The sequence below is a fragment of the Phascolarctos cinereus genome, unplaced genomic scaffold (assembly GCF_003287225.1).
Source record: "Phascolarctos cinereus isolate Bilbo 61053 unplaced genomic scaffold, phaCin_HiC Scaffold_2;HRSCAF=192, whole genome shotgun sequence".
Taxonomy (NCBI): domain Eukaryota; kingdom Metazoa; phylum Chordata; class Mammalia; order Diprotodontia; family Phascolarctidae; genus Phascolarctos; species Phascolarctos cinereus.
The window spans coordinates 241,760,164-241,832,252 of record NW_027555625.1 but is presented as its reverse complement, the minus strand read 5'-3'; the positions used below and the strand labels follow the sequence as shown (position 1 = coordinate 241,832,252).

Below are 72,089 nucleotides of genomic sequence, written 5' to 3'. Positions count from 1 at the left end.
GGATAAAATACAAACTTACCTAAATGTACTCTGCATTCTTCCACCTCCAGGCTGTTCTGTATGCCTAGAATTTACTGTTAATTTCTTTTTAGTACTTTAAAATCCAACTCAGATACCACATCTTCCATGTAACCTTCATTGATCTTTCTAATAGTAATAACTTTCCCCCTCAGACCTAACAAAGCACTTTGTTTTACAATGCTCTAAATTCACTTAACACTTGATATTGTGTATTATAATGATCTATGTTTGTATCTTATCTCTCTACAAGATAATAAGCTCATTGAGGTCAAGGATCTTGTCTTATCTGCAAATGAGATTTTAGACGTATGTATATACATACATATATATATATATATATATATATATCACTTTACACATTTGAATACTGTATGAGTATGAACTATTATCATCAATTCTCATCTTTCTCCTATAAATTTTATATCTCCCCCAGGCCCAGCAGTACTCTGTACGTATTAGGTAATTGATAATTTAATTGTTGAATTATTTGTTGATTGCTCCCATCCAATTCTTTCATTTTACAAATGAGGTCTAGAGAAGTAATAAAGGAAAGCAGATATTGTAGAAGAGGCACTAGGGTACCATAAAAGCATAGGATTTAGGCCTAGAGAAACCTTGGAAATCATCTATTCAAAACCCTTCCTCCCCCCCTTTTTAAAATGGAAGATGAAACTGAGGCCAAGAGAGGTTTGGTTTTTTCAACAGGGTCATAGGATTAGAACCCAGTTCTACCAACTACCAATCCAGGGGTCCTTCCATTAAACCTCAGCTGCCTTTTATTTAAGGCTCTTGCCTTTGCCAATGATTCTTTTTTTTCTTTATTTTATTATCAGTTTTTAACATGTCTCCCTGAGCAGTGTGTTACTGACAAAGAATTACATAGGAGAAGCAGCCTGAAGGCTATCATCAGAGAGATGTATGAGAGGAAAAGCAGACAGGGTTGTCATATATTGGCAGGGAAAATGGGGAGGGAGCTAGGGATGGTGGAGGAGCAGAGCAAACCAGACAGCCTTCCTACTCAGCTTGTACCCATACAATATTAAGAAGGACCTTGAAGCAGGCAATCCTTCTGTTGGGTGGCTCTCCTGCAACAGGAGGATGCAGACGAGGGTCAGACATGATGAAAAAGCATCACTAGGATGTGATCTGCACCTTTGAAAGGAGTGCCACATGGAGGACATCACAGATCTTTGGAAGCACACTGCTAACCAGAGCTTAGCACAGTGTCTGGCACACAGGAGGCACTTGATAAATGTTTATAGAATGAATGAACGAATGGATATGCTGACAATTTCTTTAAAAAGTTGAAATGCTGATTCTTTTCTCCTTGCAGAATAAAGAAAACAACATTCCCCTTGGACCTAGGAACTTGGAGGTTTTTAGAAGGGATTGTTAAACACACATTTTGAGTTTGTGTGTGGGGGAGAGAGGGAGGAGAGAGTCTTCCTCAACACATTGAAAAAACATCTTAGTGCTGATCCTATTGGGCCAGGCTGGGACTAAGCTGTTCCTTTGGAATATTTTCACTTACATGATTTAGATAGACCATGGGCTTGACCCACAGGAACATCTCCTCGGCTCTTATTTTTCTTATTTTCTTATTAATATCTAATTATTTTTAGATATTTGTATATTTTTCTAGACAGCCTCCTGGCTGTCCTATAAACAAGACACTTGATCACTCAGGTCAAGGCATTTTCTGTGGCTGTCTCCAATGCCTGGCACACTGTCCCTCCTCAGCTCTGCCTCCTAGCTCCCCTGGCTTCCTTTAAGTCTCAAACAGAATCCCATTTTTTTACAAGAGGCTTTTCCCAACTCCTCTCAATTCTAGTGCCTTCCCTCTGTTAATCATTTTCTATTTATCCTTCATATCCTTCACATATATTGTTTGTGCTTTGTCTCCCCCATTAGATGGTGAGATCCTTGAGAGCAGGGACTGTCTTTTGCCTCCTTTTGTATCCCTATCACTTAGCACAGTTCCTGGAACATAGTAGGCACTTAATAAAATTCTTATTGATCAATTGCTTGCTGGGTGCAATGTTACCTAGTAACTAAATGGTGGGGAGATGGCTGATCAGAGCACATTTGACCTCCCCACTAAGTGCTCCAAGTACACAGTGGGATTATTTCTACAGCCATGTGCACACCTAGGTCAGTACTTTATTAGATAACTTTGAACTCCAGTGACCTCACTTGGTCTGTCTCGGTGCCCGTGTTCCCACCACGATCTCTTTCAATAACGTATCAAACTGTGCAGAGGAAATTGTTTGCTTTTAGAAAGTGGATGTTTCTATGACTGCTGGGATTCACTTTTCACAAATTGAAGCCTTGAGACTCTACTGTAACCATTTGAAAATCTACTTACTCTTATTAACAACAATTCACATTTATTCTCAGGCACCACATGCCTTCCAGCCCCCAAGCAACTTAAAGAAATTGCCTTTCAACTTCTAATTTCGTCACTTGGTTTATTTGGAGTGCCAAGGTGAAAACTACTTGCCGGTCACAATACCTTCAGTTACACAGGCAGAACTCACAGCCAACAGGAAAAGGTCTTTCCATATGGCAATGATCTGTTGAATCAGTAAGGTGAGGGACAGAGTGCTCTGTCTTTCCCTGAGTACTTTTCAGCCCAAATGCACTACAGGTTGGGCGGTGAATTCTCAAGAAATCCAACCACATTCTGTTTTGAGTTTCTAAGCACGAAGGAGAGAATTTTCCCATGGCATCCAAAGTAACACTTCTCTGGGGCCTTTCATCTGAGAACCTCAAAGCCTAATTTCCAGGGTCAAAATCAGCTTTTCTCCACCCTTTGGTAGTAAGGAAAGAGTGAAAACTCTTTCAGACTTCTCCAGAACATACTTTTCTAGTAGGGGGAGAAAGGACAGATTTATACAATCAGAGAACTTCAGAGCTAGAAAGGTTCTTAGAAGTCACCTAGTATAATCCCATTTTACAGATGGGAAAACTGAGGCCCAGAGGAGGAAAAAACAACTTGCACAAGAACATTCTTAGGAAGTAACAGAGCTAGCATTTGAATTCGGGCCTTTAGGATTCCAAGTCTAGCCTGAAACCCTGGACTCTTGTCCTCCTTAGAGGCACTTGTCAGACTGTGGGCTCTGTCATCTCTAAAATGCAACCCATATTTACAGTAATTATGTGAGGAAAAGTTAAAGAAACTGGTATTGTTTTGCTTGGGAAAAGAAGGCTAAGGGGTGACATTTTCTGTCTGTAAGTATAGGAGAAAGGTCATTGTGAGAATCCAGCTATCCATTGTTCTCCATGCCTTAAGAGGACATGCTTTCATACTTTGATGCAGTTCTGCATCAGTGTGGGTATTACCTCCTATGGCACCAAGTGCAACACATCTGTGCCTTCTCATTTTGGATGATACTTGTTCACGTTGTATTGTAGACTCTTCACATATAATACATCCAATGTGCTTCAGGCTAGAATAAGTAGTTCCGTTAGATAAGTAGTTCTTAATCTTTTCATGTATCATGGCTCCCTCTGGTAGTCCAGTCAAGCCTTTGGACCCCTTCTCAGAATAGTAATTTTTAAATGCATAAAATAAAATACAGAGGATCACCAAGAAAACCAATTATACTGAAATAGTGATTTTTTTAAAAAACACAATCTGAGTTCACGGACCCTTTGAAATCCATCCATAGTCACTTTGGGGATCTAGAGACCCTTGGTTAAGGATCCCTGCTCTAGATTGCTTTCCGTTTCAATGCATTCACACAGGAACACCCAAGCTGTCTTTCTGTAGTCCCTCATTTGTATCACATGACTGTACCCACCTTTTCTACTCACAGGTTTCCTCAGTGAAATATGTAATAGTCGTTTTTTGAGTATAAGTCATCAATGAAAATATGCTATAGCCTACTTATATCCACTACCAATCTCTCCATTGCCCTAGTGCTCTCTATTCATAATTTTAATTCCTCAGGGATTGCAATATTCTGAGATGTAGAGTGCCATGAGGAGGCTGGCGTTGAAAGGTAAGTGCTTTGGAACAAGGTACCCATCTCTCTTCACCTGTAGGAGTATTCATCAGTGGGACCTCTTTCCACCACCAAAGCAAGGCTTCCTTTCTTTCCCTCCTTTTTTCATGCCCATTATTTTTGCTGTGCAGGCCATAAATGCTGCTCTCATAATGCTTATTTCTCTTTTGAACCACTCAGGACCAGAGTGTGGTTCCATGTTCTTCTTATATTTCATAGAGTCCTCTCTCTCATTAAGTGTTGGTTCATTCATCTTTATGTTGCAGTATTTATATTCATAGATGCCTGAACTCATTTGTTGGATCTGGAGGCCACATTTCCTTCTCTAGTTAGTGTTTTCCTTGTTGATTTATCTATATATGTTCAAGGTCTTTGAGTTTTCTTCTTCCTAAGAACGTTGGTAATTTCAGTGATTTTTTCCCCCCTCTGATTTTCCCCTATTCACTTTCTGACTCCCTCCCTCTGAGGATGGTTTCTTTGGGGGCTGTATCTCAAAACATCTCAGCTTCCTCCCAGGCTGGGCAATTTATAATTCACCAGCCTAGGTCTCTGTTCCAAGTGACTTTTGGGTGGTCAGAACTGGCTCTAGTGGGTTGCTGTGCTCTTTCCCTCAGCCTTAATGGTGTGCTGAACAGCAATACTACCCCACTCACACATTTCCACATAGTGTCTTTTCCTAGTGTCCTGTCCCCTTCCCTCTGTTTCTTAGTTCCCTGACCTGGCACTCACAGTTTAGAGAGCAATCATGCCAATGCTACAGGGTTGTCCATCTGTCTGCCCCTGCATGGACAGTTCAGAGCTTTGCAGTGCTGGTGCTATAGGGTTGCAGCCCCCAGGCAGCTTTTGCACTTAACGGGCTGATGCCTACTACATACACTGGCTATCATTTGGAACAAACTTCTAAATCCAAGAGCCAGGACATCCATGGCGCTGAAAAGAGGGAGAGGGGATAGGATGTGGGGTTGGGTTTTGTTGCAAGCCTGTGTGTTGGGTCTTCGGATCTGTTAGTGTAGCCTCATGCCAGTAGCATGGGAGGTTTGAAAAGGGAGATGAGTGAGCTCAGGGTAAGTGAAAGTCAGTTCATGGGTCTTTTCGTTTTCTTTTGTATATCTTCTTTTGAATTCTGAGTGTCCTAGACTGTGGAGAAAGATGACATTGCTTTCTCTTTAGTGCATAATTTCTATTTTAGAGTGGTTTGAGAGGTCATGGGGATCAGAGAAAATGTCTAGTCTTCTATCTTGTTGCTCACATGACTCAGAACCCCAGATAGCTTCAAGAAGGAAAAAGACAACAGTCTGCCCTGAAGGTGGTGGGGGAGGGGGAAGGGAGCATGATCCTACCTGATCCAGGATTTTATGGTTCCAATTCTTTGTTTCAGCAAAGGTAGGAGTAGTCCTGGGTCTCAGGCTAAGCGAGGCCATTATCCAATTAAATTCTACAAGCCCTTAGTAGGGCTTATTATGTGTCAGGTTCTGTAATAGTCTCTGGGGACACAAACACAAAAATGAGACAGCCTCTGTCCTTAAGAAGCTTATATTCCACCATGTAAATAACTTGGGTCTTGCATCCTAGAAGGCACTCAATACATTTTATCTCACTGATTCCCATGCCTGGAAAGCCCTTCCTCTTCTGCTCCCACTGCTGACCTCCCTGGCTTCCTTTAAGTCCCAACTAAAAGACCACCTTCTACAGGAAACCTTTTACAATCCCTCTTAATCCCAGAACCTTACCTTTTTAAATTCTTTCCTATTTATTCTGTATTAAACTTGCTCTGCGTATCTTTATTTACATGTTGTCTCCCCCATTAGATTGCAAGCTCCTTGAGGGCAAGGACTGCCCTTTGTCTTTTTTTATTGTATTCCTATTACTGGGCAAAGTGCCTGGCACATAGTAGGTACTTAATACATACTTATTGTTATGATTGATAGTTGAAGACTCTAAACAATCCTGCCTGCTTTCCATCAATAGTTTCTCCAGAGCAAGGCCAGCATGAATTTCTTTTGCTTTGCTTAGCACTATGTCCAAGTGGGCAAGGCTTCTTGCTTCTGGATAGATGATGATGATGAGGGCAAGGGCAAGAAGGATTCTTCCTTCCCCAATACCTGATAACCACATTTCCATTTCTGCTCATATCAAGTTATCCCTCAGGAGAGACTACAGGTATAAGGAAAAGGCAGTGTTGCCTAGTGGAAAAAGCACTGGATATTGGAATAAGAAGATCTGGGGTTCAAGTCTGAGCTCTGTCACTTATTCAGGTGACCTTGGTCAAATCATTCCCCCCCCCCATCTGTAAAAAGAAGGAGTTCCATGGAGCTATATGATCTGTTAGGTCTCTTCCATCTCTAACGATCTTAGTAGATATCTGCTCAGTTGTCTCGGTTTTGTGGGCTCTTGCCCCCTGCCTGCTGAATGGAGCCAGCCTTTAATGAAGTGGAGACTGAGAAAAGCTCATTCACAATTCTCCTTTTTCCATCATTTGCTCTGCCTACATTTCTCTTGCTTGGGTGCAGCAGACAGAAGTCCCTGGTGTGTCTCTCCAAAAGAAGCCAAACCACCAGCAGCGAGGTGGATTCTGGGCTGTCTGTGATGTCGCAGAATCTGTCTGCTGTAATCTTGCCCACGCTGAGAATTGTTCTTCTTCTTATCCCAGGAGAGGAATCTGAGCCCGATTTTCCAGTGCACCAAGCTGGCTGATTGAAATCTGTAGCCCAGCCCCAAACATCTGGTGGGGGCAGAGAAAGCCTTCAAACAATTCATTTCTTCCCCGCACATTTGCACAAAATGTCAGTGGGGGCTGATGCAGAGCAGACTGTACTTGTTTAAAAAAGAAAAAAAATCACGAGGGGTTATTTGTGAGAGAGACGCTATAAATATTTCTTTTTCGCCCCAATGGAGCAAAGCGGGCCATTGATTTGCGTAAGCACGTGGTGGAGAGCTAGGCTCCTGCCTGTTCCAGTTTAACAAAGGATTTAAACTGTGCCTTGGTTGAAAGGGGGGCAGTGATTCTTCAGTTTCTCCAGACGGAGATAGTCGCTCCCTCCCAGTCTCCTCCGTGTCCGCCTCCAATCTCCCCCTCCGCATCCGCTCATCCCGCTCCCAGCCTCCCTAATCCCCCCTGGAGAATGTTGTGTCTGTCGCTTGTCAGCAAAAGAAGAGCATTCTCGGGGCCCAGGGGAGATTATCCTGCTCCCCACCAAGGAATGAAAGCATTAACGGACTTTCGCTTGGCTTGGGAACAGTGGGGAGGGGCAGAAGAATCCGGGAGAGGTGTAAGACATTGTCAAGTGTGGGTCAGACTGTAGCCCAGTTCTCTCTAGACAGTGGACAGATAAAGTTGATGTCGAATGTCAGCTTAGGGGGTGGAAGGACGATCTAAATGCATGGTGGTGGTGAGGGGGAGGTGGTGAAGATGGGGAGATGGTGAAAGTGGGGATATAGGGGGGAGGATGGTGAAGGCAGTTTCCCACCCTTTTTCTAGGCTCCCCCACTTCTTTCTCCCGCCACCACCCCCCCTCCCTGTGTTTTGTTATGGTGTACTGAGACGTGACCTTTCAGAGAAGTAGATTCAGAAAATATTGCTATTTGTAGAGACCCGTCTCAGAGAAATTGGCACTGGTCAGAGCCTTGTTTTAAATGTCATCCCCGCCTATTCCACCCCCCTCTCCCAACTTCCGTGCTTTTATGGATCTTTGAGTGCTTTTATCTAAGAGGTCACAGACCTTCATATACCTGCCTTTTCCCTCTCCCCACTCCTTGTTCTTCCCACCCTATCACCCCCAGTGCCAGGACGCATTCAAGCCATTCCTGCTACTTATCCATTTGCAGAGGTTGTTAATCTAGGGTACTGTAAACTCCCCCCCTCCAATGTTTTGATAACTGTATTTTAATATAATTAATTTCCTCTAAACATTAAAATCATTATTCTGAGAAAGGGGTCAATGACACAAAAAAGGTTAATAGCCTGTGCTCTAGAAGGAGCCTATCCTCTCTCTGTGTGGCTATAGACTTCTCTGAATGGAGAGGCCTTCACCCTTCTCTTACTGTTTGTTTCCCCTGGAGCGTCTTTCTCTTATTTCTTCTCCTTTCTGCCTATCCAAATTCTGCTATCCTGCAGAGCCTTAAGATTTTGACTTGGACCCACCCAGTCAGATGTGATCTCCTCTGACTTCCTGCATCCTATTTACTGTCTATACCATCTGCATTTGTCTCACAGTCAGTAGACCTTTTTTGGTGGCTATTTGTGTCTATGTTTGGTCTCCTCATTGACACATGAGCCTTTGTAGGACAAATACTTATTGAATCTCTCCACACTTTCTAACAGAAGATCCTGGACCTAGTACGTGTTCAGTAAATATTTATTTAATGAGTGAATAGAACATTAAAAAGGGAAGCCCTATTCCTGTAGGTTCTCTACTTTTTTTTTTTAGTAGCAACACCTATTCTTTTTTATTTAGCTTTTTGACACATAGATTTGAATACCTACCAGTAAAGCTTGTGGCATGATGTATATTAATTTTTAAGTATGTGAGAAAGCTGAAGAAGTCTCCTTCAGTGTAGAATTTTTATAGTTCATTGTAATGACTATAAACCATTTTATAATAAATGTGACAGGAGATTTTCTCTCCCTCCTTACGAATCCTGATTTTGAGATTCTCAAGATCATCATCAATTACTAGAGCACTGAATCTGGAGTCAGAGAGTACCTGGTTTCAAACATTGATTGTACAACTTGCTAACCATGTAACATTGAGCAAATCATTTACCTTCTCAAAGCTTCAGTTTCATCCTCTGTGAAATGAGTGAGTTGGACTACTAGACCATCTGTAAGGTTCCTTTCAGCTCTAGTACTCTATTTCATTTATCTCAAAACCAAATTTATTTACTTTTAAAAATTGCAGATACCTTTTTTACTTGTGGAGCTTAGATGGTGAGTGCTACAAAGGAAATTAGAGTACCCCCATTAGCCTCTCCTGCTCTACCATCCTCCAAAATTCAATAAAATCCATCCTCAGTAAATAATGATGATGATGATGATGATGATGATGATGGTGAGGCAGCAGGCCATAATGGGTAGAGTTGTTATTCATTTTTCAGTCATGTTCAAGTCTCCATGACCCCCATTTTGGGTTTCCTTGGCAAAGATACTGGAGTAGTTTGCCATTTCTTTCTCTGACTCATTTTACAGATGAGGAAACTGAGGCAAACGGGGTTAAGTGACTTGCTCAGAGTCACATAGTCAGTGTCTGAGGCCAGACTTTGAACTCAGGAAGATGAGTCTTCTTGACTCCAGGCCTGGAACTCTACTCACTGCATCACCTAGCTGCCCTTAATGGGTAGAGAACTAACATTAAAATTAGGAAAACTTATGTTCAATACCCTCTGCTGACATATATTGGTTGTCACTTTAACTTTAATTGCTTGGAGAGATGCAGGTAATTCTTTAAGATTATGAGCTACAGAGAACCTGCATTGTTAGAGGCATCCTCAGGCATTAGGACCCAAGCATTCCCTATAACAACAAAAATCACCTATCTCTATCTGCCCCCCCCCCCCGCCCCGACCCCACCAGAAGCCTTCCTACACTAGAGATGTCCTTCCTCTGTGGCCCTTTTTTCTGATTTGTGAGTCCCTGGCCCAGTCCCTGGCCTAAGCACAGTTTAATGAGGTGTCCAGTCTGTCCTCACTTCACTCATGACTCCATGCCTCACGTTTTGGATTTCTTCTATTTATTAGCAGCTTTGTCTCCCTTGAAGGAACATCCTTTACTCTCACCTCCTTTCAAACTTCTTTTCATTTGTTGTCTTCCCCCATTATAACATAAACTCTTTGAAGCTAAGGGCTGTATTTTGTTGCTGTTTATATTTGATCTCTGGCACTCATTGCAGTGCCTGGCACATATGTTTAATAAATGCTCTATCTATCTATCTATCTATCTATCTATCTATCTATCTATCTATCTATCTATCCTTATCTCCCTAGGTAATAAATATATTGAAAGAAAGATATCTCTTCTTTTCCAACTATCTTCTTTGTCATTTCATGACACTGCACAGGTAAGTATTTCATGGCACTGAATAGTAAAACCCACCAACTTATAGAAGTGATTAATTGTCTAAGGGCAGCCATTGGTATGGATGCAGCCCAAGCAGCCCCAAGCAGTACTTGCATTTCAGGGGTGGGTCATGGAGACACTTTCCCATTTATTTTGCAATTAACAGAGTAAATGAGTTATAGTGGTGGAGGTTACGTTTTAAACCATTTGACCTTTAGGGGCTGAGCTTCATTGCGGACAATAGTTTATACAAAAGGAGTTTCTGGCTTCTGAGAAACTTCTTTTCCAAGCCCCCTTTTTTCTGCAACTGTAAATAAAAAAGGATATGTTATTGGGGAATGGGGTAGGCAGAAATTTATGCTTTGTACTCTAATAGCTTGACCTTTTCCTCCTTATTGGAAAAGATCAAGGGTAATTAATTTGCATCCTCCATGGCAGGCTGTTTTTCTCTGAAGTATTCCATGGAAACAGGCCTCTCAGATCTAATGCTGCAGAAGAAACTTCAAAGAGCAGTTCACAGTGGGTATGGCAGGGATGATGGTTACATTAGAAAACCAGTATCCATGATATGCCTCTCTAGTCCATCACTCACTGGGCTAACTCCTGAGGGGATGTAAGCTACTTGCACGGAGTCTGTTGCTTAATTGTAAAATATGGCTTCTTTATAAGCACTCATAGAATCCTAAATTTACAACTGGAAAGGACCTTAGAAGCTGTCTACTTCAACCCCCTCCCCCCATTTTACAGGTGAGGAATCTGAAGCCTAGAGAGTTTAAGTGACTTGCCCAAGGTCATACAAGGAGTAAGAAACAGAGGTAGTATTTGAATATTGGTTCTTTGATTTCAAAGTCAGTGCTCTTTCCACTATGTTATGTTGCCTTCCATTAAAAATAGTTACTCTCTAGGCTTGATATTTTTTTTAAATTCTAAGCTGAAAAGTTATTTCTATCAGAGTAGATAAAATTTATAGGAGCAGTTAGAGCTGGAAGATGAACTGAATCTTTAAGAAAGGATAGGATTCAGCAAGGCAGGTGTTTGGAAATAACCCAGGATGTGGGATCAGAGAACCTGGTTTCAAATCCTGAGTCTATTAACTACTTAGATGTTTGGACTTTGGTTTCCTCCTCTGTAAAATAATACTGAAGTTGGAATATGTGACTTTGAAGGACACTGAAAAACAGCATTTGCCCACTTAAAAAATCCAATAGAAACACTTTTTGGATGCAAGCTTAGTAGAAAGAATATTAAATTTGGAATCAAAGGGCTTAGTTTAAATTCTGACTATCACTTTTGTGACCTTTGACAAATCACTTCATCTTTCTGGTCTTCATTTTCCTCTTCTGTAAAATAACGTGTGCGTGTGTGTGTGTGCGTGCGCTTGTGTGTGTGTGCATGCACACGCGTGTGTGCTAGGACAAGATGGCCCTTCTATGTCTATGTTTCTTATTGTGTCCCTCTTTCTTAAACTTTATATCTTGCCCAGCACTGCACACTGTTTTCTGTACATAAAACTACATAAATTTCAAGGAATGGATGGATGAATGAATGAATGCTTTCATAATACCTTTTGTACTAGCAGAGTTCTTGGCTAGATGAGGATGATTTTCAAGTGTTGTTGTTGTTATAACAAAATAGTTTTTCATGACCTTCATGCCCAGGAGTGATCTTTGACTTGTAAAAGAACTTTCATGTTCAGAAACATGAAATTATAATAAGCAGGGGAGGGTGCCATATTTTGTGTTCAATTTAACAATGTCCTAAACTATGGAGCTCCACATAAACTAGCTTTCTGTGTCCAGAGCTGTCCCCACTGGATCAACACAGCTGCCTTCATTTCTGTGATTAGGCATTTAAGTAAATACATATGATGAGTAAATTCGGTCTCTGGCTCTCAATGGAGTCCTGATTTTTGAAACAAATAGGGGTTCTAATTCTTCTATAAGGAGGATCCAGTTCATGGAACACTAGAGTGGGCAGGGAATTTAAGAGATCATCTAGTCCATTCACCCCCCCCCCATTTTACAGATGAAAAAATGGAGGATCAGAGAGGGGTAACATTTTGTCCAAGGTCATATGGATACAACTTGGACTAATACCTGGGGTTTTATGGCATAGCACAAATAGCACTTGACATAAAACCAGAAGACTTGAGGTTGAACTTTGTTTCTGCTGCTTACTCCCTGTGTGACCTAACCTTTCTAGGCCTTAGTATTTTCAAGATGTAAAATGAGGGATTGTACCAGATGATCTTTTAAGGCCTCTTTCTCTGGCCCCAGAAGCTCCATTTTAAGGGCCAGCCATGTCTTCATTCCTTTCCACCTTGCCCTTCTGACTTTTTAGACTTTCTCTACTGTGCCATGTATACCTTGTCACACTGGAAAGCCACTCTACCCCTGGACTTCTCATATTGGAAGTACCCTACATCCCTGTGGCCTCTTCGTCTAATTGACTGGGTCTTGCTAGAACCTCCACTTTAAAGATGTCTTCCCTTTTCCAGCTGCACTGTTGACTCTTCTCACTTCCCCACTTCTTTTTTCATCCCTCTCCCTAGCTTTTCAGTTTTCTTTAGGTATTGTTTTCTCTCCTTAGAATATAAACTCCTTGAGGGCCAGGAATGACTTTCATTCTGTCGGTGTTTATATTCCTAGCTTAATGCTTATTGACTAAACTCTAAAGCTGTTGAATTATATAGGTATAGTTGATTTGATCTTCTGATAGAAGTTTCATGCTCTTCCTTCCCTCCTTCCTTCCTTCCTTCCTTCCTTCCTTCCTTCCTTCCTTCTTCCTTCCTTCCTTCCTTCCTTCCTTCCTTCCTTCCTTCCTTCTTTCCTTCCTTCCTTTTTTGGCAAACAGGGTTAAGTGACTTGGCCAGGGTCACACAGCTAGTAAGTGTCTGAAGCAGGATTTGAGCTCAGGTTCTCCTGACTGAAGGGTCAGTTGCTCTATCCACTCTGCCACCTAGCTGCCCCTCATGCTCTTTCTACTAAATATGTCCTGGTACATTTTCTCCTAGTTTGTATTTTCTGAGGTTTCCATTTAACTCTCTAAGACAATATGAATACTGCTGATTATTCTAATTCTAAGGCTTTGTGTTATTCCTTCCTGAAAAGGGTCATAGAACTAGAAATTTAGAGCTGGAAGGGACCTTAGAGATAATCTAATCCAACTCTCTAATTTTGTGTGTAACTCACGCTTGTCTGGGCATGCCTAGTTCTCCTAACATGGAGGCTCCTTGAGGAGCTTTTGGAGCACGTCCAGATTGCCTAACACAGAGACTTCTGCATCCCACATCATGTGGGTGAGTGTAGTCTCCTTTGATTGCTTGCCTGTGTCTTTAAAACTGGTGAGATTCAGACCTTTCCACTTATTTGTCACCCTTTTTCTTTGCTCTTTCTTGTGCTGTCCAGAGGGTGAAGAGCCTGGTTTGCCCATGGCACAAACACTATGAACTGAGCCCATAAAAGGGAAAGGATTGCCTTCTCCTGCTCTCTCTTTCACCCCAGCACCAAGAAATGGGCCTGGAAGAGTTTACTTCTGTTCTGTGTTGTTTGTTCTTTCCAATTTCAGGTGCCAAGGGTGATCCTCACTGGACCTGGGAATTGGAAACATGATGACCTTGGAGGTAGGATGGTAGGTGGAATGGTGCAGCTGACCAGTCCAGAATGGAAGCCCTGAAAAACCAGAGTGCCTGGACCTTGAGTCTGAAGTAGGTTATAGACTTGGAAGTGTAACTATGCTCCATGTGAATGGAGCTAAGCTATGTACCCAATCCTTTTCCCTTCCCCAGAGGCTAACGTGATGAAAGGGGTTGGGGTGGGAGAGGTTTATGCCTCACACATGTTGTCTATTTGTGATTATATCTTCTGAAGTAAATATTTCTGGGTAAAAGCTAATGTGACTATGAGTAGTTAAATGGAACTAGGGTGCAGGGAACCTACTCCTACAATTGGGGGAACACCATTGGGGGGGCTAGAGCTATTGGCAGGGAGCCTAGACACATTCCCAAATCCCTTTAGGGGTACCAGAGAACCCTGGGGAGGAGAGTTGAAATGTAGCATACCTGCCTTCAGGCAGTGGTGGGGGGGCAGGTCAGAGTGGTCAGCATCACATACAAATGATGAAATGAGGCTCATAGAGATTATTAGGTGACGTGCCCATGGTCCCTCAGGTAAGTAGCAGAGTCAGGATGTGAATCCTCATCCTCTGACTAACCCAGCTCTCTTCCTCCTACACTGTGCTGCCTTCTTTTTTGTGGCAGGTCACAGATGGTGATGAATTGAGATGGCATAATCTCTCCTGCTTAGGAACATTTCTGATCAGACATGTTGCTACACCTACAATTATCTATCATTTTAATTTACCACTCATCGTTTGGATGAAGATGATGCAACTGACCTATCATCCAAAGAGCATGTGAATTTAAGGTTCTTTTTTAGTACAGAGCATGGTGTGCCCTGAGCCACCCACACTCTCTTGCCTAATCCTCTTTGGGGCTGGTCAGCTCAGCTAGTTAGGACAGAGTGCTTCAAATTCATCCCCTACATAGATACCAAAACTGATTTTCCTAAAGCTTGGGTGTAACCATTTCACCCTCTTCCTTAGGAAGCTTCAGGACTCCAGGCCCAGTGGTCTATCCACCGTGCCACATAGCAACTCCTAAGCTACGACCATCTCTGTGTGTGGCTGAGGTAGGGTGGAGGTACGTAGGTCAAGGAAAATGAGTAAATTGAGGAATTAGGAGGTTAGCGGTTTTGAGGGCATTTCAATCTGTATATTGAAATCCTCTACTTTAAGGGCAGGAATTGGGGAGAAGAAGCTGCGCTTAACTCATTGAGAAAAGGAGGAAGAGTGTCCTGGAGGGCTATTGACAGCAACAGCTACTAGAAATTTGCTTGGGTGATAGACATGGATTGAATGAACCTCCATGGAGGAGAAATTACTGAGGTAGTAGAGTGTGATGTATTAAGGGGAGCAAGGAGTATTCCAACACTCCTACCTTAAGCAGTGAGTTGGGGAATGAGAAAGTATAGCCAGTGCTAGGAAAGGTGGCCTGGGAGGCTTTGTCATCAGGAGAGGACCTGTGCTAAGTGACAGCCAGATAATGTAAGGAGAGGGAAAGGAAAAGATTTGTGATAAAGCATTCCAGGTGGCACAGTGAAAAGGATGGGTAACTTTACTGTGACACATGGTGTGTGTGTGTGTGTAGAATTAAGGTGGATGGGAGAAAGGAGTGAGCAATAGAGGATGAAGAATAGCGTGTGAATGATGGCTGGGTGCTCTGAATCATTGGGATGGGGAGGGTAAGGAGGATGGCTATTTGTTAATCACTGAGGAAGGAGTTCAAGTAGGTTATCACCAACCCTAGGGGTTTGGCCTCAGAGAAGGGTCATTTAGGGTATAAAGAAGCTCAGGAGAAAAGAGTAATTGTGGGGTAGTAATGGGGGTGGGGAGCTGAATGGAATTTCTCTCCTTTCCTTGTAGACAGGCCAGACCAGGACAAGAGATAAGCAGACACATCATATCCCATAACAGAATGTAACCTCCATGAAGTCAAGGACACAACTTCCTTGAGCTTTGCATTGCACTTAGTTCTCTGCACAGAGTAGGTACTCAGATACCTGTTTGGCATATTTGGGAGGGAGACTATTGGCAGTAGCTGCTGTCTTCTCCTTCCAAGCCTCTCTGAGTGACATAGTACCCTTGAGACAAACTCTATAACTCTAACCCATGGTTGGGAACAACAACAGCACAATGCCAACCTCACATGAAGACGGAATAAATTCTTCAGTTAATTCCTGTAGGGAGCTCCTGGTGAGGAACTTTATCAATCGGATGGCCACATTCTCTGTGCAAATACAGAGTGTCCCGAATACAAAGTGTCCCCAAAGTCTTAGTGCAGTGTTAACTGAAGTCAGGGAGACCCCTCTTCTGGGTTCAAATCTGGCTCCAGACACTTACTAGCTGTGTGACCCTGGCCAAGTCGCTTACCCCTGTTTCCCTCGATTTCCTCATCTGTAAAATAAGCTGGAGAAGAAAATGGTAAACCACTCCAATATCTCTGCCAAAAAACCCCCAAATGGGGTCATGAAGAGTTGGACACGACTGAAACAATTGAACAGCAAACTTCACTAAAAGTTGCTTGGCAGCACTGAGACGTTAAGTGTATTGTCCAGGTTCACAGAAGCAGGACTTGAACCCAGGTCCTCCTGACCTCAACAGCCAGCTCTCTGTCAGTTACATTATCCTGTTCCTCTCTTGCTCATGTTATTCATTTTAATACAGGTATGAAAGTGGGGAAGGGGCATAAACGTTTGTATAGTGCTATGTGCCAAGTGCATTTTGCAAATATTATCTCAGTTGTCCTTACAACAACCCTCCAAGGTTATGCCCCATTTTAGAGTTGAGAAAACTAAGGCAAACAGAGGTTAAGTGACTTGCCTGCCCAGAGTCACACAGCTAGCAAGTGTCTGAGGCTGGATTTACATTCAGGTCTTCTTGATTCCAGGCTCAGAGGGCACTATCCACTGTGCCACCAGCTGCCTCCAGATGTTCATGATTCTTAAGAGACTGGAGCTTTAAAGGGACAATCTGAGAGGCCAACAGGTTTGAAAAAATTTAAAAATCTCTTTTCTCTTCCATATTACCTGATGGGCTCCATGTTTAGAAATCTTTGGGCCACAAGTTGGCCAATCATTTAACAGCTTGCGACTGTTGGGGAGCTTGATTGCCTGGGTTGGAAATGATTTTAGGAAAAAATGTGCTCATCACATTCCCTTTCATGAGCATTTGCAGTCTCAGGCCAGTTCTGTGCTTTCTCTAGCAAGATTTCCTGTCTGTGATTGGTCCAGCAACAGGGAGAATGATAGATGGAGGCGGGGGCATGTTACAGGGTAGGGTGGAATGAGAGCTGACAAGGAAACCTTCACGTGTAAACGCACGTGAATCCACCAAGTGAAGGATTCCGTCTCTTCAGAGAGAAGCTCCCATGGGATATGACCAGATTTATGCCACAACCATCCCATAGCCACTCATCTACCCTACTTTATCATTATTCCCCACTGTTCATTTATTTTCCTAATCTAAGTAGAGCCAAGTGCTTCCTTTTTCTGGGGGATTTTTAGGTGCCTCTGGCTCTGAAGTGAATTCTCATTCGGTCTTGTTTACTGCTGGTAGTCTTCTGTTTATTCAGTGCTTAGTGAGAGGCCAATTGAATAACAAGGTACCTGGGGGCTGATTGCATTTGCTCTGCTGTATCAGGAGCAGGAGTCAAGTTCATAGGACATTGGGGTATATTATACAGTAGAGCCTTATGGGAGAGCTACCCAGCTCAATTCAACAATCCATTTCAATGAACATTACAAGACACAGTGGTAAGGGATGCCGGGACAAAAAAATGAGGCAGTCCTGCCCTCAAGGAACTTACATTTTTGGAGATGGAGATAATTAAATACCAGAGAGCTCTTTGCTCTCTATTCACACAGACATCTCCTCGGTTCTTCTGCTTGTCACCTTGTTCCTGCACTACTGCAATAGCCTATTTGAGCTCCCTTCCTCAAGTATCCATCCTCCACGCAGCTACCAAAGTGATTTTTCTCAAGTGTGGGTCTGACTATGTCACCCTGCCCCTACTCAAGAAATTTCAGTGGCTCCTTATAACTTTGGTAATTCAAATACACACTCCTTTGTTGGAATTTAAAGCTCTTCATACCCTGACTTCTACTCCCACAAACTAGCCCTTTTCGTTTGGGAACTTGGACTTCATCTCCATGAAACTCTCTCTCTCCCTCTTCCTCTCTCTCCGTATATATATGCATATACATACATATGTATTTTCCCCCAATTACATGTTAAAACAATTTTTAACATTTGTTTTAAGTTCTGAGTTCCAAATTCTATCCCTCCCTCTCTCCTCCCTCTCTGAGATGATAAGCAATAAGATATAGGATTTAGGTTATACATGTACACTTATGTAAAACATTTCCATATTGTTCATTTTGTACAAGAAGACGAATAAAAGAAAGCTCTAAATTTCTATAATCTGGTTATGCTCATAGTTTATATGGGAGGATAGAGGGATTGGCTAAGAAATCTGGGGAGAACTTTCCTGACTTGGTAACCCAATTTGATTGAATTTAATTCAATTTAATATTTATTAAACTCCTTTTACATTCAATGCAATTCGCTAAGGGCTGGCATTCAAAGACAAAGCAAAAATAGCACCTGTCCTTGAGGAGCTTACGTTCTATTGGGAAAGGGGGGAGGAATACAACAGGAACACAAATAAATAAACAGAAACATGTACAAAGTAACCTCAAGGGGGAAAGTGCTTGTAATTGGAGGATTCAGGGAAGCCCTCAAGTAGGAGATGATATCTGACATGCTCTTTGAAGAAAGTTAGGGATCCAATGAAAATGAGGAGGGAGTGCATTCCAGACCAGTATAGTAAGTGGCAGATGGAATGACAAATACAGAGAACAGCTAGCAGGCTAGTTGACTAAAGCAGAGAGTGCACGCAGGGGAATAGTATAAAAGAAAATTGGTGGGAGCCAGATTGTAGTAGGCTTTAAGTGCCAGCCTGAAGATTTTATATATTATTCTATAGCAGGAATTTAAAACCTTTTTTCTTTCTTTTTTTGTGCGTTGCATCCAAGGGTGTGCTGGAACCAGTGTGTGCTGGCTTTCTAAAGGTGATTGTTTAATTTTCAGTGCGAAAATTCACACCTTAGAAACCTCCAAAGTACAAATTGGCTAGATTTATCATTTCATTGACTGTTTAGACTTAAGAAAATGAAAATAATTCAAGTTAAACTTAAAAGGTTGTAATTTCTACAATATCCTTCCCCAAAAGCTGTTTCTTAAAATTTACCAGCACACCTCTGCATGGGTCTCTTGGGCAGTCTAGAGGACCTATGGACACCTTTTCAGAATATATTAAATGCATATAATATATCAGATTACAAAGGAGTCCAATAATATCAAAATATAAGCATAAAAATATATTTTATAAAAGAAAGTTCCCAGACCCCAGGTTTAGAATCCCTGTCTTGAGGGAGTAGGGAAACGCTGAATATTTTTGAGTGTGTAGAGGTGACATGGTCAGAGCTACATTTTAAGAATATCAATTTTGCAACTGTGTGCAGGATGGATTATCAAGAGGAACAAGAGGCAGAAAGACCAATTAAGAGGCTTTTTTAAATAATCCAGGACCAAAGTGTGAAAGGCCTGAAATAAGATTGAAATCATGTGTGCGGAGAGGAGGGGGAGCTGCAGGGAACGTGGAGGTAGGATCAATAAGACTTGGCTATGGTTGACCATGAGAGTTGAGAGAAAGGGAAATGGGAGTTTAGGGAGAGGGAAAAGTCAAAGTTGACATTGAAAGTATTCACCTGGGTGACTGGAAGAATAGTTGTACCTTCAACAGAAAGGAGGAAATTTGGAGGAACAGTGAGTTTGGGGGAACATATGACAAGTTCCATGGTCGCCTGGGTTGGTGGTGGTATCTTGTATTAGCATGCATCTAGTCCTGTTGCACCCTAGGACCACACCTCAGTCTGGGGAATGGTAACATTTTCTCTTCTCCCTCAGGAAATTCTCCAGTGGGATAGCAGTCATATCCATTTAAGTAGGATGGAATCCGAACACCATGACCAGACAGTCGTCAGAATCTCAGGCCACTGTCTTTTCCATACCAATTCTTATACTATACTGTATCCCACTCCCACCTTATTGCCAAGAGTTTCACTATTATTATAGCTTGCCATCCCATCCATGCCTGTCATCCCTGCTGTCCTTGTAGCTTTATGATGGCCAAGGTTAGGGAGAGTAGGGAAGCCCAGGAACATAAATGATGCAAGCACATAGAAATTCAATGTACATATTTATAGGAATGGGATACTTACACATTGAGAAGCAAGATTTATTTCCTAATTAAATAAGAGCTCTCTGCACAGTAAATAAATCAACCTCACATACATGCAATCTGTAGCCACTTCGACTAGTAGTTAACTTTCTTCTCTGGAGGAAAAAATGTTCTCTGTTGGTGAATGCAACTCCCAAACCAAATCATTGTTTGAATTTCATCTAATCAGAATCCGTATGCATCGATGCAGAGCACATCCTATTGAACAAACACCGACCTTCCCAAACTAAGACTCAGTCAATGTTCCTTATGGTAACACGATCGTAAGCAGGAGCTGGAAAGCCTAGGATGCTTCTGGGTATTTTTAAGCAACATAATATCAAGAACAACATGAAGAAGAAAAATACCCAGATTCTTTTTTTGGGGGGAGGGTAGTGTTACATATTTGGATGGATTTTTCCCCCATTGGTTTTTATGTAGTCTTCATAGTATCTACTGCTGGACATGTGGTAGATGTTTAATAAAAGATGAAGAGGTTTAATTAAAATGTTTCAATTTGCTTGAACAAACATTTATTAAGCACTTATGATAGGAGGTCTCCATCTGAGGTATGAGGGGAGATATATCCTTTAGAAAAGGTACAGTCTCAGCCCTCATGGAGCTCATAGTCTAAAAGAGGGAAGAGGTAATTTCATTGGTAATTTCATTCATCCACTGATGAGAATTTCAGCTATTCTATGACATAGCTTTACAGCAAGGATTTTTGACCTTTTCTGTGTCATGGACCCCTTTTGTAGTCTGAAGAAGGAACCCTTTCTGTGAATAACGTTTTTAAATGAATTAAATAAAATACATAGGTTTACAGAGGAGACAACTTATTGAAATACAGTTATAAAAACACTTTTTAAAATAAATTCACAGCCCCAGCTTAAGAATTCTTAAGAACAGCAACATTGTAAAGAAAAATAATTCTGAAAGTCTTAAAGATTTAGAATCCATTAAATTGCAAGCTCCTTGAGGGCAAGGACTGTCATTTTGTATTTCTTTGTATTCCTAGAACTTAGCACAGTGCCTGGCACCTAATAGGCACTTACTAAATGCTGAGCAACTGACTGACTGACTGATTGACTTAGGACCTCTGATCAACACAATGACCAACAATTCCAAAGGACTCAAGAAGCATGATCCCCACGTCCCAAAAGAGAAGTGATGAACTCAGTGTACAGACTGAGACATGGCCATTGTGGGAATCTGTTTTGTTTGACTATACATGTTTGTAACAGGGTTTGGTTTTTCCCCTTGCTTTCTCAGTTGGAAGGAGAGGGGAGGAAAGGGAAAGGGAGAGAATGTACATCTGAAAGAAAAATAAAATTTAATTTTAAAAAGAAAATGAATTTAAGTGGTTTGTGCTAGGTCACAGAGCTAGTGTCTGAGGCAGGATTCAAATTCAGGACTTCTCGACTCCAGATCTACTGTACAATCTAGCTATATAGACACATACACACACGTATATACATATACACAGCCAGACTAGTACCTCTCTCTCTCTCTCTCTATATATATATATCTATATATAGATATAGATATAGATATAAATATACATGTAGATATAGATATAGGTGTGTGTATAGAAAGATATATGTAAATATACAGGCATTATTATTTGGTTGTTTCAGTCACATCCAACTCTTTATGACCACATTTGGGATTTTCTTGGTAAAGTTATTGGAATGGTTTGCCATTTCCTCTTCAAGCTCATTTTATAGATGAGAAAACTGGGGTAAAGGGGGTTACGTGACTTAACTAGGGTCACACAGCTAATAAGTTTCTGAGACTATTCGAATTCATGTCTTCCTGACTCAGTTCAACACAACTTGGATAGCTAGTGGCACAATGGATAGAATGCCAGGCCTGGAGTTAGGAAGACTCATCTTCTTGAGTTCAAATCTGTCCTCAGAAACTTACTAGCTGTGTGACCCTGGGCAAGTTACTTAACCCTATTTACCTCAGTTTCCTCATCTGTAAAATGAGCTGGAGAAGGAAATGGCAAATCACTCCAGTGTCTTTGCCAAGAAAACCCCAAATGGGGTCATAAAGAGTCAGATAGGACTGAAACAACTGAACAACAACTTCCTGACTCCAGGTCTAGCATTGTATCCACTATGATACCTATGTATATATACACACATACCTATACACGCAATGTATATGTAAGCACATGTATAGGTATCTATACACAGAAGCAGATGTACATGTACCTACATATGTACCTGTATACACATAAGTTTATATCTATACAGTTACCTTATATACCTATACATATACTTATGCATATAGATTTGAACACATATAGGCATGCATGCATGTGTATGTCTATACACACACCCGTATATGTGTGTGTGTGTGTATAGGCATATACATAGAAATATATGAATATGTACATATATACACATGTATATATCTATATAGTTAAATTATATACCTATATATACATTTATGAATTTATATATGTATATATATACAAACATATACAGGCATGTGTATATGTGTGTATATATACATACACACATACCTACACATATGTATATACATATATACACAAACACCTTTGTGTATATATAGGCAAATACATGTATGTGTCCATATGTGTGCATGTGTGTATATATATATACACATACACATACATCTCTGTGTGTATATATCTATGTGTATATATCTATGTCTATCTATATCTATATCTATATAGTTTTCTTGGTTTTATTTATTTCACTTTGTATTATTTTATCTGTGTTTTTTTCCCATGCTTCTTTGTGTAAAGATAAGCTAATTTCATGAGGATGGGACTTTTTCCTTCATCTGTTCACTATTTTAGGAAAAATTGTTTTCTTAAAAATGTTTATTTTATTGGTTCCATGAATTGCATTACTGACTTTCCTGCTAACCTTTAAATTACAAATGTTATCTGATTGGAAAAGATAATGGACAAGTGCCATTGTGCCTGGGATCATTGAGGGTCTGGGCATACCACACATTTCCAGTGGCTGACATGACCTTTGCTAAAGAGAGGAATTAAAATGATACATGCTTCCTTCTACAAGAATGTGCTTCATCCAAGGCTCAGAATGCAAAGATGTTCTCTAAAGCTAAACTAGTTACTAAGACTGATCACTTCAATAGTCCATTCAGAGCCTAGAGAGGGAACACTGTAGCGTAAGAAGAGCTTCCAGACTTGGAGTCAGGACACCTCGGTTTCAATCCTAAATTGTACACTTAAGCATTGTGAGAGAGTAAGCACACCAATTCTTTGAGTCTCAGTGTATCTATAAAAAAAGGTAACAATGATACCTGTGCTACCTATCTCAAAGAGATGTTGTAAGGGAAGTAATTTATAAACTTTCTGGCTCTATCAGAACATTAGGTGTCGTTATTAACAAATCAAACCGGTAGGTGTTTATAGAGCACCCACTGAGTGTCAGGCCCAAATTTTTCACCAAAGGGAGAGATATTAAGGTGAGTTTTTATCTTCAAAGCGTTCACAGACTATTTGAGGCTTATGGGTAGGGAAAACACCTCAACTAGTACATGACAAATCAAATAACTTATGCGACTAAAACTCACTGAGCCTCAGTTTCCTCATCTGTAAAATAAATGGTCCATTCTACCTTTAAAGTTTAGATTTCTGTGATATGTAGAGAGGAAATTTCCTTTCCTCTGTTGATATGGTAATGATTATATATGAATTGTGACTTAAAAAAATCAGTCACGTTACTTTATAAGCTGATTGGAACTTACCTGTTCCCACCAAAGTAGTCTCCTTGGAAACCTGTTCCCTTATTCTAACAATGTTGTCATTTTTCCAAATGACTAGGAAGCTCCTCTTGGAGTGTGGCTTTTACAGCATTTGTTTTGAACATCTTCAGTGCTAACAAATCTTTATCTTTGTCTACTTCCAAAAATGAAATCAACTCTGAGGCATAATACTGAGCCAAGACAAGTCTGGCAAATACTGTGGATGAATCAAGTTGTGGAGAATACCATTTGGGCTCCAAAACAATGTGAAACTTAAAAGTATCATGATGGGAAGAGAGGTTTGGCTGTCAGATGGGATCTTGAGCCACCTAGCCAGGCAGTTTGTAAAGAGCGTTATAGAATCATGTGGATGTTACGGAAATAAGTGGCCAGCCTCCCAAATCTACTCTGTTTGTTAACAAAAGAATTTTTCTCTTTGTCATGCCTTACATTCTTACACTCTTCAGAGTTGGAGGGACATTGGGATCTCTGTCAAGTAAAGCATCATTTTTTGGGGTAGGTTCTTAATTTGTGATTTCATCATCATAGAGGACTGACTCTAAGGGTGGGAATTCCTTTCACCTGAAGTTACCTATGCCATTGAGAAATTGAGGCAACTACCTGGGGCCGCATTAGGACCTCTGATCAACACAATGACCAACAATTCCAGAGGACTCAAGAAGCATGATCCCCACCTCCTGAAAGAGAAGTGATGAACTCAATGTACAGACTGAGACATGGCCATTGTGGGAATCTGTTTTGTTTGACTATATATGTTTGTAACAGGGTTTGTTTTACCAGATGATTTGAACCCCAGGCATCCCTATTTCTAAGGTCTATCCACTACACCACACTGCCTTATTTTTAAGTAATGTTTAAACTGAAAAAAAGTATAAGTCTGTATGTTTATTTTACATTGATTTCATAATCCCAGTGCCAAACAGGCAATTCTCTTATAATTCTAATGCAGGAGATATAATTTGGCTGGGACTGAAATGCACAGGCCACAGCTTCAAATTGGTGCAGATATCCCAATTACATGTCGCATCATTCTTGAGTTAGTCATTTAAAAACAAATCCACTGGGGAGTCCATTGTCTTGATGTATTTCTTTAATGTGTACATTGAGTTTACTAGCATTGTTCTGACCTTGGAAATGTTGTGGTATTTTACAGTGTGCGGTGACATTTATGGGCCCATTTGGACTCCAATAAAGAGGTTGATTTCCATAGATTAAATGTCAAGTTCGAAACAGCACTGGGTAATTTAATACTCTGGTGTTGTCCAGTTGCATTCACAATTGGGGCAGTTGACTGGACAGTTCTCTCTATTACTGACTCTCTATTGCAACTGAAATTGCTTAACATCAAAAGGTCAAAATATGAGTCTAGGGGGAATCAGGACAATCAGTGTGGTATAATTTGATACCTGCAGAAGCAGTTTTTTTTTCTTTTTTAAATGCAAGTGCATATGCTGGTTTGTGGGTGAACAAATTATTGAATTATTGATAAAGATGGTATTAGGTAATTCAAAGCCTATGTGGGAAAATACCCAAGCACAGTTTCCTGGGAATTTTAAACAGTCTTGTTTAGTTGTGGTTCAAAAGGTTTGACCTCATGCCTCAGGCCTATCCCAGCTTTTGTGGGAATGTCTGTTTGATGAAGGTAGACACAACCAATGGCTTGACTGTTGGTCTAACAGATTTTTGTGTCTAGACCAACTGACGGTGTAGACTGACTACATTCAAATGTCAACTGTCAAAATAGAGCTGTCATGAAAACAATTTTTGATAAAAGCAAATTGGTTGTTTGACTTACAACTTGATTTTTTTTTCACTTGGTCTTTTTTTTTTTTTTTGACTGACAACTAGAGAAATCAGTCAAAGCTCCAAAGTCAGTTGGAGTTAACAGTGTGATATGAAATATTAAAAAAAAACTAACAAGAAATCAGATTACATTAATAGTGGAGTGTCCGGGACAAGGGAACTGAGAGGCTTGTGATGCTTTGCCCGCTCAGACTCCAGCTCAAGTGTTGTGTAGACTGTCTTTAGAGCCATATTTTATCAAGGACATTATAAGCCAAAGAACATCCAGAAGAGAGTGACTAGGTTGGAGGAAGGACTGGAGACAGAGCTGTAAGAGGGTCATCTGAAAGGACATTAGCCTAGAGAAGTGAAGACTCTGTGGATATAGTAACTATTTCCAGTTACTTGAAGGGATGTCATGTATACTCTACCAATTGATGAACAATAATTTGTCCAGTGCCTCCTATGTGCTATGCACTGTGCTAAGTGCTAGGGATATAAATTTAATAAATCAAACAGTCACTACTAAAAATAAAATTATAATCAAATAATAGAGACAACAATAAGGACACATACACACACACACATATATGTACATATATATGTATATAGAATAAATATGAAAACACCAAATACAATTAAATGCATTAGATTTATTTTGTTTGGTCCCAGAGGATGGAAGTAGAAGCAATGGGTGGAAATTGAAGAGAGGTAGATTTAGATTTGATTTAAGGAAAAACCTTCACAGCAACTAAAGTGGTTTGGAGGTTTAATGGGTTATTTGAACAGTAGCAAGTTCCTCATCACTGGAAGCTTTCAACTGGAGTCTGGATGATCATTTGCTGGGGATATTGTAAGGGGAGGAAGAGAGGAAGGAAGGATAGAAGGAAGGAAGGGTGGAAAGTAGGAAGAATAAAGGAAGGAATAAAGGAGGAAGGAAGGAAAGAAGGAAGTGAGGAGGAAAGGAGGAAGGGAGGAAGGAAGGAAGAAAGAAAAGGAAGGAAGGGAAGAAAGGAAAGAAGGAAATGACAAAGGGAGGAAGGAAGAGAGGAAGGAAGGAAAAAGAAGATGGAAGAAGGTAGAAGAAAAGAAACATTTATTAAGCACCTACTATGTGCTAGTCACTATGCTAAGCACTTTACAAATGTATCTCATTTGATCCTCATAGCAGCCTTGAGGAGTAGGTACTATTATTATCCTTATTTTACATTTAAGAAAAGTCTCTGAAGTCCTTTCAACTCTGAGATCCTGTGATTCAATTGAAAGGCCAACTTAATATGTGTGTATATGTATGTATGTGGGTATATAAGTATATACACCTATATACACATTCATATGTATAGTTAAAGGTAGAAATAGAATAAATAATATAACAATGTAAAATACAATATAATATGTAACTACATAAATATAATATAGTAAATATGTAGTTAAAGGCTGAGCTTGGATTCATTTTGAAGTAGCAAGTACTAGCACCAGAAGTGACACTTCAGATGAGAGGTCCATTCCAAACTCCACTTGAGTATCTCACGTGTTGAAACCAGATTGAAATGAAATTCTTGTGGCAGAGAGATAAAGTATAATACAAAGGAAAGCCACAGCTCTAACTTAGCTGCCAAAAGTCATTGACAGGCTTTGAAAGCAATCTACTTTTTTTTTTCTCTTTCAGTTCTGTTCTTCATGTGCCACATGCAACAAAATGCTAGAGTGGGGGTGGGGGTGGGGAACTGTTGACTGCAGTTCATTTCTTTTAGAGGAGACTCACAGACTCCAGCTAAAATTTTCATTTGTAATCCTAATGTTTTGGTATCATGTAGACAATCATCCAGTTGTTTAGTCTACATTAATACTAAACATCTGTGCTGTCGGAAATGTCTGGATGACTGACTGCATTTTTCTCATGGTCTGGATGTTTTGGTAGACATAGCCATCTTACCGTAGCAAAACATATCTCAGGTAAAATAGGATATGTGTCGAGGAGAGAAGCAGACAAAAGCCGCCCAACATCTAAGGCCATTTCCTTTGTGCTCAGAACGCAGAGTTTTCCTGTTTTATTTGAAGTAACCAGACTCCCTTGCTTTGGGGAAGCCCAACGACAAGCTCTGCATTTCCACCACCATGATGACTTACACAGCCACCAGTGAGAGGCAGAAAGCCAAACAGGGAGCAGAAGTCAGGCCTACAGTGATGTCTGGGGGTGAGTAGAGTAGGAGCCCCTTCTGAAGAGAAGACAAATTGGAAGAGCCCTGCCTTCTGGAGCTCACCCTTCACGTAGTCCTTGGCATTCTGCCCCACTAGCACTACACATTTACCAAGACATATCCAAACTCTTCTAGGCACCCAGGGGCTTCCTGCTTATTATTTCATTGTTATAGGGAATGCCTGGGTGAGGAAACTCTCTACCAATGGAAGTTCTCTGTAACTTCTAACCTTAAAGAATTGCCTAGATCACTCAGGTGTTAAAGTGACTTGCCTAGGGTCACACCTCCCAATGTGTGTCAGCAGTGGATCTTGAACATAAGTTTTCCTAATGTTAATGTTAGCTCTCTACCCATTAAGGGCAGCTAGGTAGCACACCAGGTCTGGAGGCAGGAAGATTAATTTTCCTGAGCTCAAATCTGGCCTCAGACACTTACTAGTTGTGTGACCCTGGACAAGTCATTTAATCCTGTTTGTCTCAGTTTCCTCCTCTGTAAAATGAGCTAGAGAAGGAAATGGCAAACCACTCCAGCATCTCTGCCAAGAAAACCCCAAATATGGTCATGGAAAGTTAGACACAACTGAACAGCAACTTTGTTCTCTAATTTGGAACCCGAATTTCTCAATGTCAGAGGTTGCTCCCTCATACGCTCACCCCCAAGGCACCAATGGTATTCTGCTTTGGTATGGACACCAAAGCAAGATATATAGATATCATAGATACATAGCATGATCAACTTATATGCTCATCCTACCACCACCATCTCTACTAATTGGGCATAAATAATTGGGATTCCTCAGAACTCCTGCAAAGAGACTGTGACTTAAGGACCAACTTGTCTTCCCCCATTTTAAAGATGGATGAACAGAGGGCAATTTGACATGAAGATTGAGCAAAATAAGTTATCCTCAAACTAGAAGTAACTGAGGCTTTTGATCCTCTCACACTCCCTATGCACTCCAGGATGCCAACACTGAATCTCAGAGGTCCTAAGAGCCTGAAATTCTTACTTTTGTTTTGTATTTCCTATAAAAATCCCTTAATTTCTTCTAAGCATATATCTTTCTAACACGAATATTACCTGGTAATTCTATATAGATGGGAATCATGGAACACAATTATCTCAGAGGAAGCATGGTTGGAGGTGACATAGAGTGCAATGGAAAGATCCATGGAGGCAGGAAGTTACCATCAATGATTCCAAAGAGAAGTGGGTCTAAAGGACCTTATCAAGGACTAGTGTAACTGAAAAAGGAGATACACTGATCATAAAACAAAAGCAACCAATCAGACAATCAGCAAGCACTTATTAAGTGTCTGGTATGAGCCATACAGGACAACTAGGTAGCACAGTACAGTGTGCCAGGCCTGGAGTCAGGAAGACTCACCTTCCTGAGTTCAAATATGGCCTCAGGAACTTAGTAGCTATGTGATCCTGGCAAGTCACTTAACTCATTTGTCTCAGTTTCCTCATCTGTACAATAAGCTGGAGAAGAATATTGCAGACCAATCCAATATCTTTTTCAAGAAAATGCCAAATGGGATCACGAAGAGTCAGAATAACTGAATAGAAACAATACATACATATGTATGTGTGTATATATATATATGTATATGTGTATATATATATATATATGTACACACACACATATATGTAGGTATATTACATACTTTTATTTGTGCATGTTCTTTCCCTGTTTAGAATTTAAACACCTTAAAGGCAGGGACAGTTTCATGTCTATGTCTGTATCCCCAACATGTAATGTAGAGCTTAACACATGGTAGGCACTTAATAAATGTTTGTTGATTGACAGAAAGGGCTGATAGATTTTGAAGGATCAGAACACAGAAAGGTAGTTTGGGGCACAAATAAGAAAAGTTATGTGTTACTGGGATTTTTTGGAGGGGGGAAGAATAGGATTTCCCAAGCCCTTTGGCCAATGATTTGAGGATATATTATTCTCAGAGGACCAAATGAGGGAGCTGCAAGTGAGAGGTCCTTGCCTAGGCTTTTGAATTCTTTACCATTCTGTGGGCTGAGTAGTACATTCTGGAGGACCGTGGATTGCAGCCTAAGCCAGAATGAACTAGCGAGGACTTAATATCAAGACTTTGGACAAAAGATCCTTCATTTAGAGCTCATGAACATGGTTTTACAAAAATATTTTAATAAGTATATTTTGATATAATTGGCTTCCTTTGTAATCCTATGTATTTTATTTCATGCATTTAAAACACTATTCTAAGAAGGTGTCCATAGGTCTATAGGTTTTACCACATTGCCAAAGGGATCCATGACACTCACAAAAAGGCTAGGAATCTCATCTATGTATGAATATGCATGCACATATGTGTAGCAATTTTTACATCTGTGTGTCTATTTAACCATCTCTCTATTCATGCATCTAGCCATCTACCTATCTATTTCTCTATGTAACTTTCTGTTATCTATCCATCTATCTATCTGTCTATATTTGGTGACACTTCCATAGCTGGTAATTCTGAAGATTCCTTGTAAATGTTGTAAGTATAAAGATTCTTTATAAATACCCATTTCTTATTGGGCCTGTCCATCCCCTCCCCATTATATATTTTGACTATAGTCTCTTACAGCAAAACGCCTTTTAGTCACCTAAGGGAACGGTGTGCTATTATTGCAGCACAAAGACAGAGGAAATGGTAAATTCTGTGGGTTTCTTCCTATGGGAGACCTAAAATTTAGAGAACCCTAGTAAGAAGTGATGGCAACTAGAAAGCTGAGTGGGAGTACCAGTGATCCAAGATCTGGGCTTGCTGTTAGGGGAAAAAAGTGAGGTCAAGGGGATCCAGAGGTCCTTCTTGCACTGTGGCACCATAGCACCCCATCTGTAAAATGAGGGGGATGGACTTGACATTAATAGTTCCTCTCCAGTTCTCAAATTCCATTCTAGAGTGAGTCTGGGAACAGGTTCTGGACCATTGCTGCTGAGGCATCTCTGAATGTCCATTATATCACTACCAAGAGTTGATGACTCCAGGACAAAAAATCCCATGTGGATGGTATTGTAGGTGATTTAACCGATTATGAGACTTTCTTGGCCTTTGTGAGATAAAGGTCAAAATACAAGTTGAAGTATAGAAGACAGCAAATTCTTCACATCAATCATAACTGCTTCACAGAGCTCTTACTAGGAAGAAGTGACCAGAGTTTTACCTCAGGGCACTAAAATCTCAAGGGTAATGACAGTACTTACACCCTTTTCACCCAGAGACAACTGAATTTAGCATCTAATTAGCAATAATTAGTTAAAATAGAAAGGTGAAAGATGGTGGACTTCTTTCCCTTGGTAGCTGTTATCTTAGAGGGCCCAGAAGTGGACTCACGGCATCTAAAGTTCTTTTTCCTAGGTGAAGGACTCCTTTTTTGTGTGTTCTTGACCTCTTCGGGAGGCTGGTGAAATCTATGGAGGCCTTCTCAGAATAATGTTTTAAAGCATAAAATAAAATACATAGGATTATGAAGGAAACCAAGTATATTGGAACAGATATAAAAGTCTATATTTTGATATATTTTTCAATATAATTGAATATATGTTTCTGTGTAATTATATACATATATTATATAAATTATACATAACAATATATTCTCTCTCTCTCCCTCTTTCTTCCTGTAAACAAATTTACAGATCCGAGGTTAAATATCTCTGGGCTTTAGTGTGTCAATGTCCTGAGGATGTTGTCTCTTTTATCAAACAACTAAATTTACCTCATAAAGTTGATTTAAGAACCATCAGGTTCTGTTTTCTTTGGGCCCATTTTGTAAAACTTGCCCTATGGGCCAAAATTGCTACTTTTTGATCTGCTGTAAGACAGACTGGTGGAGATGGGGAGTGGGAACTCAATATGAAAATACATTGTAAGAATGATTCTGTCTGTTAATGGAATCCTGTGCTATTCTTCAATTATTTGCTATTGTTATTACCAGGAAACTTGAAGCTTGAAATACTTTCCTTGAGCCTCACTCTCAACTAGTCTTTCCTCTCCTTTGACTTGTTCCAGAACAAAATGGCCCAAGGGCACATAACCCATAGCCCTTATAGTTTGTATAAAAACCAATATCCCTTGGCAGGACCTATGAACAAGATGTTACTGAAAGGTGGAGAGTTTCTCCCGACTCTCTGTGCCCAAAGAAAGGAGGATAAACTATTTGGACAGTTTTTCTGCTTTTTGTACCAAGTACAGCCACGTTATTCCCTTCTCTGGCGAGTTAGTGACCTCCAGAGGGAGGGCAAGGCTCAGAGATAATCGTGTTTGGGAAATGCCATTTCTTCCATGCCCAACTCTTGAGTTAGCTTCTCTATGAGATAATTTCCATGCCAGCATGTGCTTTAGGAGGGTGGTGCATTCCCCTTTGGAGGTGAGGGAAAAAAGTTGAATTGGAGATGGTGGTTGTTCCTATGTCATTTCGGCTTCAGGAGTAGGGCATAAGACCATCTACTTAGCTAAGTCTTTATGTTCATCATCACCCTCATCTTTATTACTATAGGTTGTTAAATTATATGATACAAACACGATATACGACAACGTTATAATTATGCTATTGTTGTGTTGTCTCATTATTATAGCAAGGTTGGGGGAGCACCCAAAGCCAGCCAGCAAACAGTTGGCTGAGAATGGCCTGTGGACATGGGAGCCTTGCCCCAGCGATCCCTTTGGTATACTATTGCTATGTCACAAAAATGCCCACTGCTGGGCAATCTTTCCCAGTGATGAGAGATTAAACTCAATTGTGAAGATCGGGAGCATGACTCTGAGGCCAAAATTCCAGGCTAGAATATTACTGTTCTTGGATTTACAGTGCATTCTGACTCCCAACCAATATAGAACCCCATCATAAGACTCCTATGGGAAAACAGGAGGAAACGGAGAAAAAAAAAAGACTGCTCTCTTGGGCTGTGCAGTAGACAAAGTCACACACCACACCATCAGCGAAGAAAGGAGCGAAAAACCTGGACTACCACAGTTGAACTGCTACAAGTTTCTAGGAGCCCTACCTTTGGTAACTTTGTCTTTCTCTTGTATGCCATCAACTCATACAAAGGTTGGGACAATCTGATCAGGGTACATCAGCATTGAAGCCAACTTAATTTGACTTAAGTATCTATTTCTTCCCTAGAGGATGTCTATATGTATATGTGCTTGTACATGTAGGTGCTGTAGCCCCTGGTAGTCATCTCTAAGGTTCAACTCCAGCCCCAGCAGAGCGCCACTGTACCCCACACCCCGTTCTTGTTTGTAACAGTATGGAGCAAGATAGAAGTTGGACCCATAAATTCTAGAGGCAGGAAAGACTTTCATGTTTCATTCTTTCATTTAAAAAGGAAAATTGCTAGTTACACGTTATGACTTTTTCCGTTACAATTTCGCTGTATCTTGGGTCAGCATAAGAAATTAAACGGGAATTTTTTGGGAGTTTAGTGGAAGCTGCAGATGACACTTGAAGGCTAGCAGATGACACGGAAGAAGTTTAGAAACTCAGAAATGCACAGAATATATGTACAGTATTGTATAATATCAACATATTTTATCTTTTAATACCATAATAATTCAGACTTCTTTTCTGGTATGATGGGAGGGCCAAAAATTTTCACTTGGATTTTCCAAATCCCCTGGGGCACTAGGCCCTTAACCTCTGTGATGTGGAAGGGATAACTGTATTTGTAATTCTGATTAGTCATATTTTCAACAAAAAAGTTTAAGTTTTAAAGTCATGCAAGTAAATACCCATATAATACCCACAATATAATAACACAATACCCATGGAAATACTCACAGTGTCATGAAGAATACATCAAAAACACTTTGCCTGTACAGGTGTATTGACCATAAAGAATAAAACCAAGAATAAATCTACCTGGCTTCTTGAAGTGACTGTGACCTGTCTGAACTCCAAAGAGTTTACACATTTTTTTTAGCCTATGCTAAGTACCACATCATCATACTTTTTTTAAAACCAACTCACATGATTATTTTAACTTTTTTTTTAGTCTTAAAATGATCAAGGTTCTCCTGTTCTCCACTTGGCTTCAGTGGATTCCCTGCTCAGGCCATTGAAGCTCTTTGGCATAGGCACCTTTACAGCTTATAATCTTGTAGTTTTTCTCAAGTTCCAGACCAGGAATTGTGGATCTCCAACCAATAAAACCCGTAGTAGTCTGAGGAACTGGTGGTGAAGGGTGGACCTGAAATGAAAAAAAATCAGGACTTTAAGTTATCTTTCTAACAAATTCATATTCAATTTATCAAACATTTATGGAGCACCTACTATATGCCCTGTCTAGCTACAGGAGATACAAATAAAGGCAGGAAATGAGCTGTATTTTCAAGGAGTGTACAGTTTACTATCAATCTATTTATTAAGGGCTTATGGCATGCCAAGCACTCTGCTAATAGCTGGAGGATACAAAGAAAAGACTCTCTGTCTCTCTCTGTGTCTCTTTTTGTCTCTTTTTCCTGTGTGTGTGTGTGTGTGTGTGTGTGTATGTATGTATATACACACACACACACACACATATACATATATATATACACATACGTATATATGTATGTGTATACATAAGATATATGATATATCTGTGTATATCTATATATAGGTATATGTGTATATATATTTATATATATGTATATGTATATATGTTACCTGCCCTCAAAGAGGGCATTCTAATTGTGTAAATGGGTATGTACAGGATACAGTACAATATAGGTAGCAGATAGCCCTAGGAGGGAAGGCTCTAGCACATGGGAGGACTGGGGAAAGCTTCCTGAAGAAGGGGAATTGGAACTTAGTCTTGAAGGAACCCAGGAATTCTAAGAGATGGAAGTGAGTGGGGGAAGCAAACATAGTATGGGCAATAGCCCCATGCAAAGGCACGAAGATGGAGCCTTGTGTGAGGAGAAAAGCACACAGGCCAGTAGGATTGTATGGCCAAGTGTATGGAAGGGAATAAAAAGCAAGAAGATTTGAAAGTAGGAAGGGACCATGTTGTGAAGAGCTTTAAATGACAAATGAACATTCTGAAGACCTGTATATAAGGACCTGAACTTAAAAAAAGTAACATACTGACCCTATTCTTGAAGGAACTGAGATCTTGGTTTGGGTATGCTCTCTGCTAGTATAGATCATAGCTCCTCTATGCCTTAATAATTATATGGCCTCAGAGAATTTCTGTGGCCAAAATATTGGCAGCTGGTGGTGCAATGGATAGAATGCTGGGCCTGGAGTCAGGAAGACCTGGGTTCAAGTCCAGCCTCAGAGAGTTTACTAGCTCTGTGACCCTAGGGTAAGTCATTTAACCTCTGTTTGCCTCAGTTTCCTCTTTTATAAAATGGACATAATAATAGCAACTCCCCCCAGGATTGTTATAAAGATTAAATGAGATAATAATTGGAAAGTGCTTAGCACAGTGCCTGGCACAGAGTACTATATAAATGTTGTTGTTGATTCTGTGGCCTATACTAGGAAGGTGCTGAACTTCTCCTTTATTAGCTAGACTGGTCCTAGAACATGGAATATCAGAGCTGGTCCAACTGCCTAGAAGGGAAAATGAGTTGCCCAAGGTCACAGGGTAAATTGGTGACAGAACTGGGACTAGAACCTAGGTCTCTTGACTCCTCCAAGATCCCTGTGGGGAAGACAAAGTAAATATCATTATCCCTATTTTTCGATGAGCAAGTTGAGGCTCAGAAAGTTAAGGTTCTGTGATGGCAGACCTGATAGGCCATCAGCAGAGCCAATGTTCCCTGAATCCTTTTCAGTTTGGTAGGAAGGACCTACCAGAGTTTGTGCCCTACTGCCAAAGCTTCAGAGACCACAGAAACACCCCAGCACCACACTGACCCATTAAGGGAGAATGTCCACAAAGGAAATAACAATATGAACTTGAAAAGTGCATTTTAAGATCAAAAGCATTCTGCTGCTCACATTATTCCTGAAAATCAATTAAACACGTTTTATCATATAATTACTAATGCCCTTAATATTCTTCTTCTAATAAAATAGCTTCATTAATAAAGAATCTGGTCTAAAATGTTTGACATTTTTGTGTCCAAGCTGCCCTTTATAAAATCTATTGCAATTGTGTCAGATGACATTCTGGCTGTGCAAAACCTTCCTATTTTGATTAAAAGACTCTAGTGCACGCGCGCGCATGCACACACACACACACACACACACACCCCAAACAGAAAAGTCCCTCACTGTCTAGACCACATGGAATAAAAGAAAACCGAATCTAATTAAAACAAAGAAAATAGCATCATATCTGGAATGAAAGAAAGCAGTTCAATTTGTCAATTCAATCAACAGATTTGAGCATTTTGGAAAATGGTGGTAAATGTTTAGAAAGGTTTTTTTGTGATTGTAATTTTACATAATCATCTGTTCTGCTATTACAAGGTGATTTAGACAAAGACACTAGGCTAGGAATATTAGATCTAGCAGAGTTAAGTGAGAGACAAGGGTGTTTAATATATTATGGATTACTGAACTCATCCTTATCTTTTTATTTTCCATCTCTGCCTGTAATAACCCCTTTAGCTGTCTGGGTTGGTTTAAACTGATACAGAGAGAAGAAAAATATCTCCTTTAATAGATTTTCTCCATCAAGTACTAAAATTAATCTCTAACAAAATCCGCAGAAAGAGAAAGAAGTCAAAGAGATGCTCAAGGAACCAGAATTGCTATTGGGACAGCTTAGAAAGAGAAATTAGTTTTAAGACCAAATAGTTTAAAAAAAAAACACACCGGTCCTGGGAGATTCTTGTAACCAACACTTTAAGTTGGACCTTTTAATTCTATGTTCAGCAAGAAAGATGACAAAGTAAAGGAACTGACCAATGTAATTGGATACATACACACACACATATATATATATATATATATATATATATATATATATATGTATATGTGCATATACATATATATATATATATATGCACACACACATAGACACAGACACACACGTTTTATATATATATATATACACATATATGTATGTATGTATGTATGTATATGTATATGTATGTGTATGCATGTATCTATGGATAGGTACGTATATATGGAGCTCTGAGCCAAGCAAACTCAGCCCTGCTTTCTGCTTGGGGCTGGGCTAGAGTTTGACTGGAATGCCTGGGCTGCAGGAAAACAGCTCTCTGCTGTATGGCTTTCACATCTGGGGACTTACTCAATAGAGAAACACACGGAGAGAAAACAATGTTTCAGTTTGTTCTCTTGCCAGGACTATTCTTCTTTGTTCTCCAGCCAAGGCTGGAAACTGTTTGTGATACTTAGGTGGAGCCCCTTCCTTTGAAAAGATAATTATGGCGGTCACAAGTGCCACCCACTGAGCAGCAGAATGGGGAAACCGATGCTCCTCTGTGCCGAAGCCACCAGGAGCCAGACTCCAGAAAGGAATGAGTAGGAGGGGGGATTAAATCTAATCCACCTCGGTGGAAAGGATACAGTCTGATGATCCATTGCTAACAGGAAAAGCAGACAGTGTCATTTTTACCCATAGATGTGAAGAGGATTAATAGTCACTTTCCCCCTCTTTGGCATTTTTCTGGGTACCCAACACAGATCTACAGAGTTCTAGCTGGGATGGTTCTGAACCTGGAAGCATAAATCAAGGACGCACTAGAGAATGTGATAGTGTCTTGGAAGACCAGAGACTCATAGCAGTATAGAGGAGAGAGAAATCAAACTCATTAAGAGGAAAGGTCCCTCTGTGTGTGTGTGTGTGTGTGTGTGTGTGTGTGTGTAGGGTCAGTCACCATGCATTTATTAAGTGCTATGTACTAAGCACTGTGCAAAGAGCTTAAACAAAGAAAAGCAAAAACAATTACTGCCGTTCAAGTCCCTTTTTCCTCTCTTCCCTCCTCTTCTTCTTCCATCATCAATCAATCAATCAATCTGAATTTATTGACTACCTACTATATGTCTGGCACTGTGCTAAGTGCCAGGGATACAAAGACAAAATGTCTGCCCTCAAAGAGCTATCATTCTGTCATCATATAGGTGAGGCAGTGGATAGAGCACCGGGCTTTGGGTTGAGTAGATGGTGCAAATATCTTTTTAGACACCTAATAGTTGTGTGACTTGGAACAAGTCACTTAACCTAGATTTGCCTCTGTTCCCTCAACTATAAAATCGGGATAATAATGGCACCTACCTCCTGGAATTATTGTGAGGATCAAATGAGACAATATTTGTAAAAAAGCACTTAGCATGGTGCCTGACACAGAGTAGGTACTACATAAATGCTAACCATTATTATTTCATTATTACTGGCCTCAACAAGCAAGTGGTAAGAATATTCGATTGAGGATTCAGGAAACCTGGGTATGGCTTCTGGCTCTAGCAATAATTGGTTGAGTAATTTTGGGGAAATCATTCCACCTTTTTGGTCCTCTGATTGATCACCTACAGAATGAAGAGAATGCACTCAGTAATCTCTAAGTTTCCCTTCCAACTCTAATGATCTGTGATTGCATAATTATCATAAAGATCAGTGATCATTCTTATCATTTGAATTTAGTCTAAAATCCAAAATCTTCTACAATCTGCTTCCAATCTACCTTTCTAGCCTTATTCCCCACCAATCCCATTCATGCCCTCTATGCTCTTGCCAAATCAGACCTTTTCCTAAAACTCTCCCACTTCCATAACTTTATTCACTTTATCTCCCATATCAGATTCCTCCATCTCTGCCTGCTGAAATCTTTCCAATTCTAAGAGTTACGGTGGGAGGAGGGAAGATCTATCTCTTCTATGAAACTTTCCTAATTTCTCCCCATCTTTACCCTCTAGATGATGTATCCCTCTTTCAATCTTTTTTTTATATTGTTTATATCTGTCTCGTGCACTTTGCAAATCCTAATTGTTTCATATTAATGTGTTTTATGTTACTTTCAGCTGTAAAAACTCCCTGAGATCAGGGACTATCAGTCACCATCTTATTAAAAAAAAAAGCACAATGTTTTGCACATATGAGATTAAATAAATAAGCAATGATCATGATAATTCATTTGAATGACCGCAATATTTTAGATTTAGAAATTAAAGAGACCGTAGAAGGTCATTGATTCAATCTTTTTTTTCTCCCCATTTTACAGATGAGGAAATTGAGGCCTGAAAGATTAGGTGATTGGACTAGGGTCACAAAACTAATAAATGTCTGAAGTGGGATCCAAATTCAGGTTTTCTTGATTTCAAATCTACTCCTTTATCCTCTATACCATGCTGCTTCCCATAAGAAACTAGTGGGGGGTTTTTTTGCTTTTTTTTTTTTAAATATAGGCAATTTACCCCAGACTCAGGATTAAAAGTTGCACTCACTATTCTTCCCAATTTTCCATTTCTTACCCCTCAGGGAAAAACAATTATGCTCTCTGAAGCTTTATATGGAGAAAATCTTCCATCTGTTGCAGTGTCTGGAGCTTTAGAAAACAATAGCTAATACTAATCTTATTTTGTTTTTTGTTTCTTAAAGCACTTTGAAAAAATTAAAGTGCTATATAAATGCTAGCTAGTATTATCATCATCTTCTACAGGAAGCCTTCCTCAACCTTTCTTAATTCTAATGCCTTCCTTCTGTTGATTTTTTCCTGTTCATCCGATATATAGCTTGTTTTTCACATATTCGTTTGCCTGTTATCTCCCCTGCCATTAGATTGTAAGCTCCTTGAGGGCAGGAATTGTCTCTTGCCTCTTTTTGAAACCCCAGTGCTTAGCACAGTGCCTGGCACACAGTAGGCACTTAATAAATGTTTCCTGATTGCTCACCAAATTATCAGCATCATCACCACGCAGGTGGGACTTGAGTTGGTTCTTGAAAGATTGGTAGGACTTGGATAGAGCAAGGAAGGGGGATGAATATTTCAGGTGAGAGAAGACGTGGAAGAAGAAAGGGGCATGGAGTGACACAGGGAGGAACCAGATCTGGCTGGAGATAGGAACTTATTTGGCTATAGTAGAAAATGGGGCTAAACAAACAGCTATGTGAGGGAGATGTTTTAGTTTATTCACTTTAAAAAAAACTTTATTTTTCTATCCTTAAGTGATATGGAATCATTTCTGAGAAAGAGCTGCAGGAAAGTCTGGATATGTAGTATACACTATGCAATGTCTACCAGGCAACTAGGAGAGCTGGGTGCTAGTTCTGGCTTTGCCATTAAATAGCTAGGTGAGCTTGAGGAAGGCACACAGACTCTGGACTGCACTGTCCTTATCTGTCATATGAAAGGTTTGAACTGTTTTTTTGGGTCAGGATTGTCAGCTTAGTAGATGAGGAGAATGCTATATAATCTACCTAGATTTTAGCAAATCCTTCGACAAACTCTGCTATTCTTATGGGTGGGAAGAGAGATGTGGGCTTGATGATAATATCTCTAGGTAGATTTGGAACTGTTTGAGTATTTGAACCCGAAGAACAGTAATTAATGGTTCCCCTGCAACTTAGAAGGAGGTCTCTACTGGAATGCCCTGGGGATATGATTTGGTCCTGTAGTATTTAGCCTGTTTTTCTCAAATGCTTAATACCAGGTTTTTTTTTACTATGACGTGATAAATGTCAGCAAACATGAACACTTCTATATACAAAGATCATCTAGGTGATACAGTAGGTAGAGTGCTGAGTTTAAAAGTCAGGAAGACTTGAGTTCAAATCCTGCCTCACACCCTAACGGTGTAACTATGTGGATCTGAGAAAAATCACTTAGCCTCTCAGCTTCAGTTTCCTCATCTGTAAAATTGAGATAGTAATACAACCTACCTTTCAGGATTGTTTGAGTAGTAAATTAACTAATATTTATAAGGTGCTCTGTAAACTTTATTTTAAGCAAAGCAATTGGGGTTAAGTGACTTGCCCAGGGTCACACAGCTAGTAAGTATCAAGTATCTGAAGCTGGATTTGAACTCAGGTCTTCCTCACTCCAAGGCTGGTGCTCTATCCACTGTGCCACCTAGCTGCCCTTAAACTTTAAAGATCTATATAAATCATAGCTAGGTTATAATAGCATATGAAACTATGCACTTCTGCTATGTAAAATATGTTCTATTTAACATTTATATTAGTGATGGATAAAGACATAGAGGGCATTCTTATTTAATTTACAAATGACACAAAGATATGAAAGGACTGGAATCCAAAAACACAGGCTAGAAATCTGGGTTGAATTGAATAAGATCAAAGTTAACAGGGATAAATTTACAGTGTTAGCAGTTAAGGTTCAAAAATTCAATTCCACAACTACAAGATGGTAGAGATATGCCTAGAGAGCAGTTTGTCTATAAAAGATCTGGGGAGATGGGGTCTTAATGTGTTACAAACTCCACGTGTCAACAATATGCCAGAGTAGCCAAGAAAAACTAATGCAGCGCCAGGCTTCATTAAGGGAGGAGCTATGTCTCTAGGACTAGGAAGATGACAGTCTTACTCTACTCTGTTCTGATTAAATTGCATCTGGAGTATTAGGTTCGATTCTACATACCATACTTTAGGAAGGTCTAGAAAAGGGAGAAAGTGAGCCCTGTAATCTTTCCATATGAGGAATAATTGAAGCAATTGGATATATTTAGCTTGAAGTAGATAACACTTGCACGAGTAAGGGAGGAAGGGCACGTTAACTATCTTCAAGTATTAGAATGGCTGCCATTTGAAAGAAAGACTAGTCTTGGCACCACAGACCAGGAGTAGGAACAATGGCTGAAAGTTACAAACAGGCAAATTTAGGCTAGATATAATCTGCCCCAAAGTGGAATGGGTTATCTTAGGAGGTAGTAGGTTAGTTAGCTTCCCTCTCCCCAATCCCCATTGAAGGTGTTCGAGGAAAGCCTGGATAATAGTTTATCAGGTGTGTTGTAGAGAGGATATCGTTCAGGTTCATCGTATACTAGTGGGGCAGCTAGATGGCTCAGTGGATAGAGCATTGAGGACCTGAGTTCAAATCTGGTCTCAGACATTTATTAGCTATGTAACCTCTGTTTGCCTTAATCCACTATAGAAGGAAATGGCAAACCCCTCCAGTATCTTTACCCAAAAAACCCCATGAACAGTATGGTATTACAAAGAGTTGGACCCGATTGAACAATGACATATATTAGTTGACCTCTAAGATACCTTCCAATTTTGAGAATCTATTATTCTGTGTCCAAATGACCTCTAAGTTTCGATTGATGATGATGATGATGATGACTATTATAGCTAGGATTTCTACGGTGCTTTAAGGTTGCAAAGTACTTTACAAATATGATTTCATTTGATCTTCATAACAACATTGGGAGAAAATGCTATTATTATCTCCATTTTATAGATGAGGAAATCGAAGTAGTCAGAGGCTATGTGACTTATCCTAGGTCACATAGCAAGTAAGTGTCCAAGGCCATATTTGAACTCAGATCTTCCTGGCTCTGGATGCAGTGCTCTATCCATTGTGCCACCTGGCTGTCTCTTAAATTTTATATTTCTTGCATTTCTAAATTTTATGATTCTATAGATTATATTGGGCATCACATTATTCAGATAATTGTCTTCCCTTTAAGCTAAGAGCGGTAGAGAGAAAAGAGAATTATAGGCATCTCCTATGTAGACATAGAAAGAATGAATACTTAACTAGAAACTAAGAGACCTGGAATCTAGGTCCTGCTCTGTTATTAAATCACTGTTAGACCTCAGGCAAGTCACTTAATTTATCATCTCTTAAATGAGGTGTTAGACTAGATAATCTCTGAAATTCCTTCCAGATTTAATCTATATTCTAAGACTCCCCTCTTCGATAAAGTCCATTGGCTCTCTATAGCTTCCAGGATCAAATACCTAATTCTCTGAAATTCAAAGCCCTTTATAACCTACCCTGCCCTCACCTCCTCACTTTTCCCATTTTTCTACACCTTTCCTACACCTACAAGTACTCTTTGATCCAGTGACAATGGCCTTGAATAAGACATTTTACTCTGGGCATTTTCACTGGCTGTCTCTATGCTTGGCATACTCTCCTTCCTCATCTGTCCTTCCTGATTTCCTTCAAATCTCGGGTAAAATCCCATCTACAGGAAAAAAAAAGATTCCCAGTTCTTTTTAATTCCAATGTTTTCCATCTGTGGATTATTTCTAATGTGTCCTGTACGTAGTTTGTTTTTACATAGTTGTTTACATGATTTCTCTCCAATTAGATTGTGAGATCCTTGATAGCTGAGACTTTCTTCTACCTTTCTTTGTAACCCTAGTGCTCAGCACAGTACTTGGCACGTATTAGGTGCTTAATTAATATTTATTGACTAACTCCTTGCTAGCCTGACATTCTGTCTTGCATATTAAAAGGTCTGTTCCATTGCTAATATCTTAAGTCTTATATTCTAAAGGCCTTTCTAGCTCTAATATTTGATATATCTGATATACATCACAGCACATCCTTCAATGTCCTGAAAAGTAGAAAGGGATATTTCTACAATTCTAAATTAAGATTCAGTGCAGTAGTGTATTCTTCTAGCCTCTGAATTTTTATTTTTGCATCCAGAATAAACATGATTTCCATTGTGGCTCATTTTTTATTTATGAAAACAGTATTGAAAATTCCATTTTCTAACCTTAATATATTTTTCCACTGGTGTCACGGGCCGGATGCCTAAATGTCCTGGAAGTTCTATCTTGGGCTTCGGAGGCTTAGGTACTTCCCCTTCTCTCCTCAGTAACTAAAACAGAACGTCTAGGTCACCAAAGAATATTTGAATTCAGCACAATTGTTTTCTCCAGAAAGCTGTCCAACCTGTTCCCAACTTAATTCCCCAAACTAAACTCAGAGCTAAAGAATTCATACCTGAAAATCTGCCTAGTTTCTTAAGGCTATCATCTAAATGTTGGTATTACATATATATGTATATACGCATACATATATATATATATGTATATATATGTATATACGCATACATACATACACACATACATATATGCACTTTGCAAGGACAGAAGCAGCACGTGCTCTGTTCTACCAAATCTCAAATATTTGGAATCTATAGTGGTTATCACACCAATACTCATAGAACCTGGGAATATTTGCCTAGTGTAGACCACTTCAAATGATTTTTAAATGGCAAGTGGGCCATGTTTTCCCTCGTTAAATTCTTCTTTATAAAATGGTTTTTGGATGCATTATAACCTGTCTCTGCATTTAGACTCCTAGACTCTGGAGTCAGCCATAACTAGCACTGATTTCAATGGAACTTAAAATTAAGATTTGGGGTGTGTGTGTGTGTGTGTGTGTGTGTGTGTGTGTAACCAAAACCACTTTAAATCTCCTCCAACCACTCCAGAATTAATTTCAAATCTACAATTACTAAAGAAAATGCTATCTTAAATTTTTAAATTTGCGTTATGTGTGAAGAAAGAGTTTGTCAAAAGCATGGTAAATATAAACAAGATTTGTTGTAAGGGTGATGTTTATCCCAAAGAAGACAAACTCTCTTTTCAAACATTATGATAACAATATTTAATTTATAGTGGAAAAGGCAGGGACCAAGGGTTCATGACTAAATGTTATCTCCCCTGTTAGACTGCGAGCTGCTTGAGAGCAGGAACAGTCTTTTGCACTTATGTGCCTGGCACACGGTTGGTACTTTATAAATGTTTAATGACTGACTCAAGTTTGGTGTCTAGGATTCCTTAGTAATGTAACTTTGCTCTACCCTATAGGATTAAAAGATCATGGATTTATAGTTAGAAGGGCCTTTCAATGGCATAGATCTTCTTTTACAGGTGAGGAAAATGAAGTTCATAAAGGCTAAGAGATTTGCCTAAGGTCATAACTGGCATCTCTTTAAATTTCAACCTTTGTTTGTAAAATGGAGGTGATAACAATGCCTTGACTGTCCCACAAAGGTTATTTTGAAGAAAGTACTTTGTATACTCTAAATCACAATACAGATATAAACAATTACTGTTTGTGTTAAAGTTAGGGGTCCCTAACTTTTATTAGTTAACATTTTCTTAGCCAACTTTGAGTTTCTGAAGGGACCTGGATGTTATAAACTTAATTTCTTTTTAAAGGCAATTCAAACTTTTTTGCTAATTCAAATGGCCTGCCCAATTTTTTCTCAGATTAGTTAGGTTTTATTGAATTCCTAATTTCAATGAATACATTGATATAGGCAATGGCGTCCTAGTAAATACTTAATAACTTGCTCTCAAAACTGTATGTGACACTTTAAAATTTAATCTTCATCATTAATGTTTTCTCCATCACTTTCTTAAGTCTAGATAATCAAAAAAACAAGAAACCAAGTCCTGATTTGTAATTTGCCAATTTCTGGGGTATAAGCATTCACACTCAAAGTTTTGACAGTCTAACAATTGGCTCTGGCTGGTAAGAGCTGGCTCCAGCACATGCTGGGATAATAGACTGCCTCTGAATACTGTTTCTAGGTAACAGAACCATAGAGAATGAATCGTCTTCACCAAGATGAAAATTACCCTATTAGCCTACCCAAATGCAATCCCCTCAAGTGAAATTATTTGAAAGGAAAAAAAAACATAGGTTGCATTGTAAACCCAGAGCACAACTGTGGCTCATTTTTAGGCCAAATTTTGAGAAAAGTATAACCTAAATTTGGACCAATATAATAATGATGATAACTCACATTTATATAGTCATTCATATGGTGTTGGAAAGGACCTTAGCAGTTTTCTAGTTCAAACTCTTCATTTTACAGACAAAGAAACTGAGGCCCAGAGAGAGGAGATGATAAACTCAGGATAACATGGGAAATAAGTGGCACAGAGAGGATTTGAACCTAGCTTCTCTAATACCAAATCCAAATCTGCTGCTTCTCTAGCCTTTCAAGTTTTATAAAACACTTTAGCATCAAGATTTAAGAGTTGAAAAGAATCTTTGAAGTCATCTAATCTACCCCCCACATTTTAGAGATGGAACCAGAAACCCAGAGAGCTGGAAGGGACCTTAGAGGACACATAGTACATCATTGTTATTTATAGATGAGGAAACTCAGCACAGGAGAATTGAAGTTAACTTCCCAAGGTCATAAAGTTATAGAAAAAAAAAACCAAACTGGGTTTTGAACTCAGATCCTCTGACCCAAGGGAATGTTATTAATTCACTGCTATTTCCATTAAATCATGGAAACCTGAAGTATTTCTAGTATCGTTAACCTCTCCTGACATATGCCCCTAATAAATAGCATGGTGGGGGCTGGCTTATTTTCTGTGAAGCAGATTTTTCCCTATTGGTTTCTAGAACATCACTGAAGATAATAATAATCTTATAAAGGAATTAACGAAAAGATCTTCTGGTTTCTAAGTATTTGTCTTTATAAAACCTCATTTTGTGTCCCCACCACCACTCACTCCCCCAACCAAAAAAAAATGGTCTCTTACTTAGTTTTGCCTAACACTGGCTATTTTATTGGTAACAGCAATGAATTGGAGGACTAACAGATTATAGTCATTTGGGTCAGTATCTGATACATCACAATTCCGTTCTTGCACATTGTACATTTCATAGCCATGTGCCTCTTAAAATTAACTATTACCTCTTCCATAGAGATTGTTAAAAATCCCCAATTCTTAGACCAATTATTCCGTGCATCTGACTCGGCTTGAAGGCGATATTTCCTGAAATTAATAATCTCAGAGTTATGAAAGCAAATTTTCCAAGCTATATTAGCAAATAACCAAACCTATGAAGTTGTGCTCCATCATAGACTTACATTATTAATTTGCACTGTTATTAATTTCCCAAGTTAGACAGTTAAAGTGACCTAACAAACCTGAGCTAGAATTAGCAAGACAAAAGAAAAGAAACAAGCATTTTTAAGTACATGCAATATGCCAGGCACTGTACGAAATGCTTCACAGACTTTATCTCATTTAATCCTCACAAAAATCCTGGGAGGTAAGTACAATCATAACGCCATTTTGTAGTCAAAGAAGCTGAAGCAGACAGAGGTTAAGTGATTTGCCTAGGTTCACACAGTTAGTAGGTATCTGAGGCTGGATTTGAACTCAGGTCTTCTTGACTCCAGGCATAGGACTCTATCCACCTTCCTACCTCTAACTATATGCTGATCATTACACAATGGCAGGATTACAGAGTTAGAAGGGCCATCAGAGAGCATCTAGGACAGCCCTTCCCTTCATTTATTCAATCATTTGAAAAACATTTAGAAAGTGCTTACTATGTATTAGGCAGTGTGCTAAGTGCTAAAAATACAAATACTAAAGTAAAACACTGCCTGTCCTCAAGGAGCTTACATTCTACTGGGAGAAACAATAGACATAAATATAAGTCAATACAAAATATATACATAAAAATCATTTCAGGGGGGGCACTAACCTCTGGAAGAATCAAGAAAGGCCTCGAAGTGTGATAACACTTGAACGAAACCTCAAAGAATCCAGGGACTTTAAGACAGAGGTGAGTAGGAAGGAAGTACATTCCAAGCATGGAGGAGATAGGAGATAGAATGTTGAATGTGGGGAAGAGCAGGCCAACCAGTTTGCCTCCAGGGGTGGGGAACCTGCAGTCTTGAGGTCATATGTGACCTTCTAGGTCCTTAGGTGTGGCCTTTTGACTGAGTCCAAGTTTAACAGAACAAATCCTTGTATTAAGGGAATTTGTGTAAAGCTAGGATTTGCTCAAAGGGCCACCTTTGAGGACCTAGAGGGTCACATGTGGCCTCAAGGCTGCAGGTTCCCCACCCCACCCTAGAACATAGTAAAAAGAGAGTAATGTATGATAAGCCTGAAAAAGGTGTCTAGATCCATATTGTGAGGGGCTTTAGGGAGCTACTAGAACATTTTGGTCAGGAAAGTGACATAGTTGCACCTCTGCCTTTCTGAATATTGGCATCTATGTGGAGGATAGATTGGGGAGGGGAGAGATGGGAAGACTAATAAAATGTGATTGCCATAGTCTAGGAGAGAGGAGATTAGGGTCTGAGGTAGGGTGGTGGTTACATGAATAGAGATGTTGTATGGGAAGAAGCAACCCAGCTTGGTAACTGACTGGACATGGGGAGTGAGGGAAAATGAAAAGGCTAGAATGACTTTGAAGTTGTCAAGCTGGATATCTAGAAGGATGGTGGTCCCCTCAATGCAAATAAGGAATAGTGAGAAGGTGGATTTTGGGGAAAAGATAATGAGCTCTGGACACGTTGAGCCTGAAATGTCTATGGGACATCTAATGATTGTTTGATAGGCAGCTTGTGATTTGTGACTTGAGCTCAGGAGACAGACATAGATCTGGGAGTCATCTTGATAAAGATGATACTTGAACCTGGGAGAGCTGATAAGATCACTGAGAGAGGGTATATATAGAATGAAGAGAAGAGAGCTCTAGGGGACACTCATAGTTAAGAGTATGGGTTTTAGATGTTGAACTAGCAGAGGCTGACAAGGAGTGGCAAGACAATGCTGTGGGTCAACTAAGAGAGAAGAGAGTCATGAAACCCGGAGAGGAGAGAATACCTAAGACCTGATGGATAATCACCTCAACAGCAACTTCAACAACCAGTCATTCAGCCTTGGCTTGAAAAGAGGTAAGAGAGCCTACTGCCTCCCGAGGCATTGCATTATACATTTGGACAGTCCTAATTGTTAAGAAGTTCTTCCTTACATGAGCCAAAACTTGTGTTACTGAAGCTTCAGAGCCAAGTTAAAAAAAATACCTCTCATGACTTTTCTTCAAATATCTGAAGATCATATACTCAGGCTTTTCTAGGGTAAACCCCACCGTTACTTCTTTGATCCTTGTATGAGATCCTTTTACCATCTTGGTTACCTACTTCCAGACATCATTCGTTTGTCAATGTTTTCCTACTTGTCAAAGTTTGTCCAGAACTGAATTCAATTTTCCAGATATGGGCTGCTTATTAGGGCATGTGATAGCAGGACTATTGCTTTTCTCGTTCTGAATACTTTCCTTTTGTTATGGAAAATTCAGACATAGTTCAGAACTACTAAATCAAAGCAAATCTTAGTGATTGGGACCAAAATTTAAATGCAAGGCAAATCCTTAATATATGCTAATTGAGAAATAAAACAAATTAGGTATATCTTATTTAAAAATCATTTTTCAAAGATTTCACAGGCCTTCAGAGCTGGAAGGGATGTCATACATCCAACTCCTAACTAAGTAAAAATCCTTTGCACAGAACTCATGGAAAACGGGTCATCCTGCCTCTGCTTGAACACCTTCAGTGATGGGAAACTCATTATATCCTGTGATAGCTCTTTTATCTGATTTACATAAGAATTGAGAAGGAAATGTATGTGCAATTGTAGGAGTATGAACTACCTGATGAGTAAGTTTCCTTTACCTCGCTGGCATGGAGTTCTGTGGAATAATATAGACCTTCGTAATAAAAAAAAATAATGACTAGAGTTTATATAGTGCCTACTGTGTGCCAGGCACTATGCTAAGAGCTCTACACATATCTCATTTTATCTTCACAACAGCTCTTTGAGGTAGGTGCTATTATTATCCACATTTTATAATTGAGAAAACTAAAGCAAACAAGTTAAGTGACTTGCCCAGTGTCAGACTGAATTCAATTCTTCCTGATGCTAGGCCCAGCTCTCTATCCACTATGCCACCTAGCCACCTGCACAGGGGAGCAGGATGTAGAGTCTAGTAGTCAACTTTTGTGTGATTTATTTTGCTATTCTGTCCTAATTAAAAGCTTTGCTATTTGATTTATTATTCTTGGCCTGTTGGTGGAGAATGCCTTGGGGGAGTGTGTGGGAGGCAGGGTTTGAATTATACTTGTTTAATTTCGAATAACTATTATTATCCGTAATAACCCACACAGAACATGAAGTAGGGAAGGGTTCCTGAGTTGTTAGGGTCCTGTGCTATATATAATCTATATATTTCAAGCCCTCCTCTTTCAAACTATTTTGCATTTCACTACTTAGTGTATATTTGTATTGATTTACTTTATGTTTATTCTGTATATATTCTTATTCATAGTATTAGAATGTAAACTCCTTGTGATTAGGGATTGTTTCATTCTTTTTATGTATATCCTCAACACCTACTAGGGCTTGGCACACAGTAGGTGCTTCATAAATACTAATTAATTGATTGATCAGTATAAAGTGTGGTTTGTCTTTTCAAAATAGAGAAAAATACAAAGCTGAGGCCGAGGCCATCAGCCTGTGTCATGTCTCCGTAAATTCTTTGAAGTTATTTGCCTGTCTGTATTCCCTAGTCCCAACCCAGCTCTATTTCCTTTTATACCATCTTGGCTTTATTTCTGCCTTTCCACCACCCCTCTCCCCCATCCTCAGTACCTTAGGTAGAAACACTAGCCCTGAAATACTTGCTGAAAACCTGGCTACTGACCCTCAACTGTGGCTGCTACTCCTCTTTAATCCAGAATTAGAGAATTTAGTCATTCTGAGATCAAGGTGAGATCTTGTCAGCCAGAAAGCTAAGGGCAGAAGGAGACCCCGGAAACTTTTGTTGTTGTTGTTCAGTAGGGTCCTACTCTTGGTGACCCCATTTGAGATTTTCTTGGCAAAGATACTGGAGTGGCTTGCCATTTCCTTCTCCAACTCATTTAACAGATGGTTTATGGATGATTTATGATTTACGAATGAGGAAACTGAGGCAAACAAGATTAAGTGATTTGCCCAGGGTCACACAGTAAGTATCTGAGGCCAGATTTTAAGTCAGGAAGATGAGTCTGGCACTCTAACCACTAAACCACCTAGCTTCTCAGGAAAATTTACTGTTTCATAAAACTTTTAAGGCACTAAAGGAAAGGGGAAAAGATGAGTCACTCATGTCCAGCTATGTTCCTTGATAATTCAAGAACTGTGGGTTAATCATAGAACATCAAAGCTAAAAGAAAGTGCAAAGGGTATCTAAATTCACCTATATACGCCTGAATCAATCACTAAGTATGTCAATCAGCAAGCATTTATTAAGTGCCTACTATGTACCAGACACCATGCTTATTCTCTGGAATATAAAGACAAAAATGAAACAGTCCCTGCCCTCACTGAACTTACTATTGGGAGAGAAAAAAATTACACTACATAAAATATCTATAAAAGAAACACTAGGAAATATTTTTCTGGAGGACATACTAGCATTTGGAGGTAGAAAGAGGGCATCTGGAAAGGATTCAGGTAGGAAATAGAACTTGAGCTAATCTAAAGAAAACTAGGTATTTTGAAAAGTAATGGTTGGGAGGCAATGCATTCCAGGCTTGGGAAGTGTTCTAGGGCTAAGCTTAGCGATGGGAGAGAGAATGTCTTGTGGAAGGAGCAACAAGAAAACTAATCTAGCTGGATTATAAAATATGATGAAAGGAGTATTGAATAATAAGATTGGAAAAGTAGTTTGGAGGCAGATCGTGGAGATCACTGAATGCTGAACAAAGAGTCTGTATTTCTTCTCTACTCTGAGCATTCTCCATGGCTGTCCCCCATGCCTGGAATGTTCTCCCTTCTCTTCTCTGATTACTGGCCTCCCTGGCTTCCTTTAAGTTCCAACTAAAATCCCACCTTCTACAGGAAACCTTTCCCAACTCCTCTTGATTGCAGTGTCTTCCCTCTGTTAACTATTTCCTATTTATCCTGAATACAGCTTGTTTTGTATATATTTGTTTGCTTATTCTCTCCTCCATTTCCCCTCTCCAATCCTCGAGCATAAGTCTGACCATGTTATCCCCTGCTCAATCAAGTCAAATCTCTCTGTTGCCCTTAGGATCAAATACAAAAATACACTGTTTGACATGTAAAGCCCTTTACAATCTTGCTCCTGCCTATCTTTTTAGGCCCATTACTCTTTATACACCCTACATTCCAGCCAAACTGGTCTACCTGGTTATTCCTCCCATGTAGCAAACACTCCATTTCGCACCTGGGTCTTTGTATACATTGTCCCCGTGCCTGGAATGCGCTCATTTCGTACCTTTAAAGGCTCCTTAGAATTCTTACTTTCTTTCAAAGTACAACTCAAATGGCACTTTCTGCATGAGGCCATTTCTGATCCTCTAGTTGCTGGTATTTCCTCCCTAACATATTCCCTTGGTATTTATTTTACATATGTATGTATGTATGTATGTATGTATGTATCTCACAAATACATATAAGTATAATATTTTACGTACATATATTTTATAAAATATATTAGCACAAATATATGAAAGATAAGATATGATGTATTTTTTTTCCTATATATATACTTATATGAGTACATGTCTTCCCTAATAGAATGGGAGCTCCTTGAGGGTAGGGATCTTTTTATTTTTGTCTTTGTATCCCCAGTGCCTGGCCCACAGTAGGCATTTAATAAAATATTTTTTGGTTAATTGATCTTGGTGGCCCTTCTTTGAATGTTTAGCTTATCAATGTCACTTCTAAAATAGGATTCCCAGAACTGAACACAATACTCCAGACAGGGTCTGACTAGGGCAAAATATAGCAGGATCTTCACTTCCCTAGTCCTGGACATGAGACCTTTTTTTCTTTTTTTAAATGCAGTTTAAGATTGCATTTAGTGTTGGTTTTGGCTGCCACACCACCCCATTGACTCACTTGCATTCCACTAAATTTCCCTGTTTTTTTTCCCCAGAGTAATTGCAATCTAGACATGCATCCCACATGCAAAAGTGATTTTTAAAAAAAGAAAACAAGTCGAAGATTTTTCATTTGTCCTTACTGAATTTCATCTTTTTACGTTTGACTCAAGGTTTATCCTCTTCTTAAGATTTTGTGAAGCTTTTGCCTTTGTCGTCCAACAGATTAGCTATTTCTTCTAGTTTTGTGTCACTTGCAAATGGGGTAAGAATGTAATATACCCTTTTGTCCGATTCAGTAATAACCTTGTCCAATAAGGAAATGAAGCTGTTCTGTCATTACTGGTTCCTGATAAAGTTGAGATGACTCTTTGTGCTCACTGCTTCCTTTTCTTGCTGTTCACTAACCATCCTTTACAGTTTGTTCTAGAATTTCTCCAAGGAACAAAAACCAAGTTCACTAGCCTATAGTTGAAATAGGGACATATGTTTGTCCTTCTCTGATTTCTGTCCCATTTTCTATGATCTTTCAGAAATCTCTAACAGAGGATCTGTCTTCTCATCTGCCAGAGCTTTCATAATCCTAGGCTGTTTTTTATCTGGGCCTACTGACTTGAATTTATCAAGGACATCTGGATGCTCTTTTACTGCCTCCTTATTTATCTTAAGTGTGAATGCTTCAATAATAATTTTTGGTATGTCCCTTATAATCCTTATCATGGGCATTCTCTCTATTGTCAGTTATTATTGTCCTATCCACCCCCTTTGTCCTCAGTGTAGCTTAAAACTCTCTCCCTCTCTTTTTTTCCCCTTTAGCATTCCTTGCCAAACTTAATTTATTCTGAATGTTAGTTCTCCTGACACTATTCTTGTAGGACTTATATTCAGCTTTTATTACCTCCCCTCGCTTCTGTCTTCTGTATTGTTTCTTTTCACATTCTAAGTTGGGCAATACCTTCCTTGTGCATTTACAGCAATCTCTTTGGACAATTCCTTTTTTAACCGCAGTGGAATTATTTTTATGCCTTAAGGATCCTATTCTTGACAATTTCTCTTTCCACCGTGGTTGAATTCCACTGTAGAATTTAGCCCATGGGATCCTACTTACACTTTCTCTGAACCTATTGAAGTCTAGTTTCTGCCATGCTTGTCATAGCAGGTCATAAGGAATGTTGCTTAAACAAGAACCTCAATGATTATATAATGTAATCATCTAGAACAAGACTAAAATAAAAAATTACCCAAGAGATCAGAGTACCATCTGAAATTCTGAGCAATGAATGTTTGGAATTTTTAAGAAAATCAAGAAAACAAACAGAGATTTTGCTTAAAATAGGGTTTCCATTTTCCTATCAACTTTTCTTCTCTATACTACTAGAGAAAATGCACCTCTGTCATAGTTTTCATCACTTTTTTGGGGGAAACTATCTTATGATTTTTAAGTATAGACGAATTTCATGTTTCAAATTTTGGTCATCTTTGCAGCCAGCAAAGTGTCTGGTTGAACTCTGTCAGGTTCAACTGAAATGAAGAAGTTTAGACTGTGGAAGGTAATGGATTATGTTGATCTTTGGAGAACTAGCCTAACTGAATGTAAAGAGTTATATCACCAGAAAGTTGGCTACTAGGTAATGCACTTCCCTCCCCAACCCCAGCAAATCTTATAACAGCCTACTAAGGAAGCTATATTTTTGTCAGTGGAGGGAGATGCCACACTGATCATGCGTCATTGAAATACAAAAGCACTATCTCTATAACCTCAAAGTATTTCTCTTACTATTCAATTCTCATTAGCCTGTGTTTTCTTCAATACTGAGTAGTATGGAAAAACAGAAGGAGACAATTTCTTCAAGTGGACAGAGTTTTCTCAGTGGTGAAATATATGAGAAAAGAAGTCACAAAAAGATTCTGGACATTCATAAACTTATGGCTACTGCCAATAAGCCATAGCAAGTTTCAAATATTTTGCTTGAAAATGAATGTTGGGACTATCAGACATCTGGAAACTTCAGCCTCCCAAGTTTAACCATTATTAAAATTCATCAGAGAACTAAAAATATTAGTAATCCCCAAATCTTTAATCGCTCAAAAAGAACATGGCTTTCAAATTAGTCAAAGTCTCAAACTACTAAATCCATTTTGATTACAATAAAAAAAAATCAACCAGGGACAAAGTCTGCCCTGGCACATTCCTGTTTTAGAGGGTAATTTTTCATAAAGTTATGAGGCAGTATGAAGTAAAATTATGGGGCAAAGCATTTTGATGGAAGTTCAGAGTTAGTTATATCATTCCAGGAATAATTCTCTAGGGGCAGTTTTTCAACCAGAGTCCCTTATGCCTGACTTTTAGCTTCTTTACTTTCCTAGACAAGGCTAGAACCTAAAATAGATACTGAACTAAAGTATCAGGATTTGGGAACTGGGGAATAAGGGTTTGAAGGATTAAAGAAAGGAGGTTTGAGGATTAGCGAATGTGGGTTTGGGTTTCTAGAGTGAACTCTTGGGATTCAGAGCAAGAAAGGTTAGGCAGTGGGCTTTGGGGATTAGGGAATGGTAAATTGTGGATCAGGAAAAGAGGTTTGGAGATTTATATGGAATGAAGGATTAGAGATCGGGGGACTAGAGAATAGGGAAACAAAAGATTGGTGAGTGAATGGCTGGAAATTAGAGACTGAAGGATTAAGGGGTTAGGATTAGGAAAGGAGGGGTTGAGGATTCTAGAATAAAGAATTCGGAGGTTGTGGATAAGGGAATGGGGTACTGGGAAATAGCAGGGTGGGAGTATGGCATATTTGGTCAAAGAGCTACAGGCAGGGTAGTATTGGGTCTGGAGGAGTGGTCACGGCTACTTTCTGGGAGCCTCGGGCAGCGGGCAGTGAGTGTATTTCGGAGCTGTGGAACGGGCGTGAGAAGGAAGAGGAGGGAAAGAAGGTGGAGATGGAGTAGTGGGCTGGAGCAGGGGCCAGGCAGTCGGCAGATAGATGCTGGCGCCCCGCGGCTCGGCAGTTACCAGATCTCATCCTGTGCAACGAAATTGAGTTTATCGGCGGCTGAGTTGGTGAGGGGTTTCTGGGCCATGGCTTGTTCTGGTCCAAGTCGGAGTGCAAATGGCAGGAGTGGCCTGGGCTCCTGTCCGGATCATTGTGTCCCTACGGTTGTCCTTGGCAACTGGGTGTTGCCGGGAGATGGCGGGTTCGGGAGGCTGAGGCCACCTGTCCAGGTCGCTGTTCAGGCTTCCCTTTTGAAGCTGCTGGGGGCCCCGCCCTTTCCCTCTTTCCTTTCCCTTAAGGTACCTTAAGCTCGAAATACATTATTCTGTGTTCCCTTCCATCTTTTCTCCTTTTCTTTTTGCCTTTGTTCCTCAAGAAAGAGCTGCTTTCTCTTCCTCAGAGGCAGTGGGATGCAGTGAAAAGAGCCCTGGTTTTGCGATCAAGGGAGGTTGGGTTCCATTCCCTGAATTCCATCCAGTTCCTGTTTGTGCCACTTCACAGAATAGAATGTCAGAACCTCAAGGAACCTTAGACACCAAAGAGTGGGACATTTATAGTCAAGAGACCTATTTAAATTCTAGCCCCTCTGCTTACTGCCTAGGTTAAGTCAATAAAAACTTCTCTGTTCATCAGATTCCATATCTATAAAATAAGTTTGTTGGAATGGATGACCTGTAAGGTGTCTTCCAGCTCTGAATCTAGCATCCTATGATGACTTAAGGTATGTATTTCCCAAGGTTCTGTCCTTATGCCATTCTAAACCCTCGTTCATAGAGGAGGGAACTGAGGCATAGAGTGGTCAAATGATTTTTTTGTCCAGCATCACATGAAGTAACTTAGCAAGGACTGGAACTCCTGTCCTCTGAATTCTTTGACTCCAAGTCCAGGGACCTCCATTTCCTTCTACGTCTTTGTACTGGTTGACATCCATGCCTGGGATGTACTCCTTCTTCATTTCTATCTTTCAGAATTCCTAGCTTTCTTCAAGGCTCAGCTCAAAGCATCATCATCATCTTCTTTTACTTCTTTTTTTTGCTTTTTTTTTGGTGAGGAGATCAGGGTTAAGTGATTTGCCCAGGGTCACACAGCTAGTAAGTGTCAAGTGTCTGAGGCTGGATTTGATCATCTTCTTTTTCATGTACACACACACACACACACACACACACACACACACATTCTCCAATTACATATTAAAACAATTTTTAAAAATTTAGAAAAGTTTTGCATTCTAAATTCCCTCCCTCCCTCCTCTTTTCCCTCCCTGAGATGGTAAGCAATTCAATATAGTTTATACATGTGCAATCATGTAAAGCATTTCCATATTAATCATTTTGTACAAGACTCAAATAAAAAAAGGTGTGAAAGAAAGTGAAAAATAGCATGCTTCAGTCTGTATTCAGACAGTGTCATTTCTTTCTCTGGAGCTGGATAGCATGTTTCATCATGAGTCTTTTGGGATTGTCTTGGATCATTGTATTGCTGAGAATAGCTGTCATTCCCAGTTCTTCATCATGCAATATTACTGTTACTGTATACAATGTTCTCCTGGTTCTGCTCACTTTACTTTGCATCAGTTGATGTAAGTCTTTCCAGGTTTTTCTGAAATCATCCTGCTTGTCATTTCTTATAGCACAACAATATTCTGTGAAAATCATATACCATAGCTTGTTTAGCTATTCCCCAATTGATGGGCATCCTCTTTATTTCTTAGCCACCACAAAAAGAGCTATCAAGCACCATCTTCTAATTAACATGAAATCTTTCCTGATCCTTGAAGATGTTAGTTTCTTTCCACCTCCCCCATTCTTTTGCTTTGTATAATAATAAAAGCTAACATTCATGTAGGACTTTAAGGTTTGTAAAGAACTTTACAAATGTTATCTCAGTTGTTTCTTGTAACAACTCTGTGAAGTAGATGCTATTATTATCCCCATTTTACAAACAAGGAAACTGAGGCTGAAAAATGTCGTTTTCCCCAGAATCATAAAGCATAAATTTTCTCTAAAGTTTTCAGATTAGATAACTAAAAGTGTCTGAGGCAGAATTTGAAACCAGGTCTTCCTCACCACAAACCTAGCACTTTACTATCTCACTCTGTATCTATTTTGTATATTTGTTCACCTGTTTTAGTTGTGTCTGACTCTTTATGACCCCATTTGTGTTTTTTTTTCTTGGCAAAGATACTGGAATGGTTGCCATTTCCTTTTGTAGCTCATTTTACAAATGAGGAAACTGAGGCAAACAGGGTTAAGACATGCCCAGCATCACAAAGCTAGAAAGTGTCTGAGGCCAGATCTGAACTCTTTCCCTCTCTCTGTATATATGTGTAAATACACACACACACACATATATACACATTTTGTCTTTGCCTGAATCCCCTGAGGGTAGATATTGTTTTTACTTTTTCCTTTGCTTTTGCTATCGCTTAACATAGTGCTTGGTACTTTGTAGATGTTTAATAAATTGGTTGTTGATTGATCGATCACTGTATTATACTGAACTATTAAGGATAGAACCTTGGGTATATTGTTTAACCAACCTCAGCTTCTGTTTCTTCATGAAGATATCATCACACTTGCCTCACAGGAATTTTGCTATGATTTAATATGAACATGGATATGACAATGCCCTATAAATGCTAACCCTCAACAACCATGCATAAAGTGTTATTAACAAACTCAATAATAGTAAAATTTGCCCTCCCTTCAAATCGTCTCACTCCCTAGCCTTTTTCTCTGATCCCTTTCCCACTTCTGCTTTTCTTTGGTATTTTTCATCTACCCCAGCCTTGCTTCAGGCTAGATAATCAAAATTATCCCCAACTCTAAAGCTCTCCTGCCTTCCAGTGATGTCACCTAGCACCACTACACTCCAAAAAAACCTTTACTTTTTTCTATCAACTAACTCCTAGTTGTTCAAAACCCTGGGCCTCACATCTCTCTCTCCCCAGCAAAGGAAATTATACTTATTGTAAGGAGATAGCTTTCCTCCTGACTTTGCTCATGTAATAAGTAATTCAATGTTTACTGGATACTTGGGGGCATACAGCGATGCACATGACAAAAAATGTGGGCCATAAAGGAGCTGACAGTCTATTTTAGGAAGCAGGACCTACATGCATGTAAAGAAAACTAACTAGACAAAGCTATATATGCTTAATTTCTCATCTGAAAAATAAAGGGGTCAGACTAAATGATCTCCTGAGTCCTTTCCAGCTTTTCTATTTTATAAATCTCACATACAGAGAGTAAAGGAAGAAGGGAGGAAGGAAGAGAGGGAAAGAAGGAAAGGAGAGAGAGAGAGAGAGAGAGAGAGAGAGAGAGAGAGAGAGAGAGACAGACAGACAGACAGACAGACAGACAGACAGAGACAGAGACAGAGACAGACAGAGACAGACACAGAAAGAGACAGAGAGAGAGAGAGAGAGAGAGAGAGAGAGAGAGAGAGAGAGAGAGAAAGAGAGAGAGACAGAGAGAGAGAAGGCCGGGAGGGGGGAGACAGACACACAGAGACAGAGACAGAGACAGACACACACAGAGATGGGGAGGAAGAGAGACAGAGAGACAGAGACAGGCAGAGACTGTCAGAAACAGAAAAAAAGACAGAGGTAGACTGAGACAGAGATAGACAGACAGGAGAGCTGTTGGTGTGTGATGTGATCAGCGAAGGATTCTTAGAGAAGATAGGGCTTGAGCTGGCATTCTGAAGAAGGTTAGGGCCCAGATAGGCAGGTGGAACTGGAAAGAGCAATGGATTTGGAGTCAGAAGAACTGGGATCAAATCCCAGCTTTGCCAAGGTCATTATGGATTTCAGTTTCTTCATCCATAAGAAGATGTTGCACCAGGTGGCATTTAAGATCTCTTCTAATTCCAAAATCCTATGATGCCTGGAAGGTAAAGGATATAGATCTGTAAAATAGACATATCTGAGAGGAAGAGAAAATTTGGGGAACTTTAATGACACAAAACCAAACTCTCTCTTGCATATGTTTTTCCATGTTTGTCAAACTCTAGAAATCTAAGGCAGTGAGTGAATTCCTTTTGTGTGATGGGGCTCTTTGCTGACTAACAGAATCCATGGTAGCTAATTAGCTAAGCATCTCCTCAGCAGCAGAGGAAGGCTGTTTTTCCCAGGTCTGATAGCACTTATTTGTTCTGTCACAATCCCAGGGGGCTGTTTGCCTCTCTCCCTTTCCCTGACCTCCCTTTATCAACAGATTTGTACTTTAACTGGGTGTTAGAAGGTTTCACAGCTGGTGTTTTTTCCTATTGTAACCAATTTCCCCAGACCCTAGCCGGGTGGTGTCTTCTTGGCTGCTAGAAACACATGGCAAAGACTCAAATTAGGGTGGGTCACACATGCCCACTCAACCAAAATAGTTAAAAGAGGGAACAGGAATTGATTCTGGATTAATTAACGTGTATTCACACTATGCCAGTGACTGAGCTTGGGGTTTATAGCAAACAAGAAGGCCATAAGATTTCTTTAGGAAACTCTATGAATCCAAGTTTTCTCTCTAAATAGGGAGATAAAACAATTATTCCATGCTGCAATGGATTAGGAGTCAGAAGACCAAGGTTCAAATTCTAGCTTTGTTGTTTGCCACCTTGGACAAATCACTGAATCTCTCTGGAGTATAAATTTCCTCATTTAGATGTGTATGGGGTAGCTGATCAGAGTAGTCCCTTATCAAAATAAGGAATTGTTTTAAAAATTATTATTTTTTCTCAATTACACGTAAAATAATTTTTAACAGTCTTTTTAAAAAAAATTTGAATTCCAAATTCCCTTCCTCCCTACCCTCACATTGAGAAGGCAAGCAATTTGATATAGATCATACATGTGCAATCATGCAAAACATATTTCCATATTATCCAGGATACAAAATAAACATATGCTCCCCCTGCAAAAAGTCAAGAAAAATGAATAAAGTAAAGAAGTATGCTTTGATCTGTATTCAGATTCCACCACTTCTTTCTTTGGAGGTGGATACCATCCTTCATTATAAATCCTTTGGAATTTTCATGGATCATTGTATTGCTGAAAATAGCTAAGTCATTCACAGTTGATCAATATATAATATTTCTATTACTGTGTATAATGTTATCCTGGTTCTGCTAGCTTCATTGTGTATCAGTTCAAATAAGTCTTTCCAGGTTTTTTTATGAAAGCATCCTGTACATCATTTCTAATAGCACCATAGTATTCCATCACAATTATATACCACAACCTGTTCAGTCATTACCCAATTGATAGGCATCCCCTCAATTTCCAATTCTTTGCCACCACAGAAAGAGCTACTGTGAATATTTTTGTACACACAGGTCCTTTTCCTTTTCCTTTCATCTCTTTGGAATACAGATCTAATATTGATACTGTTGGAACAAAGGGTACACACAATTTTATAGCCTTTGGCCATAGTCCCTACAGAATAGTTAGATCAGTTCACAATTCCACCAATAGAATAGTATATTAGTATCCCAATTTTTCCACTTCCCCTCCAACATTTGTCATTTTTCCTTTCTGTCAAATTAGCCAATCTGATGGGTGTGAGGTGGTACCTCAGAATTGTTTTAATTTGTATTTCTCTAATTAGTAGTGACTTACAGCATTTTTTCATCATATGAATAAAGATAGCGTTGATTTCTTCTCCTGAAAACTGCCTGTTCATATCCTTTGACCATTTATCAATTAGGGAATGATTCACATTCTTATAAATTTAATTCAGTTCTCTATATATTTTAGAAATTAGGCCTTTATCAGAGAAAGTTGATGTAAATCCCCCCCAACCCCATTTTCGTGCCTTCCTTCTAATCTTGGCTGCATTAATTTTGTTTGTGCACAATCTTTTTAAATTTAATGTAATTACCATTTTACATCTTGTAATGTTCTCTATCTTTTGTTTGGTTATAAATTCTTCCCTTATCCATAGATCTGACAGATAAAATATTCCATGCTTCCCTAATTTGTTTATGACATCACCCTTTATTTCTAAATCATGTACCCATTTTAACCTCATTTCAGTATATGGTGTGAGATATTAATTATTTCAACTAGTTTTTTAGATGATTCTCTAGGACTCTAACTATACCATCATATCATCTGCAAAGTGATGTTTTTTTTCCTTATTACTTATTTTAATTCCTTCAGTTTCTTTTTCTTCTCTTATTGCTATAGCTAGCATTTCTAGTACAATATTGAATAATACTGGTGATAATGGACATTTTGGCTTCACCCCTGATCTTATTGGGAAAGCTTCTAGCTTATCCTTATTACAGACATAATACTTGTTTGCTGATGACTTTAGATAGATACTACTTATCATTTTAAGGAAAGCTCCATTTATTCTTATGCTTTCTAATATTTTTAATAGGAATGAATGTTATATTTTGTCAAAAGATTTTTTCTGCATATATTGAGATAATCATAGGAGTTTTGTTGTTTTTGTTATTGGTATGATCAATTATGCTGATAGTTTTCATAATATTGAACAATTCCTGCATTCTTAGTATAAATTTCACCTGGACATAATATATTATCTTTGGGAAATGTTGCTATAATCTTCTTGCTGATGTTTTATTTGTATTAATTTATTGCTAGTATCTTATTATAATTTTTTTGCAACAATATTCATTAGGAAAATTGCTCTATAACTTTCTTTCTGTTTTTGCTTTCCCTGGCTTAGGTATCAGCACTGTATTGGTGTCATATAAAGAAATTTGGTATGACTCTTTCATTACCTATTTTTTCAAATGTTTATATAGTATTTGAATTAATTTTTCTGTAAATGTTTAGTAGAATTCACTTGTGAATACATCTGGTATTGGGGATTTTTTCTTATGGACTTTGTTATAACTTGTTTAATTTCTTTTTCTAAGATAGGGTTATTAAAGTATTCTATTTCCTCTTCTGTTAATCTGGGCAGTTTATATTTTTATAAGTACTCATCCATTTTACTTCAATTGTTAGATTTATTGGCACATAATTGGGCAAAATAGCTCCTAATAATTGCTTTAATTTCTTCTTCATTGGTGGTGTATTCATTCTTTTCATTTTTGTTGCTGGTAATTTAGTTTTCTTTTTTCTTTAAAAAAATCAAATTAACCAGTGGTTTATCTATTTTATTGGTTCGCCCCCCATAAAATCAGCTCTTAGTTTTATTTATTAGTTCAATGGTTTTCTTACTTTCAATTATATTAATATCTCCTTTGATTTTCAGGATTTCCAGTTTAGTATTTAATTGGGGATTTTAAAATTTGCTCTTTTCTAGTTTTTTTAGGTGCCCAATTAATTGATTTAGCTCTTTATATATTTATTGATGTAAGCATTTAAAGTTATAAATTTTCTCCTCAGTACTGCTTTGGTTGCATTCCATAAATTTCGGTATGTTGTCTCATTGTTATCATTCTCTTCAATGAAATTATTTATTGTTTCTTTGATTTGTTCTTTCACCCCCTCATTCTTTAGGATTTAGATTATTAAGTTTCCAGTTAGTTTCTAATCTATGTTCCCATGGCCCTTTATTGAATGTAATTTTTATTTCATTGTGATCTGAAAAGGATGCATTTAATATTTCTGTATCTCTGCATTTGGCTGTGAGGTTTTTATGCCCTAAAAATGGTTGGTTTTTGTGAAGATTCCATGTACAGCTGATAAAAAGGTATATTCCTTTCTATTCCAATTCAATTTTCTCTATCATATATCTAACTTTTCTCAAATTCTATTCATCTACTTAACTTCTTTCTTGTTTATTTTTTGGCTAGATTTATCTAGTTCTGACAAAGGAAAGTTGAGGTCCCCCACTAGTATATTTTTATTCTCTATTTTCTCCTTTAATTTAACTTTTAATTTAATAATTTGGATGCATTATATGGAATGCATTATATAAGAATGTGGATCCATTTGGCACATATATATTTAGTACTGATATTACTTCATTGTCTATGGTGTCTTTTTTAGCAAAATGTAGTCTCTCTGCTGATGTCTTTTTAATTAAATCTATTTTTGCTTTTGCTTTGTCTGAGATCATGATTTCTATTCTTGTTGTTCAGTTGTTTCAGTCATATCTTACTCTTCATGACTGCATTTGGAATTTTCTTGATAAAGATATTAGAGTGATTTGCCATTTCCTTCTCCAACTAATTTACAGCTGAGGGAACTAAGACAAGCACGGTTAAGTGACTTGCCTAGGGTCACATAGCTAGTAAGTGTCTGAGGATGGATTTGAACTCAAGTCTTTGTGACTCTAGACTTGGTGCTCTGTCTACTGTGCCACCCACCTGCAGTGATTTCTACCCCCCCCCTTTAAACTGTAGCTGAAGCATAACAGAACTCTGTTTCAGGTGTGTTTCTTGTAAAAACACCGTTAAATTCTTTAAAAAAAATGCATTCTACTATCTGCTTCTGCTTTATGTGTGAATTCATCCCATTCACACTCACAGTTTTGATTACTGTGTGTTCTTTCTATTTTGTTTTCCCCCGTTTATCCTTTCCTCTCTTTCTTCTTATCCTGTCCCTTCTTAAAAGTCTGTTTTGCTTCTGTCCACTACCTCCCTTAATCCACCATCCCTTCTATCAGCCTCCTCCTTCTCTTATCCCTTTCCTTTCCTGCTTCCCTGTAGGGTAAGATAGATTTCTATACCTAACTGAGTGGTCTTTAAGTCAGTTCCAATTAGAGTAATGTTCAAGTGTTGCCTGTCACCTCCTCTCCTATCTTTCCCTGCATTGTAAAAGTTCTTCCTTTCATGCCTTTTTATGTAAGATAATTTTCCCCATTCAAACTCTCCTTTTCCACTTCTCCCAGTGCATCCTTCTTTCTCACCCCTTCATTTTAATTTTTTGAAATCATTCTATCATAGTCAACTGACTCCCATGCCCTTTGTGTATGTATACTCCTAACTGCCCTAATAATGATAAAGTTCTTAGGTGTTACATGGATCATCTTCCTACAAGAATGTAAACAGTTTAACCTTATTGAATCCTTTATGGTTTCTCTTTCATTTTATCTTTTTATGCTTCTCTTGAGCCTTGTATTTTAAAGTCACATTTTCCATTCAGCTCTGGTCTTTTCATTAGGAATTCTTGAAAGTCATCTATTTCATTAAATATCCACTTTCCCCCTCAAAGGATTATACTCAGTTTCACTGGGTAGGTGATTCTTGGTTGTAATCCTAGCTCCTTTGTCCTCTGCAATATTATATTCCAAGCCCTCTGATCCTTTAATGTAGAATCTGCTAGATCTTGTGTTATCCTGAATGTGATTCCATGATATTTGAATTGCTTCTTTTTGACTGCTTGCAATATTTTCTCCTTGATCTGGGAGTTCTGGAATTTGGCTATAATATTCCTGGGAGTTTTCATTTTGGGATCTCTTTCAGGAAGTGATTGATGGATTCTTAACTTTCTATTTTACCCTCTAGTTCTAGGGTACCAGGATAGTTTTCTTTGATAATTTCTAGAAATACGATGTCTAGGCTCTTTTTTTTTTTTTATCATGGCTTTCTGATTATTCAAGGATTCTTAAATTATCTCTCCTTGATCTATTTTCCATGTCAGTTGTTTTCCCAATGAGATATTTCACATTTTCATCTATTTTTTTTATTCTTTTGATTTTGTTTCATTGTTTCGTGATGACTTATGGAGTCATTAGCTTCCACTTGCCCAATTCTAATTTTTAAGGATTGTTTTTAAGGTGTTTATTTACTTCAGTATTTTTTTGGTGCCTCTTTTACCATGCTGTCACCTCTCTTTTCATAATTTTCTTGCATCATCCTCATTTCTTTTCCAAAATTTTCCATTACCTCTCTTATTTGATTTTTAAAATCCTTTTTGAGCTCTTCCTGGAATTCTTTTTGGGCTCCTGTCCAATTAACATTTTCTTTTTCTTTGCATATAGCTGTTTTGACTTTGTTGTTTTCTTCTGGGTTTGTGTCTTGATCTTCCTTTTCTCCATAGTAACTTTCTATAGTCAGGTTCTTTTTTTGTTGTTTTCTCATTTTCCCCAGCCTATTTCTTGAATTTCACTTTATATTAAAGTTAGGCTCTGATCCTAGAGTAGAGGAGACACTGTTTCAAGTTTCAGGTTTTTTGTCCTGCTATTTTCAGAGGTACTACTTTGGAGTCTCTAAGTTTTTGGTTCTCCAAAGGTGTTTTGATCTAAGGAGAGGTGTAGTCACTGCCCTCCTGGCCTTTGTTTTGTTCTGTGAGTGACCACAAGCTCTATTCTGCACCCTGGAACTGTGACCAGGGTCCCTGCTCCCCATGCCCCAAGCACTAGTGTGCTAGTGCTCCTCTTCATTTTGGAACTGACCCAGAACTATGTATGGGCAATGCAACAGAGTCTTGCACTGAGTGACAGCAGAAGGTCCCTGTGAGTCTCTTCTTGGCATTTGTCTTACCCCCCTTATAGTCTGGGGCCAAGAGCTCCAGAAGCTGCCACTGCCACTGATGTAACTGCCTGCTAGGCCTGCTACTGGCTTGCCAGGTCTTGAGGCCTAACCATTAACCCAGTGAGACAGACCTCTCCTGTCAACCTCCTAAATCGTCTTGGACTGGAAAATTGTCTTGCCCTGACCTTTTGTTGGTTCTGCTGCTTCAGAACTTGATTCGTGGTGTTATTTTAAAATTGTTTGGAAGGGAGTTTGTGAGATTTCAGGTGAATTCTTGCCTTTACTCTATCATCTTGGCTCCATCTTTAAATTAAGGAGTTCTTAAAATAATATGAAATTGTAGGGAGTGCACTGTTGTTTGAAGGCTACTGATAGGACACAGGGAACACTTAGTGTTTGTTGGATTGAAGATCAACGATCTCTACAGCTAGGTGGTGCGATAATGCATAGAGTGCTGGGCTTCCAGAGTTCAAATCTGGCCTCAGACACTTAATAGCTGTGTGACCCTGGGCGATTCACTTAGCCCCGTTTGCCCAAGTTCTTCATCTATAAAATGTGTTGTAGAAAGAAATGGAAAACCACCCCAATATCTTTGCCAAGAAAACCCCAAATGATCTCACTAAAAGTTGTACACAATTGAACAACAACAAAAATCCCTACTTATGGCTTATAAAAGTTTATAAAAACAGTTTATAAAAGCTAGTTCTATTCTCTGGGGCTCTGACTTCTGAGAACTTGATCTTTGACTTTACCCTTAAGCTTTTTTCGCAAAGTGCAGGGGCCAGGGACACAGTTAATTTCTCTCTTCTCTTTCCCTACAACCTGGAGCGGCAAGGTGATTTACACATGAACCCCTGAAAGTGGGAAATATTTGCTTGAACAAATCCTGAGACGAAAGTTCAAGGACACTAATCCAGAATCCCAGCTTCCTTTGTATAGGAGGGGGGATTTTGAATTCTTTTTATAGAATGATGCTAGAATTTAGCCTTTTAACATGGAAGGGGAGACTTCCTGTGTAACCCACTGTTTTTTTTTTTTTAAGTAACCTACTCTTTAAGAGTTGCCTTATGGGAACTTCATGTTCAACAGTTCCTGAGTTTAAGAGTTTGGATACTGAACTTCTGGAGGGAGATTTCCTGATGTATCCTGCTCCTTAAAGGAAGATATTTTAAATGGCTTCTGCACATCTTGCTTGGAAAGCAAAGCCTTGACTAAGACAGGGCAGGTCCAGTGTGAATAGTACTTGCTGTTCAGCAAGCTCCAGAGGGTGTTTGCTTTTTGTGGGGAGTCTAAACCACAGGGTGGTATGATGAGTCTTAGAATCCTGTGAAGAACTGAGGGAGACAGAATATTGGCCCAACAGCAAACTCAAATTCAGTACCCTTGGAGGGTGGGAAGTAGGAAAGACTGATGGACTTTTTGAATGACTTTTGCTTTTGTATTTGATCATGGACTCTGGTGACTGCTTGGAGTCTTATGTATGTGAATTAAAATAAAGACTGCCCTATATTTAAAAACACAATTTTGTTGGACACTTTGCAAAATTTGGTGATCTTGCCATTCACATCTGAGACACCCTAGGCGTGAGTTATACCTGGCTTTTAAAAAATCATCTCATTGGATTTTTACTAGGGGTAGGGAGAGGAAGCCAGAGAAAGACTAACTCTTTGGTATCAACCCCCAGGACCAGATCGTATCTATGTGATTCCAGAATCCTTGGGGAATCCTGGCTTATAGGTTACATGTAAAATGAAGGTATTGGGCTAGATGTCTTCTGGGGTGCCTTCCAGCATTAGATATGTGATCCTATGATCCAGTTCATGAAGTGGATTGAAGGTTGTTTTTGACGGGGCAGTGAATTTTCATTCATATCTATTCATTCATCATAGAGAATTGTACCTGGAGTCAGGAAAACCTGAGTTCAAATGTGACCTCAGACGCTTAATAGCTATGTGACTCTGAGCAAATCACCTAACCTCTGTTTGTCTCAGTTTCCTGGCACATATCAAGTATTTAATAAATGCTTGTTTCCTTTCTTTGCTCCACCAGGAACGAAAGAGCCTATTTGGGCATCTTCCTGTCTGCCTTGCCACCGTTCCCCTTCCCTCTACCTGTGACAGCCAAACTCCAGACCTGACCTTCGGAGACCACATCTCCTTGTCCCATTGATCTACTCAGCTTTAGATCTCCAGCCTGGGACTGCATATTCTGATTGATGAGTGAGTTAGTACAGATTCACCTAACCCCCTATATTTAGCCAGTTTTACATACCATGCAATCATTCACCAGAAAACCAGGGCCTGCCCTAGCATCTTGCTATCTACCCTTTTACATGCCAATGCCCCTTACCCTTTTATGCCTCTTATTCTGGGAAAAGTAAAGAAATCAATGCTATTAGAATGGGCATAGCAACTGATTTCCCTGTGGGCTCTATTAATAATTCCTGCGATTCTCCAGACCAAAACTCTTTCCCCTTTCCTGTCTCTCCCTTTTAGAATGCAATCTCCTTGAGGCCAGGGGCTGTCACCTCCTTTTTACATAGCATAATGCCTGGCATGTTTTAGGTACATACTAGTACTTTCTCATATATTTATTTGAGGAAAAAGTATTTCAGTACTCATGTGAAATGACAACTTGTATTACATGTCAGAGCAGATAGAAATGAAGAACAGTGCTTAGTACATAATAGGTATCCAATAAATACTTGTTGATGGATTACAGGGTAGGTGAGCCATACCATAAAAAAAGACTAAATTCATTCCATCCCCCAAAGTAGGGAGATGCAGAGAAACTGGATCCCAAGCATTTTAAAAAAATATATTGTGGTCTCCCATTTTTTCCCCTGAAAGTGGAACCTCAGCAGTCCCCCAAGCTTTCTTTCAGGTCTGGATTATGAAGTTACTTTTCCTCAGCAGGTATTTTGGAATTACACTGGATTTGGCTAATCTAATGTCTGTAGCCACAGGCTTTTTATTCAGCAAACAAACACCCTCTGTCACGGATGTTCATGCTTCTTTCTTGTTGATTTCCTTTCCAAAACTTCCTGATAGCTGTTGCCCAAACCATCTTCTTTCTGGTATTTAGAACAAGAAATTTGTGGCCCCTTGACAAAATGCAATAACTTCACTGAGTGGTATTTTGTGTGTGTGTGTGGTGTGTGTGTGTGTGTGTGTGGCGTGGTATGGTGTGTGTGTGTGTGTGTGTGTGTCTAAAATTTATTATTCAGAATAGATTTCAAATTGGAAGGATTTGAAAGTGAAAAGGACTGCTATACTTTATGATTCTATGTGGGGAACCTGGAAAATATTTACAGCTTGCAAAAAGTTCACTATGTTCCAGTATGTTAATATTTTTGGCCCTCGATCAACTTTTCAGTACAATTTTTCTCCTTGCTGTTGCTATATAAAACATTTCGCCAACAATGGGGCCAACTGGCTCTTTTTCGTTTATAAGCTTAAACAGTTTTCTTTCTTTTTTTCTTATTTCACTATCATTATTTTTTTTGAACCAAAGAATGCTTTGTGCACTGAACCATTACCGTTAATGCGTCTTTTCCCACAGCATGGGATGATTATTATCTCTGAGACACAATGAACGCCGTGAAGACTTGAGCTAAATGTGCCAATTTACAGGTACTGTTCTTGATATCTTGCCGACATGTGTGTGTTTCAGCCCAGGAACGTGAAAGTTCTAGCCTTCACCTCTCGATTTATTATAAAGCCTTTATGCAGAGCCAAACGCTTCTTTCCTTCACAGACAAATAGTTTCCATGCCATACACCTACGCTAACAATTAACATTACTCCTTGGGTCTGAAGGAAAAAATCATTAGCCCTCCTGTAACTACCGTAGAAATTCTCATTTAGGCCTAATTATCAATTAGGTCACCAATTAGAGGACTCTGAGTCCATGGCTGAGGCTCTACATGGTCCTGTTTATGTAGCTCCTGCTGGTTTTCAGTTGTTTGGCTCTTAGGCCACAGGGGCTCCCCTGAAAGTACTGCATGCAAGGGAAAGGAGATTAGTGAAAATCAATGTCATTTGAATGCAAGGGAAACAAGGTACTTTCATTTCAAAGTGTGAATAATGCTTAGTAATCTTGATAATTTAAGGTCTTAAGTGCATAGAAACCTTTCTTTCGGCTCCATTACCAATCCAAGCAGAGTTAGTAGATGGTTATGGGGAAGATTGTTCCAATTCAATTTGCAATTAAGTCTTAATGTATTGGGAATGACTCTTTATTTTAGTACTACATATACTTAGAGAAAAACATTTTAAGGTATATTGTTTGGAGTCTGAATTGTTTATAAGTCGCTCTAAGTCAAAAATATTGAACTTGAATAGGAACTTTGTGTGACTGTAATTCACTGCTCCTCTGGAGCTAGATCAAAAAATTTCTGCTAATAAGATACCAGTACTCTGGCTCTCTCTTGAAATGCTCTTTTAATGCCTCTTGCTTTCTGGTTATGGAAGTGACCCTGGTTCTTGAAAATTATGCAGTAGAGCACAAACTCTGTTGGGTCTTCTCAAGCTGGAAAAGCTTTGAATATAAGCTTGACATGTATCAGCATATTGACTAGGGACCTGTCCAGATACATGTGGAGAGGCTTATCAATAGTTAATTTGGAAAGTGTGGGGGGTGGGGTGGAGGGCAGGTAAGCACAGGCACTTTTATAACCATTTATCTAGTCCTGTTGGGACTGTGACCTGTGTCCATGAAGGGAGCACCTATATTGATGCAAGGTCATTTAAAGTACTAAATTAAGGAATTAAAAAATAAAAAAATAAAATCAAATCAAATTTTAAAATGTCTGAGAGGTGAAATGACTTTCTCTAGATTATATAGCAGAGCTTGTACTATGGCACAGGTCTCTGGCCCTAAGTCTAGCACTTTTTCTGCTATAGCACACTTCCTTTAAAGATTGGTAATTTCTTATTTTCTGTCATGAGCTGCTTTAAAGATAGTTGAATATAGTGAGAGGTATTGATCAGCACATTTATTAAATGTTTACTGTGTTTCAGGTTTCTGTTAAAATCTGGGAATACAAATAAATAAAAGCAGAAAAAAAAAGACAGTCCCTGCCCTCAAGAAGGTTACATTCTAATAGGAAGACAGAACACAAAAGGGAGCTGAAGAGAAGGAAGAGAAGGAATTGGGGGCAGGGTAGAAAAAGTCCTGTGGAGAGGAGAGAGATGCAATAATAGTGCATTCTGGAGAGGAACAAAGACATGGTTGACCTGGGCCTCCTCAAATCAGAAAGTCTGGGAGGAACCAGTCAATTGGGAGAGGCTTATGTGCAGGAGGGCCCTTCCAATGTGACATATAGGCCAAACGTAAACTTCCAGAGGGAAGAGCTTTCTATGGCAGGGTAGACAAAGTCCTTTGGAGTTGTAACTTGGACAAAAATAAAGACTGAAGGAAGAGGAATGATGGAGTGAGCATGGGACACAACACTTTCTATGTTTTTTTTTTTTTTAAATTTAGGATGACGGACTCCCACCTACCTTTCTATCCTTATTTCATACTGTTCCCCTTCAGGAATTCTACATTCTATCCAAACCGGACAACTAACTGTCCTCAGGCTTGACACTCCATATTCTGTCATGTATTAGAATAAGTTGTCCTCCCTCCTTGGAATGCACTTCATCCTTGTCCTTTTCTCTTAACATGATTGTTTTCTTTCAAGACTCATATGAAATCTTATCTAGTCTGTGAAGTCTTCCCTGATCTCCTAATTGTCCATGTCCTCTCCTTCCTCATTTTTTCCTCTTACTATACTTTTTTTTGGGGAATATAATCACATTATACCAGGAAGATATAAGTTCCTTGAGGGCAGAGATCTTTTCATTTTTTTTTTCATATTCTCAGGACCTAGCACCTCACTTTGCACGTGATTGCCATTTAATAAATGTTGGTGGAAGTGAGTTGAACTAGTTAGTAAAAATAAAACAGCACCTTTTATGTGTTCAGGATAATAGTAAACACTGGTAGATAGAAAGCTATGTAATATGTAATATTCTTATCTCAAACTATAGAGCAGTGAGATTGATTTCAATTCTAGGCAAATTCCTAGAATGTATTATTAAAGGAATAGCTGTAAACATTTATAAAGGGGACAGAATGACAGAGAACCAGCATGGGTTCATAAAGAATGAGTCCTAACAGATTAACTTTATTTCTCCTTTTGACAGACTTATCAGAATGGTAGAATGGGAGAATGCCTTCAACATACTATGCTTAGATTTCAACAAAACATTTGATAAAAGCATCCTTTTGGAGCAGAGGTTCTTAACCAGGGGTCCATACACATTCTTTTCAAAATATTTTGATAACTGTATCTTATTATAGTTGGTTTCCTTTGTAATTCCATATATATTATTTTATGCATTTAAAAACATGATTC

At 39.1% G+C, this 72,089-nt stretch overlaps 1 protein-coding gene across 1 annotated transcript; it reads right to left on the bottom strand.

Annotated features, from left to right (window-relative positions):
- Positions 1 to 31,246: 31,246 nt before the first annotated feature.
- CIMIP1 (ciliary microtubule inner protein 1) lies at positions 31,247 to 55,695 on the bottom strand. Its single transcript, XM_020981357.2, has 4 exons — positions 55,319 to 55,695; positions 46,309 to 46,390; positions 43,354 to 43,458; positions 31,247 to 33,952 (listed from the first exon to the last, which is right to left on the bottom strand). Exons 1-4 carry the CDS (start codon positions 55,384 to 55,386, stop codon positions 33,797 to 33,799), a joined length of 411 nt encoding a protein of 136 aa, XP_020837016.1. The 5' UTR covers positions 55,387 to 55,695; the 3' UTR covers positions 31,247 to 33,796.
- Positions 55,696 to 72,089: the final 16,394 nt, after the last annotated feature.

Excerpts from the sequence above, each read along its gene's own strand:
- CIMIP1 (XM_020981357.2), bottom strand. The coding sequence starts at position 55,386 with ATGGCCCAGAAACCCCTCACCAACTCAGCCGCCGATAAACTCAATTTC. Across the intron at positions 46,391-55,318 it reads GTTGCACAGGATGAGATCTG|GAAATATCGCCTTCAAGCCG; the intron begins GTAACTGCCGAG and ends TATTAATTTCAG. Across the intron at positions 33,953-43,353 it reads CAGTGGAAAAATATATTAAG|GTCCACCCTTCACCACCAGT; the intron begins GTTAGAAAATGG and ends TTTTCATTTCAG.